At 40.9% G+C, this 68,526-nt stretch overlaps 7 protein-coding genes and 2 long non-coding RNA genes across 19 annotated transcripts; 6 read left to right on the forward strand and 3 right to left on the reverse strand.

Moving 5' to 3' along the window:
- Positions 1 to 19,886: 19,886 nt before the first annotated feature.
- LOC112275153 (phospholipase D gamma 1) lies at positions 19,887 to 27,049 on the forward strand. Of its 5 annotated transcripts, none has more exons than XM_024505244.3 (12): positions 19,887 to 20,160; positions 21,336 to 21,915; positions 22,132 to 23,117; positions 23,345 to 23,461; positions 23,630 to 23,821; positions 23,973 to 24,224; positions 24,469 to 24,537; positions 24,847 to 24,994; positions 25,190 to 25,338; positions 25,566 to 25,739; positions 25,941 to 26,138; positions 26,338 to 27,049. In XM_024505244.3, the coding sequence occupies exons 2-12, from the start codon at positions 21,462 to 21,464 to the stop codon at positions 26,632 to 26,634; spliced, it is 3,036 nt and encodes a 1,011-aa protein (XP_024361012.1). In that variant the 5' UTR covers positions 19,887 to 20,160; positions 21,336 to 21,461; the 3' UTR covers positions 26,635 to 27,049. The 5 variants fall into 5 exon arrangements, with proteins under 5 accessions (XP_024361012.1, XP_024361013.1, XP_024361011.1 ...); XM_024505245.3 differs by having other exon boundaries at positions 20,092 to 20,230; XM_024505243.3 differs by lacking the exon at positions 19,887 to 20,160 and adding an exon at positions 20,215 to 20,371.
- A 1,146-nt stretch (positions 27,050 to 28,195) lies between these two features.
- On the forward strand, positions 28,196 to 33,423 carry LOC112274970 (uncharacterized). 3 transcript variants are annotated; one of them, XM_024504865.3, is made up of 11 exons: positions 28,196 to 28,894; positions 29,239 to 29,344; positions 29,496 to 29,628; positions 30,117 to 30,342; positions 30,450 to 30,584; positions 30,762 to 30,993; positions 31,174 to 31,360; positions 31,481 to 31,665; positions 31,963 to 32,100; positions 32,361 to 32,489; positions 33,019 to 33,423. In XM_024504865.3, exons 2-10 carry the CDS (start codon positions 29,270 to 29,272, stop codon positions 32,487 to 32,489), a joined length of 1,440 nt encoding a protein of 479 aa, XP_024360633.1. In that variant the 5' UTR covers positions 28,196 to 28,894; positions 29,239 to 29,269; the 3' UTR covers positions 33,019 to 33,423. The 3 variants fall into 3 exon arrangements, with proteins under 3 accessions (XP_024360633.1, XP_024360632.1, XP_024360634.1); XM_024504864.3 differs by lacking the exon at positions 33,019 to 33,423 and having other exon boundaries at positions 32,361 to 32,791; XM_024504866.3 differs by lacking the exon at positions 33,019 to 33,423 and having other exon boundaries at positions 28,440 to 28,894; positions 30,120 to 30,342; positions 32,361 to 32,791.
- Positions 33,424 to 33,943: 520 nt separating this feature from the next.
- Positions 33,944 to 35,377, forward strand: LOC112274974 (uncharacterized). The gene is made up of 3 exons (XM_024504869.3): positions 33,944 to 34,284; positions 34,808 to 34,924; positions 35,131 to 35,377. The coding sequence occupies exons 1-3, from the start codon at positions 34,093 to 34,095 to the stop codon at positions 35,200 to 35,202; spliced, it is 381 nt and encodes a 126-aa protein (XP_024360637.1). The 5' UTR covers positions 33,944 to 34,092; the 3' UTR covers positions 35,203 to 35,377.
- A 433-nt stretch (positions 35,378 to 35,810) lies between these two features.
- Positions 35,811 to 40,184, reverse strand: LOC112274969 (putative inactive receptor kinase At5g10020). Its single transcript, XM_024504863.3, has 3 exons — positions 38,605 to 40,184; positions 36,672 to 38,165; positions 35,811 to 36,497 (listed from the first exon to the last, which is right to left on the reverse strand). The coding sequence occupies exons 1-3, from the start codon at positions 39,404 to 39,406 to the stop codon at positions 35,905 to 35,907; spliced, it is 2,889 nt and encodes a 962-aa protein (XP_024360631.1). The 5' UTR covers positions 39,407 to 40,184; the 3' UTR covers positions 35,811 to 35,904.
- A 106-nt stretch (positions 40,185 to 40,290) lies between these two features.
- Positions 40,291 to 41,030, forward strand: LOC112274975 (CST complex subunit TEN1). Its single transcript, XM_024504870.3, has 2 exons — positions 40,291 to 40,647; positions 40,748 to 41,030. The coding sequence occupies exons 1-2, from the start codon at positions 40,390 to 40,392 to the stop codon at positions 40,856 to 40,858; spliced, it is 369 nt and encodes a 122-aa protein (XP_024360638.1). The 5' UTR covers positions 40,291 to 40,389; the 3' UTR covers positions 40,859 to 41,030.
- Positions 41,031 to 41,188: 158 nt separating this feature from the next.
- Positions 41,189 to 43,017, reverse strand: LOC112274973 (uncharacterized). Its single transcript, XM_024504868.3, has 3 exons — positions 42,518 to 43,017; positions 42,008 to 42,196; positions 41,189 to 41,701 (listed from the first exon to the last, which is right to left on the reverse strand). Exons 1-3 carry the CDS (start codon positions 42,740 to 42,742, stop codon positions 41,615 to 41,617), a joined length of 501 nt encoding a protein of 166 aa, XP_024360636.1. The 5' UTR covers positions 42,743 to 43,017; the 3' UTR covers positions 41,189 to 41,614.
- A 147-nt stretch (positions 43,018 to 43,164) lies between these two features.
- Positions 43,165 to 47,681, forward strand: LOC112274976 (uncharacterized). Of its 5 annotated transcripts, none has more exons than XR_016500018.1 (7): positions 43,165 to 43,917; positions 44,065 to 44,165; positions 44,593 to 44,795; positions 45,031 to 45,096; positions 45,936 to 46,033; positions 46,886 to 47,013; positions 47,198 to 47,681. It is a non-coding gene; the product is annotated as an uncharacterized LOC112274976 (long non-coding RNA). The 5 variants fall into 5 exon arrangements; XR_012216465.2 differs by having other exon boundaries at positions 43,232 to 43,917; positions 44,681 to 44,795; XR_012216467.2 differs by lacking the exon at positions 44,065 to 44,165 and having other exon boundaries at positions 43,780 to 43,917; positions 44,681 to 44,795.
- A 2,822-nt stretch (positions 47,682 to 50,503) lies between these two features.
- On the reverse strand, positions 50,504 to 51,699 carry LOC112274977 (uncharacterized). The gene is made up of 2 exons (XR_002967619.3): positions 51,401 to 51,699; positions 50,504 to 50,955 (listed from the first exon to the last, which is right to left on the reverse strand). It is a non-coding gene; the product is annotated as an uncharacterized LOC112274977 (long non-coding RNA).
- A 618-nt stretch (positions 51,700 to 52,317) lies between these two features.
- Positions 52,318 to 55,187, forward strand: LOC112274971 (putative N-acetyltransferase HLS1). The gene is made up of 3 exons (XM_024504867.3): positions 52,318 to 53,374; positions 53,493 to 53,647; positions 53,738 to 55,187. The coding sequence occupies exons 1-3, from the start codon at positions 53,168 to 53,170 to the stop codon at positions 54,630 to 54,632; spliced, it is 1,257 nt and encodes a 418-aa protein (XP_024360635.1). The 5' UTR covers positions 52,318 to 53,167; the 3' UTR covers positions 54,633 to 55,187.
- The last annotated feature ends 13,339 nt before the right edge of the window (positions 55,188 to 68,526 follow it).

A 68,526-nucleotide genomic window follows, 5' to 3' on the forward strand; every position in this document is an offset into this window, starting at 1 on the left:
TCATCTATATTGGTGCCTTAATTACTCCCTTTGCTACCAAAATCCTTCTTCAATCCTTTTTTTTATAAGATTTATATAATTTATGCTCTAAACACCAAATAAAAGAATCAAAATAAGTTTTCAAAGGTCACCAATGTCCAACAAAGGTGACTCTAAATATTTAGAAGTTACTATCAATGAAAACCAATCTTAAAAGCCACTATCAAAAGAAAATTAAAGTTATACAAATTCTATAGTAATTTTTTTAAACAACTTCTTTTCAAGGTAATAATCAAATTATATTCTACAACTAACTAAAATCTATTAATATGGCTTTCATCATGTTATTTAATAAATTATATATTAAGTACATAATTACATTATTTGCATGTAATAGCCAAGCCAGAACATGACAATGATAATTGGACTTGAGGTGCCTTCTAGATAATGATGCCATTCTTAAAATGAATCCATGATTGCAAAGAGCTCTTTGTCATGGATCTCATAATTAATCTCGGCTCTTGAAAATTTCCTTGAATGGAAAGCTATTGGATGGAGTTTGTCAGTTGTTCCCATTTATGACAATACGGCACCTATAGTAAAATCTGATGTGTCTATTTCCATAAAAAATGCCATGAAAAAGTCAATGCAATATAAAATTGGTACAAAAATAAACTCCTTCTTTAAAGTATCAAATGATGCTTTTGCTTCTTTATTCCACTCAAGTTTGTATTTACAAGTCAAATATATAAGTGGAGTTGCAACTTGAAAAAAATTCTTGATGAGGATTCGATAGTAATTAGCAAATAATGAAACTATCTAAAAACTCATATAAAACATCATTCATAAGATGTTGGAAAGCAGTTGGTACATTCGTGAATCCAAAAGGCATGATAGTATGTTCAAAATGTCCATACTTAGTTTGAAAAGTAGTCTTCTATTCATCTCGTTCTTTGATACGAACTAAGTTGTATGCTCCTTGTAGATCTATTTTGGTATAGATCTTTGTTTGATTGAATTGGTCAAGAATTCCTGAAATCAAAGGCAAAGGATATCTATTTTTGATGGTGATCTTGTTGAATCCTTAATAATCCACACACATTCACAGAGATGTGTCTTTCTTCTTCACAAATAAGATATGAGCTCCAGTTAGAGATTTAGAATGGCGTATGAAGTTCTTTGCCAAATTCTCATCAATGTACTCATTTAATGCAGCCAACTCATTCTGCGATAAGCTATAGATTGGTCCAAATGGTAGTTGAGCTCCTTCTTGCAGATCAATTGAACAATCATAAGGTCAATGCTCGGAGAGAATATCTACATTTTTCTTTTCAAAAACGTCTTGGAATTCTTGATATTAGTTAGGAATACCACTGGACATTGTTTCACCATTAGAAATGGATGTAGCATATATAGCAAAAGTTAATCCTTCTTTTGTAGCATGCTTGAAAGCTTTTGTACTTATTAGTAAAGGTTTCGACATACTGGACTTACGTACTTCTACTTTACTAACGCGATCTAGGATTATACTATCAAGAAAATTAAGATTACAAGACATCCAATCTATTTGAAGGTTATATTTTTCTAGCCATGATAATCCTAAAATAATCAGATTAGAAGAAGATTTTATTATATTAAATATTGCTACGTTGTTATGATCTTTAATTGTTACATCTAAAGAAATAGTTTCATGGTTAACATTTCCAGAAGACAACAAATGACCATCTATGACTTCTATATGTGGAGATTTCATTTTCTTCATTAAAGGTATTTTTTGATTTTTGGCAAAATCTTTGTCTATAAAATATGTTGAGGCTCCTGAGTCTAACAAGGCAAAAACTTTGTGATTATTAGGTCTTAAATATACTTCTATTATAAAACAAGGTGAGGGGTCTGAGGAGAGGATAGGACCTTTATTAGGTGTTGTAGATGATTCCTGCCGCACAGTTTCTATTGTAGTTCAAAAAACTTGTTTTTCGATACATTATCTTCTTTGGTAATTGTGCTCCTCATTTTGTAATTGCGTTGCTTCTTTGAAAAATGTTGAGGAGTGAGCTTAGCTTCTCCACAATATAAACACAACACCTTTTGGTAACATTGAGTCTTTTCTTGCTTCGTGAGAGGTTTAAAACATATCATATCAACTTGCATTGGTTCTTGCTTTGACAAATACGTTTCAAAAAACTTAGAAGTTGTCGCCATTACTTAACTTGTTTCTCTCCAATCAAATCTTTGTTCTTGATACCTTTCAAATAAACAATTATCGCATGCAATGGCTTGAGTAATAAATTGTTCCAAAGTTTTTACTTTTGATATTATTAATAACAAATATTTGACGCTATCCTTCAATTCATATTAAAATTAGTTGATAAGTGCTTTGTTGTTCCAATCCACGTTGCAAGCGAGGTTTTGGAATTCGGGAGCATTTATAGTGGCTAATTATGATCCTTGCTATAAGGATAAAAGCTCGGTCTCTACTACTCGTTCTCGATCACTTTCTCCAAATATGGCCATAAATACTTCTAGAAATGAATTCAAATCATAAAGGAGTCATGAGTCTTTTTTGATTAAAGGTGCAAACCAAGAGAGAACACTTCTTGATAGTAGTGCGTTTATGAATCTGACTTCGATAAATCCATCAGGATATTAGAAAGAGTGCAAATTTAAATAGAGCTTGACTTGTTACAAAAATCCTCAAAATTTTGATCTTGTTCCATCAAACTTCTTAGTTATACTAATCCTTATCCCTGTCATACTTATAGAAGCAAAACTCTCTAGATTTGGTTGTGACGTTAATCTACTTGCTTCTTTCAACTACACAACTTCTTATCGTAGACTCTAAACTTCTTCTATAGGCGTAGGCATAGTACTTCCATGATTCATATTGGAAATACGTGAGATTTTCACTCTTAGAGTGTTGAGAAGTTCATAAAGATCTGCCATAGTTTTAAATCTATTCTCGCTTCCGTTGAGAGTAGCATCCATAATCTTTTCTTCTATAGACAACTCAGATGAATTCAAAAGTTAAATTAGAGGAGGATAATCTGCAATCAATAAAAAAAAATCCCTAATAGAGGAGAAATCCACTCTCTTTTAAGAAAAAATCAATGTTTGAAAAGAAGATTTTTTGATTACAAGTGGATAGTCTGCAACCTTCAAAATACAACAATAGAAGTGGGATAATCCACTCACTTCTTAAACAAGACAAAACTAATATGTTAGCATTCTTGTCAAACCACTAAGAACATGAATCTCAGTGTCGTGTTGTAACACGAGTATACAGTATAAATAAAAAGAAAGGGGAATTTTATTAATATTCAGTTATCTCGAATATTGGGAGCATCGACCAACTCCAGTGCAAATACTGAGTGGTCAGGTTCAGTCACTCCGTTACAGTCAGCCGGGTGATACTGAAATGCTCCGTTCGATTCCAATAACGGGAGTCAGCAGGAAGAGAAGGACCAATTCACACGACGGGTTCGAGGAGCCAATTGGATCCAATTTCGATAATCCAATCCGGGTCCTCTTATCCAATATGAGACTTGAATTGGCCGGTCAACCCAATGGAGTCTAATTACGGGAAATCCAGGTCTTACTACAGGTCTTAGCCAATCTGACGCGAGGACCAATTTGATCCAATTACGGGAACATCCAGGTTACTACGGGCATCTTTCCCAATATAGGACTTGAATTGGTCGGGCGACTCAATGTGGTCCCGATTACGGGGTTCAATTCTGTTTCAGACTGTCCTGTTCTCTGTGCCATTTCAGGGAACATTGTTTTCGGTAAATGGATTTCTTAAAGGTAAAAACGGAGGAGAAAGCTTGACGGCGAGAGCCAATTTCGGATCCAAGCTTGAGGTGGGAGCCAATTCTGGATCTAAGATGGAAGATTGAAGAAATTCAGAGGATAAGGTTAGGGGAGATATAGTTTTGAGGGGAGAGGTTTTTTTTTTTTTTCGGGGAATCGGGGGGAGCTAGTTTTCAAGCTTTTGCAAGGTTACCAGTTCGGTTTCATTGGAGGGTTTTGAAGATCAAGGGAATTAGAAAAAGGGAGCTTCATGCTTCGGGTCAAAGAAGGAAAGACATAGAATTTGGATTTTTCTTCTTCATAGAGTTTTGGGAAGACTGAGGCAATCGCTGCTGAAGTCAGTGTTGTAATGGTGAATTGGGATTTTTAAATGAAGTGGGTTTGAATACTCTTGACTGTTTTGTAAAATCGAGTTACGTCTGTGATTGAAGGATTAAAGGGGTGTCTATAGGATTGAGTATGCGGAGTGAATGAAATTTATTGGGTTAATCTAACAGGACAGTCAGTGGATACAAGATCGTAAGTACAAAGGGGTATTGAAGATTAACAGTTTGGGTTGTTTGGGGTTCTCTGTAACGTCTAGAGACCTATCGGCTGGGGCAAAAAAAAAAAGACTTCGACAAGCAGTCCAAGAGCATCCGTATAGATTTACGATACATTGTTACAGTCGTTTATATTCCAGCAGTCAAAAACTGATAGACTGCTTGACTATAGGCGAATCTCCATACTACCTTCTACAGCCAGACGCTCGGCGCGTTCTCAAGCAGGAAAGCACATAATACGACATAAGTGGTGAACCCGACGTGAAAGCTTGAGGTGGAAGGTATTGGATTTCGGTTGATTTTATCTTTATTTTTATGGAAAACAAAAATAAAAATTTTGAAGGATTTTTGGGAGAAGTTTCTGGTGGGGAGTCTTCTAAAGGACAAGGTATGGACATGGATCTATCTATTGCTAGTTTGTTTCAAGCCTTCTCATTATCAATGCAGCAACAGCAAAGCAATGATCGAAAGGAAGCTTTGGCAACCAAAGCATTGCAAGCAGTGGTCAATAAAATTGATCAATTTGATGGGAGGAATATTTCAAGATATTTAAGATGTTATGTTCGTGAAATGGAATTAAATCGGATTTCTGAGAAGAAAATGGTTGCACTATTTGGACTTGCCACAATACCGGAGATAAGGGACCACATTACATCGATTATGGATCGTTGTGGAAATTCATGGGAGGATTTTTCACATGCATTGAAAGATGAATATTTCTTAGAAGATGCTGATGGCGTTACTAAGAAGCTGTTTCTGGGATGGATTGAACTTCCCAATAAGAATTTGCAAGCAACAGAGCTACTAAGGGAATTTGAGAGGTAGTACTCTCAATTATCGAAGGTAGAAAAATTGACATTGGAGCCGAACAAAGTTGATCTATTTCTTCAAGCTGCTGATGGAGAATTGCAAGAGAAATTAGAACCCCTTCTTCAAGACAAAGAAGAAGATGAAGGATTGACGACGAAGTGGAAGAAGATTGAAGATGCGGTGGGATTGCTTACAAAAAAAGAAAGAAGGAAGGATAGGAGCAATATTCTGAAAACAGTACAAGCACTCAAAGCTCCAATACGTACAACACCACCGACAATGCCTACAGTTCAACCTTCGACATCCTTGTCAAAGAAAGTAGATATGGGTATGGAAGAAATTATACGAGGAATGCGAGATTTTCAAATTAAATTGGCAAGACTTGAAGAGAATACTTCTATAAATAATTCGAAGAATGTTTCAAAACAAGGATATGTACAAAGATGTATTTGGTGTGATGATGCTTCACACACTAGAAAAGATTGCAATGAATTGAATAATATGATACGGCAGGGAATTATTTGCTGAAAAGATGGGAAGATATCATTGAAAGATAGGGAGGATCTTCTTCAAACCAATTTTGGCAAGGGAGGAATGAGAGTATTGGTTCAAGATTACTTAAAAGAGCATGAAACAGTAGTACGAGAAAGTGCAAGTTATGGTACTACAGTAGATGATGAAATTGGTGGAAGTACGGAAACTAGTGAGTTTTGGGCTTCTGCCGTTTCTACAATGCAAGAAGCGAAATTACCTCGAGAACCGTTATTGAGAACTGCAGCTACAATACGAGGAAGAACAGGTTGGGAGGATCCTGTTGAGTCTCTTTCAGTTCATGCATATATTGCTAAGAGCCAACATGAAGCTTTGATAGAAGAGAAAAGACGAAGAAATTTTGATGATACTAGAGAAGGAAATTCTTTTAAGAGGCAAACTCGAGGAGACAAGGCTCGGGAGGCAGCTTCACAAGAATTGCCTGTAAAGGATACCTCAGCATCATTGGGAGAAAAAACAACGGAGACAAAAGATAAGGGCAAATCAATTGCTTATAAGCTACTTTTTGACATTGAAGCGGTAACAAATTTGAAAGGGGTGTTGGAAGAACGTATATTAAACGCTAAGGTGGAATTCACATTGAAAGAAGTCTTGGGAATTGCAAAGAAGGAGTTTCATGATGTTATCATTGACAGCATTAAGCGAAAGAGGCAATTAATGAGCGAAACTGGAATGAGTCATGCTATTGATGCAAGAATATGTAGAGATGAAGAAGAGGTTGATATTGGTTACAAGCAACCAACAAATAAAAAGAATGGGTATAATCAGTGAGTATGTTTCGAAGATTCTACTGACAAGGAAATGGAAACTTTGAGCCATTATACTCGAAAGCATTGGGCAAGGGCAACTATTGAGGTAGAGGTGAAGGTAGGAGATATAGAAGAACCAATAGTTGCTTTAGTGGACCATGGTTCTGAAATAAATCTCATGTCTAAAGATCTTTATAAGAAGCAAAAATGGCCAATTGATATGGAACATGGATGGGCAATAAGAGCAGCTAATAACACACGAGGCGAATTATATGGAGCTTGTCCAGATGTCAAAATTCGGATTGGGGATGTTGCGACGGAGCAACAGTTCTTCGTTCAAGATACAACGTCTTATCCGTTGATTTTAGGACAACCTTATATCACGGCAACATGGATGGAAACAAAGGTACTTGACGATGGTTCTGCTTATATAAGGGTACGGAGCGAAGATGGGAGGAAAGCTATACAATTTTTAACAGTACCTCCTAACCATGAACGGAATCGAGATAGGTTGAGGGAGAAACCATTGCCAAAGATTGTTGAAGGATTTAAGGATTTTGGAGAGGTGCCACTGTAAAGCGAGATTATGGAGGTGCAAATGAGGAGGTACTCTTGCGAGATGAAGGTGCTTTTGATGCGAGTTTTATTGGTATATTGGAGAATGGAAATATTATGTATAAGAAAGTTGATGATTTTAAAAGAAAAGAAAGAAAAAGATTATATGATATTAAAAGACAGTTACACAAGATAGGTACATTGCAAGATGATGAGAGGATTTTAGGTGTTGATGAAGAAAATGGACTGGAAGATTCATTGGAATTGATTACATCTATTGGGTTAGGGGATAATGATAAGATTGTTGAGATTCATTCGAGAGAGGTTTATACCATGCTTGAATCTTTTCAAGCACCTGAAGTCACTGTAGAGACGAGATATAAAACGGCAGATAAGAAGGTAAAGCCCGTTGCGGGACCATTACCAGAGGATTCTAAAGAACAAATGGGAGAAGCATCAAAAGAAGCAAGTTTAAGAGATCCAATGAGTATTGGACATTAGTTTACTAAAGAGACTTTTGAAGAATTGAAGATTGGTTCTGATGGTTCTTTATTACCGGAGGAAATTACTTGCTTCAAAAAGATGTTGGCTAAACAAGGTAGATCGTTTGCCTTCGAATCTCATGAAATTGGGTGTGTGGATCCAAATATTATAACACCTATGGTTATCTTCACTATTCCGCATGTACCTTGGAATCTAAGACCGATTCCAGTACCGAGGGCACATTTACCTAAATTGGTGGAACTATTGAAAGAAAAGATAAAGATGAAAATATTGGAACCTTCATTTGCGCCGTATTCTAGTCGATGGTTTACGGTACCTAAGAAGAATGGGTCACTGCGGTTTATTCAAGATATGCAGCCGGTGAATGCTGTAACTGTCAGGAATGCAAGAATTGGACCTATTGTGGATGAATTTGCTGAGGCGTTTGCTGGAAGGGCGATCTATTCAATAGGTGATTTGTATTCAGGTTATGATCAATTTCAACTTGCCGAAGGAAGTAGAGATATGACAATGATGAGGACACCACTTGGATTGGTTAGAATGTGCACTCTTCCTCAAGGCGCGACCAACTCAGTTGCGCATATGATGAATGGGATGAATAAGGTATTGAGAGATATTATTCCGGAAAAGACTATGTCTTTTCTGGATGATGTTCCTATAAAAGGGTGTAGAGAAAGAGACAAAGATGAAACTTTAGATACGAGGGGGTGTCACAGATATGTTGTTGATCATATACAAGATTGTGAAAAGATTTTAACTCGGCTTGGAGAAGTTATGAAGGAGAATTATTGGATATTGGTTTTAAGTATTCGTCAGCGTGCATATTCGCAAGTCAAAAGAGAACTTTGGGGAGTCGTTTCGGCTATGAAAGCTGAAAAGGACTATTTGATTGGGGCAGTAGTAGTAATTGAAACAGATTGCTTGCCATTGCTTGGAATAATTATTGACTGTTCAATGCCAGATATTGCAATGTTGAGATGGATTGCTTATATTAAGTCACTAAATCCAGAATTTAAGCATGTTACTGAGAAGGACAATTTTGTAGCAGATATGCTATCTCGAGCAAGATACGAGAGGGAGGACGAAATGGTTGAAGACATTGATGATGTCGGATTGAAATTCTATTCAATATCAAATCTCAACAGAGAAGACAAGCTATTTCTTGAAGAATCTTATGAAGGAGAATTATTGGATATTGGTCATTATTTGAATACCTTGTCTAAGCAGGGGAATTGGTCTATAGAAAAATTCAAACAAATAAGAAAAAAAACATATGGATTTTTACTTCGAGATGGATTCTTATGGAAGAGACCGAAGAAAGGAATTGGGATGCCACAACGAGTGATAGGCAAAAGGGAAGAAAAACTAAAATTATTAAAGGAGTTCCATGATAGTTTATGGGCAGGGCATAGAAGAATCTGGGCTACTTTTGCTAAACTCAAGGAACGATATTGGTGGAAAAATATGTATCGAGATGTGCTCTCATTTGTAGAGTCATGTGAAATCTGTCAATCGTATTCTAATATCCGATATCGAGATGGTCTTCATCCTACGTATCCTCTAGCTATTCATTTTAAATGGTTTGTTGATTTGGTTATTATGCCGGTTGGGTTATGGCAGATGAGATATTTGGTTTTAGCTCGTGAAGATTTATCAAATCAAGTAGAAGGAAGAGCATTGAGGACAAAATCTACAGAGGAGATTTGTAGGTTTTTGCTTGAAGATGTCATTTGCCGTTACGGGTGCGTAGGAAAAATCACTGTAGATCGTGGAGAATTAAATGCACAAGAAGCTCGTAAGTTCTTTGAAAAATGTGGAGTTAAACTATCACTGACTACTGCTTATAATCCGGAAGGGAATGCGAAAGGTGAACGCGGTCACCCGCCGATTGTGAAAGCATTGGTTAAAGCTTGTAATGGGAAAGTTAAAGAGTGGCCACGGCTTTTGTCATTTGCATTATGGGTTGATCGAGCAACACATAGTTCGGTGACAGGATATATGCCAGTAGAACTTATGACAGGTCAAAAACCAATTATGCCGATTGAAGAAAAGGTACTTACTTGGAGTATGCTACCATGGGAAGATGGATTGACAAGAGAAGAACTTCTGGCTATTAGGATTCGACAATTGGAGCAAAGAACGGAAGATGTCCAGATAGCATTGGGAAGGTTAAAAAGAGCAAGGTTACAAAACAAGGCGCGATTCGATAAGCAACATCGATTGAGACCAAAAGCAATCGAGGAAGGTGACTGGGTACTTGTTTATGACAATAGTCTGGATAATCAACATAGTACTTTGAGGAAATTTTCAAAACGTTGGTTTAGACCATATGTAGTAACAACAGTTCATGATAATACGACTTACTCATTACGGGAGTTGGATGGTACAAAATTGAAAATACCAATTGCAGGGAAGGGAGTAAAAATATTTAAAGGAAGACATACGGAGATGAATATGGAAGACCTTAATGAAGGTATAGAGATTCCGCAGCAAGTAGATGAAAGTGATTTGGATAATGAAGGTGACAAAGACGAACTGGACAAAGACGTGGAGGATATATTCTGAATCAAACAGCAACTGGGTAAATTGATGTATACTTGAGGATGCACAAGTTCAGAGAGGGTAGATGTCGTATTGTAACACGAGTATACCGTGAAAATATAAAGAAAGGGGACTTTTATTAATGTTCAGTTACCTCGAATATTGGGAGCAACGACCAATTCCAGTGCAAATACTGAGTGGCCAGGTTCAGTCACCTCGTTACAGTCAGCCGGGGCATACTGAAATGCTCCATTCGATTCCAATAACGGGAGTCAGTAGGAAGGGAAAGGACCAATTCACATGACGGGTTCGAGGAGCCAATTGGATCCAATTTTGATAATCCAATCCGGGTCCTCTTATCCAATATGAGACTTGAATTGGCCGGTCAACCCAATGCAGTCTAATTACGGGAAATTGAGGTCTTACTACGAGTCTTAGCCAATCTGACGCGAGGACCAATTTTACCCAATTACGGGAACATCCAGGTTACTACGGATATCTTTTCCAATATAGGACTTGAATTGGTCGGGCGACTCAATGTGGTCCCGATTACGGGGTTCGATTCTGTTTCAGGCTGTCCTGTTCTCTGCGCCATTTCAGGGAACGTTGTTTTCGGTAAATGGATTTCTTAAAGGTAAAAACGGAGGAGAAAGCTTGACTGCGAGAGCCAATTTCGGATCCAAGCTTGAGGTGGGAGCCAATTCCGGATCTAAGACGGAAGATTGAAGAAATATAGAGGATAAGGTTAGGGGGGATATAGTTTTGAGGGGGGAGGTTTTTTTTTTTTTTCGGGGAATCGGGGGGAGCTAGTTTTCAAGCTTTTGCAAGGTTATCAGTTCGGTTTCATTGGAGGGTTTTGAAGATCAAGGGAATTAGAGAGAGGGAGCTTCATGCTTCGGGTCGGGGAAAAAAAGACATAGAATTTGGATTTTTCTTCTTCATAGAGTTTTGGAAAGACTAAGGCAATCGCTGCTGAAGTCAGTGTTGTAATGGTGAATCGGGATTTTTAAATGAAGTGGGTTTGAATACTCTTGACTGTTTTGTAAAATCGAGTTACGTCTGTGATTGAAGGATTAAAGGGGTGTCTATAGGATTGAGTATGCGGAGTGAATGAAATTTATTGGGTTAATCTAATAGGACAGTCAGTGGATACAAGATCGTAAGTACAAAGGGGTATTGAAGATTAACAGTTTGGGTTGTTTGGGGTTCTCTGTAACGTCTAGAGACCTATCGGCTGGGGCAAAAAAAAAAGACTTTGACAAGCAGTCGAAGAGCATCCGTATAGATTTACGGTACATTATTACAGTCGTTTATATTCCAGCAGTCAAAAACTGATAGACTGCTTGACTATCGGCGAATCTCCATACTACCTTCTACAGCTAGACGCCCGGCGCGTTCTCGAGCAGGAAAGCACGTAATACGACATCAGAGAAAGAGAATCCTCAATATACTCTTCTATCATTTAAGATAACTAGAAAGTCATTCAAAAGGTGATGAAATATTAACTAGAATGGCTATTGCCAAAAACAACAAGACTAGAAAGTCTTGAAACAAGACTAAGACTAGAAAGGCATTGACAAGAGTGAAGAAGGCTTCATTCTTACCTCCATATATACTATCTAACTAAGAGCTACGAGGCAATGTCCTATAGGACCTCTAACATGTGTTGACTTTACTAGCCACATGTGTTATATTACAAGGCAAGTTATCTATGTATGCGCCACATAGTTAACTTGTTCTATAGGCTATTACGCGGAGATAACTTGCTCTACAAGCTACCAATACATGGTTAAGTTTTTGGCCAAGTTTCTAACCTATAAACACATCTAAAGTCAAAACCGCATCTATAAAGCTACTATAAAGCTTATCTATAAGACTTTATGAAATTATTCTATATTTACCTACTTCTATTTAATCATATAAGTAACTATTGAAGTAAATATATATGTTCGTGATATTAGACTATCTGAAAAATCCAAGATCCTTCCAATCCACAACAACATAAGGCCTCTTTACAAAATAGGATAAAATATATTAAAACAAAATTGAACGGAACTAAACAGAATAGAACATGAAAGACAAAATTGAACAAATAGAAATAGAATTGAACAAATTTGAATAAAAAGATGTAGAAACAAACTTTTCTAAAGAGAAAGGGTCCAAAGCCATATTTGAAGACATGTCCCAAAAGGCCCTAGTGTTAGGGACATAGTCCTTAGACCTTTCTCGAGACAAGTCTCTAGAACCTTCTAGAAAGAAGTCTCTAGAAACTTCCAGAAGATTCCTTGAATATTCTCTTAGAATATTCTTTAAAGATTCCCTAAAGATTCTCTTAGAAGGCTCTAGAAGATTCTTAGAATATTCTAGTAGATTCTAGGAAGTTACTTGAGAAGCTTCCTAGCTCTTGGGTAGTTGCTCGAGAAGCTTCATAGTTCTTGGGAAGCTTCTTGATGCGCTTTCTTAGAACCATAGGCCAGTAGTATATATAGGAGTCGAGGCTGAAGAGTTCTTCAGTCTCGACAACACATCTCTTGAAGCTCTAACTCAATTCTCTTGGCGTTGCTCTTGTACTCATCTGATAATCTAGTTCTTGTCATTTCTTCTTAAACTTCTTGTTTAGATTTCTTGTTTGTATTTTTGGTCCGTAACAGTTTGTCGAGACTGCCTTTATCTTAATATCAGAGCTGAATCCTTCTTGTTTGAGAGCGGATTACCCCTCTTTTTGAAGGTATTCTAGCGCTTTAGGGGTTGCGGATTACCTTCCTCTAAACTGATATTTTCTCAATCACAATATCAGAGCTTAGTTCTTTGAGGCAGAGAGTGGACTACCTCTTTCCTTGGAGATACTTGAGCGTTCTAAGGGTTGCGGATTACCCTCTCTTGGACTGATATTAATTCCTTCTTTTTGTTTAGCATAGCTAGTAAAAAAGACTGTTAACATCGATTTCAGAGCTTTGCCTTCTTGATAGAGTGCGGATTACCACTCTTCTCGAAAGCATTGAGGCATTTTTAGAGGTTGCGGATTACCCTCCTCTAAAATTGAAATCGTTTAGTGTTTTTTTTCCTTTTCTCCGAGTAGGTTTTAGTGACAGGTAGTGCTACAATTTTCTCTAAGAGACTTAGCAATTTCTTCTTCTCTCAAAATTTTAATCCATCTATTCTCTAAATATGGAAGTAGACCAAGTCATAGATAGTGCATCTCCACAAGTAGACAATAGAGTGGCAACTCTTGCAGATCTTCAAGCTCTTATGAATAGTGTACGAAAGGAGATTGCATTTCTTCGCAATCCAAGTAAAGAACCTCAAATTGATCTAGTGACCGAAGAAGCTAGACGCGAAATTCATAGCCTACAACAAGAGATTATTCGACTGAGAGAAGCAAGACATGTGTCACATACGACCCCTATGGATACTTCAAGGATTAGTACGAAAGAACCAAAAGCGAGTATGTTAGACAAGTTTGACGGAACAAGAGCCAACTTCCGAGGTTTTGTGCAACAAGTACGGCTTTACCTACGCCTATACCCTTCTCGTTATCCGAATGGATTTACCCAGGTTGCTTTCATAGGTACTCTTCTATCAGGAAATGCTCACTCTTGGTTTGCTCCATTATTGGAGAAGGATTCTCCAATATTGTACGACCTAGAGGCTTTCATAGAGAGACTTACTGCTGCGTTTGGAGATAGCGATCGAGAAAGAGTGGCTGAAAGAAAGATACAAAATCTACGACAAGGATCACGTTCTGCTGCAATCTATGCTGCAGAATTTCAACAGCTTACATGTGATCTTGATTGGAATGATAAGGCGTTCATGACACGATTTCGATATGGACTGAGAGATGATGTCAAGAACTTATTGATCACCATGCCTAAGGCAGATACTTTAGAAGAACTTATATCTCAGGCAATTATTTGTGACAACCGCCTCTTTGAATTACGACAAGAAAGACGATCAGGCTGGAGAAATGATGGAGCATTTGCTACATTTTCAAAAGGTCCAGAGAATCACTTCACAGATCCTGAACCCATGCAAATTGATGCGGTACGTTACAAACCCCTCACAGCTGAGGAAAGGAAGCAACGGTTTGAACAGAACTTGTGTTTATATTGTGGAGAAGCGGGCCATAAAGCTGTAGATTGTCGGAAGAAACATAAGCTTCAAACAACAAGACTCAGGAGTACAAGCATGCAGGAAAACAAGGACGCCCAGCCACAATAGGGACCATGCGGCTGGACATCTCAACATCCAAAATTAATCAAGGTCCCTTTCTCTCAGCTCAACCTTCAGATTGTTTTATGGTACCTTTACATCTGGGTATTCAAGAACTACAAGTCGATGCTTTATTAGACTCGGGTGCATCCGCTTCCTTTATAGATGAAGAGTTTGCCAAGCTTCACAATATTTCTCTTGTAAAGAAACTTAAGCTTGTCCATGTAGAAGTCATAGACGGATGACCATTGTCTTCGGGCAATGTTATCCATGAAACTAAACCATTGAAGGTACGACTTGAAAATCATGAGAGCAATATTGTGTTTAATGTTATCAAGTCCCCTTCATGTCCTATCATTTTGGGACTATCTTGGCTTGATAGATATAATCCATTGATAGATTGAAAGTTGCGAAAAGTGACATTTCCAACAAACTCCTTGAAGGTGGAATCTGCCAAGACAATGTCTAGAAACAAATCCTTGTTAACAGATGCAAGGGCTTTCATGAAGGAAGCCAAGCAAAATACACCTCTTGTCATCTTCGCAACTCCGACTCGAGGAGATGCAACTCCGACTTTGGTTATTCCAAAGCAGTATGAAGAATTCAAAGATGTCTTTGAAAAGAAGAATGCTAATATGCTGCCAGAGCATCGACCCTATGACTGTGCCATTGAATTACAAGAAGGAGCACAACCACCTTTTGGACCAATCTACAATTTGTCGCAGATGGAGTTGACTGAGTTGCGGAAGTACATTGATGAGAATCTAGCCAAGAACTTCATCCGTCATTCGAAGTCGCCAGCTGGGGCACCAATCTTATTTGTGAAGAAGAAGGATGGCTCACTACGGATGTGCGTGGACTATCGAGGTCTCAATAAGGTGAGAAAAAAGAATCGCTACCCACTGCCTTTGATCTCTGGTCTTCTAGAACAACTTGGGCATGCAAGGATCTTTACAAAGATTGACCTAAGGGGAGCTTACAACCTTGTGCGAATTAAGGAAGGAGATGAATGGAAGACAGCGTTCCGAACAAGGTATGGCCATTTTGAATACAATGTCATGCCATTTGGTCTTACTAATGCTTCAGCGGTCTTTCAACACATGATGAATGACATCTTTCGAGAGCATCTAGACGATTTTGTTGTCATCTATCTAGATGATATTTTGATATTTTCTAAGAACGAGGAAGAACATGAGAAGCACATTCGTCTGGTACTCAAAAAACTACGGGAGCGAGGACTCTATGCCAAATTGGAGAAGTGTTTATTTCACCAAACTGAGATAGAGTTTTTGGGATTCATCGCGACTACGGAAGGCTTGAAGATGGATCCAAAGAAGGTGGAAGCAATCATGTCTTGAGAAGTTCCGAAGACGGTTAGGGACGTACAATGTTTTCTTGGATTTGCTAACTACTATCGGATCTTCATCAAGAATTATTCTCAAGTTGCTGCCCCCCTCACCCGGTTAACGTGGAAGGACAAGCTCGAATGGAGACCTATGGCAGAAAAAGCATTTCAAGATTTGAAGATGGTATTTACTACAGCTCCAATCTTGGTACATCTGGACTTTACAAAGGCCTTTTATTTGGAGACAGATGCTTCGGATTTTGCTTTGGGAGCTGTACTTTCACAGATGGGCGTAGATGAGAAGCTCCATCCAGTTGCGTTCTATTCTCGAAAATTCTCTGCTGCTGAGATCAACTATGAGATCTACGATAAGGAACTCCTTGCTATAGTAGATTCTTTCCAAGAGTGGCGCCACTTTCTCGAAGGAACTGCACATCCAGCGACCGTATATACGGATCACAAGAATTTGGAGTATTTTATGTCGGCTCGGATTTTGAATCGGCGTCAAGCTCGGTGGAGTATGTTGCTATCCAGGTTCGACTTTGTTATTACTTATCGACCTGGGAAGCAACAAGGGTTGTCCGATGCATTATCAAGGAGATCATATCTCGCGCCTAAGGCTGGAGATGCAGCATTTGATCAACAGTGTACGACATTGTTGAAGCCAGAGAAATTTCGGCTCAACGCAGCTATTGTACCAATTGATGCTGACTTCCTCGACCAGATACAGGCTGCAACCATTGAAGATTCTCTAGCCCTTGATATCAAGCAACATATTAGTGATGATAAATTCAAGATGGAAGGAGATCTAGTATATTTCGAAGAGCGGTTGTATATCCCAAAAGGGCCAACACGACTCCGAGTTCTTCAATCTCGTCATGACTTTCTAACTGCGGGACATTTTGGATTCAATAAGACCTTGGAACTTATTTCCCGCGATTTCTGGTGGCCTCAAATGTGGAAGGATGTGAAAGATTTTGTTGTATCTTATGACATTTGTTCAAGATCCAAAAACCCTCGACATCGGCCTTATGGACTTCTACAGCCATTGCCTATTCCGCGCCGACCATGGTCTTCGGTTTCCATGGACTTTATTACGGATCTACCACCATCGAATTCATTTGATAGCATTTTTGTTGTCGTAGACCGGTTTACAAAGATGGCATATTTTGTCCCTTGCAAGAAGACATCGTCAAGCGAAGACACAGCAAGACTCTTTCTTGATAATGTGTATCGATATCATGGTCTACCAGATGATATCGTATCGGATCGAGGAACCCAGTTTGTGTCAAAGTTTTGGAAATCTCTTTTTGAAATATTGAAGGTGGATATCAAGCTTTCTTCGGCATTTCATCCTCAAACAGACGGCCAAACAGAACGGGTGAATCAAGTTTTAGAGCAATATTTACGTTGCACCATCAACTATCAACAAGATGATTGGGTCGCATATCTACCGCTAGCCGAGTTCGCATATAACAACACCCTTCATGCGTCAATTCAACAAACGCCATTCTTTTCCAATTATGGATACCATCTGAAGCTTGACTAATGGACTTCGTCAACGATTAACAATCCGACAGCTGAAGGATTGATGAAGGAGCTTTCGTAGCTTCAAACTACATTGAAGCTTCAATTGCAAACTGCCCAAGAATCTTACAAGGCGTCCGCGGATAAATTTCAGAATCAGGCACCTAAATTCATGATTGGAGACAAAGTTTGGCTGCTTCGACGAAATATTAAGACCAAGCGGCCATGTGACAAATTGGACTATCGAAGATTGAGACCATTTGTTATTCAGAAGCAGATCAATCCTGTAGCGTATCGTCTGGAGTTACCAGCTACTATGAAGGTACATCCTGTCTTTCATGTTTCTTTGTTGGAGCCTTATCGAGAATCGTCTTTTCCTGGAAGAGTACAATGTCCACCACCTAGCATAGAAAGAGAGAACCACGAAGAATACGAGGTGAAAAAGGTCCTAGATTCACGGCAAAGACGGGGTAAATTAGAATATTTTGTGCATTGGAGCGGTTACAATATTAATGAACGAACATGGGAGCCGGCTGAAAATCTCGCGAATGCGCTGCAAAAGGTACAGGAGTTTCATCGACGATATCTTCAGAAACCCAAGCCGGTTCGACGATAGCTTCTTACTGAAGCTTGCTCATCCAGAAAACAGAAAAGAGGAGAGAGCACCACCAAAATCCATAGTTGATGTAGTCATTCTCTCCAAGATAGCGTAGAACTTTGTTAGTAGCCCAAGTTTGTTCTTATTGTTTTAGTCTTTGAATATGGATAGCCAAGATACTACACTTGTTATGTCATCTCAAGCAACTAGCTCACGAAGACGACCGTGAGATGAAGAACCGCTTGCACCACGATGACGTCGAAGGATTCCAAGCAACAGATCGCTGGTGATTGTATTTGAGGTCGAGCCTGCCTACAATGGTCAGCCAGAAGGAGTGTTTGCAGGACAATTTCACAATGAAGACACGGAGGTTCATGCTTGGTCAGAAGTTGAAGGCGTGGGCCACTACCATTGGCTTCAAGGACCATTGAATCACTTGCCTCGTGAACAACAATTGGAGTTCATAGCAGAGGTTATGCGACAGATCTTCATTTTCTTACGTTGGTATTGACTGACGATAACATTGCTTCTCGAAGACCTCGAAGCTAAAGGAGGAGGTGATGTTAGGGACATAGTCCTTAGACCTTTCTAGAGACAAGTTTCTAGAACCTTCTAGAAAGAAGTCTCTAGAAACTTCCAGAAGATTCTTTGAATATTCTCTTAGAATATTCTTTAAAGATTATCTAAAGATTCTTTGAAGATTCTCTAAAGATTCTCTTAGAAGGCTCTAGAAGATTCTTAGAATATTCTAGTAGATTCTAGGAAGTTACTTGAGAAGCTTCCTAGCTCTTGGGTAGTTGCTCGAGAAGCTTCATAGTTCTTGGGAAGCTTCTTGATGCGCTTCCTTAGAACCATAGGCCAGTAGTATATATAGGAGTCGAGGCTGAAGTGTTCTTCAGTCTCGACAACACATCTCTTGAAGTTCTAGCTCAATTCTCTTGGCGTTGCTTTTGTACTCATCTGATAATCTAGTTCTTGTCATTTCTTCTTGAACTTCTTGTTTAGATTTCTTCTTTGTATTTTTTATCCGTGACACCTAGCTAGTCCTATTTATACCTTATCCTACTATCCTAGACTTTCTAAAATGTTCTTAGATAGTAGGTTCCACTTGGATAACCATCCTAAGTTTTTTTCTAGAAGGTTCTATAGAAGGCCCTACCTAAATAACCACCTTATATCCTTTTTAGAATGTTCTATGATCGATCCTATTTGATCCACTAACTTAATTGTAATTCTAGAAACTTCTATGGTTTTAATTATCTATATAATTATCTTATCTATACCTTCTTACAATAGAAGTATTAAAGTAAGTAAATAAAAGTGGAAGTAGAATAAATTATATTATAAAAAATACTATTTTAAATAAGTTACTATTGGTTAAAGAGTTGGCTCTTAATATATAAGAAGGCTAAGAGATAAAGTAGATGAACAAATAAAGGATCTTAAGGATATAAAATATGTGCTAAAAGTATATTTTCATAATAGATAAGATAGATATAGATAGTCTTGGTAAAATTTTAGATAGATGTATTCATCAAAAGATGGAAGTTATCCATTGGAGCATTAACCACCATCTATAAGTAATGGATATTGGAAGTGAGAGACATTTGACTCCATGCTCTCTTTGTGAACAACCTTGCTGATACTATGTATTGATGACTTCAAAGTTCTTTTTCTTCATTACTCTCTGATAGAATACCCACTTGTAATTTTCATCCAATTGCTCAAAAAAATCTCTAAATAAAACCATGGAAATTATTCTCATTCTTTATCAACAAAGTCAACCATGTTGCAGAGAACTCTGACCACCTATCAACTGCTACGAACTACTTTTTGATAAAAATGTAATAAAATAATAAAATGAGTTAAATATAAACAATAAATAACATCGGCGATTCATATGCCGGGCCGGGTTGGGTATACCGGGGCCGGCAAAGCAGCTGGAGTGATTGTGTGTACTGTGGCCGGTGAGTGAGAGCCGGTGACCTTTTTCGTCGTCGGTGTCGAGGAAGTGGTGGGTTGGTGGGTGTCCGCACGTAGAATTCTCGGAGATTCTGTGTCTGCAACGAAGAATCAGGCTTCCGTCGGTCGAACAGTGTATGTGATGGATGCAATCCTATCTGCCCAAGCCGCGTCTCGTCTCGTATTGCCAGGCAGTTTCTTCGGGTGAGAACATTCTCCCCTCTGTGTGCCCATGGTGGGGTAGGTGAACGAGCATCTCGTCTACCCACGAAGATTTCGCCTCGCAGCTGAGTGTAGAAATTTCCCGTCCGGTGGCCGGACGTTACGCACTGCGTGAACAGAGCTCTGCAGTTGAATTGCGGCTCGGTCCACTGTCGCGTGCACTGTGTTGACCATGGATGGATTGGGAAAGAAGTGAAATATGCAGGCGAGTTGCACCTTCGGATGTTGACGGATTCCGACCCTCGCTGCTTGAAGGTAGGTGCAGGCACCATTACAGAGAGCTCGCCGTGTCTGAAGCCCCCAATGCGTATTTGAATTTTTATTGGTAAGATTGAAGTGGGTTTCTGTGAAGCCCGTCTTGAACTGATCGTCGATGCTGCTGGCTTCTCTATGCTCTGACGGTTGTGGTTACTGGGATTGTTACGAGAGAGCGCCATTTGTGGTGGCAAGAGCTTGGTCGAGTTAGGTAGGTGCCGTGCTATCGGTAGCGTTTTCTTAATTCGCTTTCTGTGTGTCGAAGTTTGGCTGCGATGGCTGTACATCGAGGGGTTTGCAGGAGTTTTAAGCCCGGTGGTCTGTGCTTGGGTCGGTAGATGAGGTCTGTTCTTGAACCACTAGAGTCTGATTCTGGGGTTTTATTGGCGGGATGGATCGAATAGGAGGGTGGAATGGATTGTTCAGTGTTGATTCGCAAAGGTCTCTGTTTTGAATTGGGTCTTGTGCTTCATTTAGTTCACTTATTTTTGTTTTTTAATCTGTTTATTTGTCTTTTGTGCTGCTTTCTGCGTTTGCAAGGTCTTTTGTTCACTGAGTTTAGACCAGGGCTCGTGATGAATTGAATACCTTGCGCGGTAATCTCGGATGAATTCATCATTAGCAATTTGTTTCCAGGTTCAACCGTGACACTTTTCGGTGTGTTTGTGCCGACAACGAAGCCTTTGTCTCAGGACGAATTGGCAATCAAATGTACTTTGCCAAGCGATCTGAGTTAAAGTGCGAGAATGCTGTGTAATTTCCTGATTTGAGGACAGAGACCATTTCTGCTGACTCTTAACCTAGTTTGAAAAATATTAGTTAGTCAGAAGGGTAGTCTTCCTCCGTATCTGCTCCGATTCCTCTGTTTTAATGCCGCCTAACGTGAACGTGCAATCGAAGTCTTGGATCTTGATTGTACCATTGTTAAGGTTCAATGAACTTCTCCGTCCCATGTTTTTGACATTATCTATTCCTCGTCATTATAGTTAAGGTTCTTAGAACCCCAATGCTCTTGAATTTGCAACTGGCAGGAAAAAGTTTTTTGTCGGCGACGAGTGTAGCAACCTGCTGAAAAATCTATGTATCCCTGTTGTCTTATTACCAATCAAGGCCAGAATACAACGTCATTTGTACCTATTGCATTAAGCACTGACCTCTCATCTTCTACGGTGCAGGTTTTAAACGAACAAAATCTTCGAGGAGGAATTTACAAGTCAGATTAGGAAGGCACAACGAAGAGAAGTTCGATATTGAAATTGATAGAGCGAACGCATTGACAACAACAATATTCATTTAATGATATGACAGGAAGTCCCAAACGTTATGGAGGTCTACGGGGGTTGGGGAAGTGGTTCTCAATAGCATCGGGGCCCATGTCGGAGCATACTTCCCCTTCACGACCTCCAGACTTCGTCCCAAACCCTTCTCAATATGCCCCTAACCCCTACGTCAATCCGCACTTGTCTCAAACTCCCTCACCAGAGGGTTCTTTCAAGTCCAGAACTTATCCTGATCAGTCGTATCCACCTCCGCAATCGCATCAAACTTCTCTAGGAAGTCCGTTCTATTCACCCCAGCCCAATGCGTACATGCCAAGTGCTCCACCACCTCCTTCAAACCTAAGTTGCTCCGCCCATGATCCTAACCACTCTTACCAGCAAGTTGCTGATCCTACAGGTCCCTACTCTGCCGTGGTGTCTTCATATTCACCTCAAGCCGGGGCTTCACCATATCTTCCTCAAGGGATCCATTCAGGTGAGCTGTCTGCTCTGCACTCATTTTATAGTCGAAATCTTCTTGAGCATTGTCGAAACCTAATGCAGGTCTTTCGACGGTTGGGACGATTGATCAGGACGCACGCTCTGCTGAGCGATCTGAGAAGATGTAGCCAGTGCTGATAGAAAGATTGCAAATTAGAAGGTTCAGTTCACTTTTTACCACCCATCTTCAGAGTTTGGTGTCGCATTTCAGGTCGCATTACGGATGAACCAGTTAACCCAGTTGTGTCAACCACTAGATTTCAACCGACCGTTTCAACCGGCAGTGCAATCCAGGTCTATGGTGCACCGACATCACGAGGCTATTTGGTGCACGGAACTTTGGAAGTTTTCATGCACCAAGCAGTGAACTTACCAAACATGGACATGTTTTCTGAAAAGATTCGTCAGCTCACGCAAAACCTCCCTGGTCCTCTTGAAAAGCTCAAGAAAGTGGCTAAACTACACTCTGCGACTGTGATTACCAGTGACCCTTATGCAATCGTGGTTCTCGCGGGAGCCAAGGTAGCTCGAACAAGGGTGATAAGCAATAATGCTAACCCCGAGTGGAAGGAGCGCTTCATCATCCCTGTCGCACACTTTGTGCATGAGATTGTTTTTAAGGTTAAAGATCAAGACGTCGTAAATTCCCAGTTTATCGGCCATGTGAAAATTCCAGTTGAAGTAGTCCTCAATGGCGGTGTTGTAGACAACTGGTTCGATTTGTTGGACAAACAAGGAAAGTCTTGTCATGTGGGGGCAAAACTCCGTTTATCTGTAAAATATTTTCCTGTAGAGCAGGACCCTCTTTACATGAAGGGAGTGGGTAGTGAAGCACACGGAGTGCCTAACACTTATTTTCCTTTGAGGAAAGGATGCCGGCTCACTTTATATCAGGACGCGCATATTTACGATAATACTCTTCCCAGTATTGCACTTGAGGGTGGGCTTCCCTATGTCCAGAATCGGTGCTGGGAGGATATGTGTACTGCTATCAACGATGCTCAGCACTTGATATACATAGCTGGCTGGTCGGTGTTTGACAAGGTTACGCTAGTGCGGGATGTGAACCGGCCGATGATCCAAGGGGGAGACTTGACATTGGGCGAACTATTGAAGAAGAAAGCTAGTGAGAAAGTACGGGTGCTCATGTTAGTTTGGGATGACAAAACCTCTCACGATATTCCATTTTTTAAAACGGTAATGCGGGGATTTTTGAAGCTTTAATTCAGCATGATAATGTGAAGCTTCTTATTGCAAAGAGTTCGCGCGTACTGTTTTTATTGAAACTTTCATTGGACTGAGCGTCTTCCGTTGAGTTATGTAGAATCCGATTGTGGGGCGCCATTTAATGAAGTGAAGTTCTGTTTGGTACGGATGAGGACTTGAAGTGTTGATTTGATTTGATTTGATTTTGTTGTGTTCAGGCTGGTGTAATGAACACGCACGACGAAGAAACTAAGTCTTTCTTCAAAAATACAGGGGTCAGGTGTATTTTAGCTCCAAGGTATGGTGCTGACAAGACGACTTGGTTCAGACAACAGGTACGGTCTTGTGGTTTTGAACTATTACTATTAGCAGGACACAAGTGTACGCTGCTTCGGCGTTCATGCCATCGTGGCTGAGTCATTCCAAGAAATCAGAGTTGAGTATGATGGAACTTACTGAAGATTGGAAGACTGAATAATTTTGAAACGCAATTGAAATTTCAGGTAGTTGGAACCTTGTACTCACATCACCAGAAAATCACCATTGTTGATAGCGGACCACCCAAACAAAGGAGGTTGATTTCTTTTATTGGCGGCCTGGATCTAACTGGAGGTCGATGGGATACTCCTACCCATTCTCTGTTTGCATCATTACAAGATGAGCATAAGTATGACTTTCGCAACAAGTCGTGGGATGTAAGTGACAACTAAACAACTACAATTAGGTTGTAAAGGGAACAGAGGATCGTTTTCTCAATCATAGTCCAGAGCATTCTCCAATGAATTTATGGAGTCAATGGGATGGGTTAGATTAATTCTAAAGTGCTTATGTTTTTGATTGGAACAGTATGCACCTGGTAGTGGAGGACCCAGAGAACCTTGGCATGATTGGCACTGCAAAATTGAAGGCCATGCCGCTTATGACGTTCATACCAATTTCGTGCAGCGATGGAGAAAAGCCACCCGAAGGTATGACGATGATTTGATTGATATCAACAACCGGGAGGGGCTTTTGGGTCCCTCAAACCAGTGTCCGTCTTCTGGAGACGGGGCTCTTTATGTGACTAGTGACAACGATCCGGAAACTTGGCATGTTCAGGTGATTTTATCCCCTTTGGATTTTCACATCTGTGCCTAACACCTAATGTGAGGAATTATAGTTTTTTTTAATTATTTTGTCCCTTTTTTGTTTTTTAAAGAATTACTGCATGTCTTTTGAGTAATCATCAGCGGTAATATTTCTCTGCATAGTCCAAACGACAGACAGCATGAGACAGAATAAAAATATTTGAATAATATAAAGGTTGCGCTACTAACGTTATGGATTGTTGTTGCTTTTGCAGGTTTTTAGGTCCATAGACTCAGGATCGGTGAAAGGTTTCCCCAACATCGTTGATGACGTTCAGAAAGAAGTAAGAAACTCCTTATTCTGTTCCATTTTGTTGGATTTTTTCTCTTTCTTTTTTCCTTTTCTAACTTTCTTGTCGTCCTTCTGAGCCATTCTTGTTCAAACGTGAGATTTGGTTCAAACAGAAACCTTTACGCTGTTTGTTATATAGCAGAAGCGAAATTCCGGACTAATATCTTATATTCTTTTTAATTTAGAAATGCTGCTTGAACTTGAGGACTTTCTAAAGGTCTCAACTCACTCCCATGTGTCCGGTTCTGTTTGCGTTGATATTGTAGTCTGCATTCGATTGAAGTGTCTTTTAATGACGCAGAATCTCGTGTGGGGAAAAAGCGTAGCTATAGACATAAGTATCCAAATGGCGTACATCAAAGCTATACGTTCTGCTCAGCATTTTGTATATATTGAGAATCAATATTTTTTGGGATCTTCGTACAATTGGCCAGACTATACCACAGCAGGTAACCTTCATTCCCATCTGAACAAATATGGAAATACCACATTGGATGTGTCTTCCTTTTCCTGTGCATGACATGATTTAATCATCTCTTGCAATCATGGCATGCATAGAAATTGAAACACGAATTCTGTGTGTTATGTGTTGTATGATGAGAACAATTGTTGAATGACTGAACACAACTGAAAATATTTAACAGGTGCCAACCATCTCATTCCGATGGAGCTAACGTTGAAGATCTGCAGCAAGATTAGAGAGGGTAAACGGTTTGCAGTGTACGTAGTCGTGCCTATGTGGCCCGAGGGTATCCCTGACAGTGCTCCTGTTCAGGAAATTCTTTTCTTTCAGGTAATGTACCCTTTTTTTGTTTTCTTCTTCTCCTTCTTCTTCTTCTTCTTCTTCTTATTCTATTTCTTCTGGTCTCTTTCACAAAGCATGGTTTGTGATTGGCTTGTAACTGGTATTTAAATTTCTCTAGAAGGTGTGTGCATGAATTACTTGTATGCTATTGCAGTTTATACATCAATTGCAGTGTACGCACATCTGATGTTTGTTGTGCATGTGGCAACTTCCAGTCACAAACCATAAAGATGATGTACGCAATAATTGCTGAGACCATAAGAGATACTGGTTTAGATACACAAGTGAAGCCAACAGACTACTTGAACTTTTACTGTCTCGGGAACAGAGAGACCAAAAAGCCTGGAGAAGCTGCACCGCTCAACCCGCCCGAGCCTAAGTCTCGGCATGTAAGTTAGCTGCAGTTGACCAAACTTTTCTTATAGAACCTGCGTGAACACGAAAGCTGTCAGTTCAAGGTGTACGAGTTGGGCGCTGTTGAGATGTTAAGACTGTTAAGCTGCGATTAGTCTAAACCTGAAAGAAAAATTGGAATCCAAATCGCCAAAGCAGTATAATTTCGCTGAATTCTCTAGGCTCCATTACTGCAGGCACAATCACAAGACAGTAGACGAATGATGATATATGTGCACGCGAAAGGAATCATCGTGGACGATGAATTGGTGATAATGGGCTCTGCTAACATAAATCAACGGTCGATGGATGGGTCGAGAGACACAGAGATTGCCATGGGTGGGTATCAGCCGCGACACACATGGGCTCACAAAAATGGGCCTCCTCGTGGTCAGGTGGGTACTGGTCTTCTTTCTCTCTGAGAGTTCTATAAAATACTCTTTGTAGTGGGACATGTCTTTGTCGCAAATTTGCACGAAACTAAAATGTGGTACATACTATGAACTTTCTAATGATTACCGACTAGGTATTTAGATAATTTCTACAAGCACAATTTTTTTAATGGAATACACTCTCTGGAAATTGAACTTCCAGGTGTATGGTTATCGGATGTCACTGTGGGCGGAGCATCTGGCATGTCTGGAACCTGTGTTTGAGACTCCTTCGAGCCTGGAATGCGTGCAGAGGATCAACTACATTGCAGACAGAGGCTGGGAGCAGTATGTTGCTGAGGAGGTAACTGACATGAAGAGCCACCTGATCCGCTACCCTCTGAAGATAGAAGACAATGGCACTGTGATAAACTTGCCATCACACAATACATTTCCTGATGTGGGTGGGAAGATTATGGGCTCTAATCAGCAGCAGATTCCAGACGACTTGACAGCTTAGTGAAGACACATTTTATCTATTAAGCTGCTCTCATGTACACCTAGTGTTGATTTGCAACTTTTGGGCTATTTGTTAGCATTGCAACAGCAGAGTTGGTATCTTTACAGAACCTTTCTGCATAGAATATTTTCCACACGAAGAACACACGGAACATCTGGATTCTATGATAAATGTATACTCCTGTAGTCAACACCGCGTATATCTGTGTGTAAAGAAACTAACAAAAGTGAAGTCTCCCAGTTAAAGCGCGGAATAGCATTTTCTCATCAATTGAATGTGCATGGAGGCTTGGTTCCGGCCCATTTACTAGGGTCTCATAGTGTCCACTTTTCACTCCAAACTGACTTGGGAAAGGACACCGCTGCAATTTTTTGATGGACTGGATGGGAATAAAAGCTTCTCGTAGTGGAAAGATGATACTGATCATTAGTAAAGCTGGCCGCCGAGCAGCCAGAACAGTTACCCTACTGCATGAAATGGTCTTGGTTGTATCTCGTTCAATTCCATGAGTTGTGTAGTTGCGTTCACTGTCTGAATTTTTTGGTTTCAGAGGAGTTTTTCGAAAGACGTGTGTGGATTGCGTGCTTACTGTGTGTGGAGCATGAAGGAAGCTGTGATTGCAATAGCCTGAATATTTGTTCTACAGTTTTTCAATTACTCAACGTTGCTTTCCTCATTACATACAGTGATCTATTCAACTGACACATGTCTGTTGCCAAACAGGTGTAGATGTAGATTAGCAGCCAAAATAACGTTTTGTTTCATTAGCTTGTAAAGTTCACAAAAATACAGCCTTGGGGTCCAATTGCATGTGATCCATGGCTACAAAATCCACTGAACCAATTGGTTCAGTTCTTGTGGTGTTACCTTCAAGGATGGTCACCAATGATTTGTGCTCATCAACCCAAAGACTTATTATGCTTTTTCAATAGCCAAGGAAAAAAATAAATTCTAATCTCCTGGAAATACTTTTACTAAGATAATGCAAATCTTTTTGCAACGTTTCTTAGAAACAACAAGACTTCAAAATCTTAGATATATGCACTACAATGGCAATCAAGCTCTCTAATTCACACCAAACTTTACTTTATTGTAATCGTATTCTAACTTTGGTTGGTTAAGAATGAACATTAGCTTTTAGTCATTTGGGATTGGAAAACATGCTCCACTAATGTGAAGAAGCAACATTAAATTATAAAGTAATGCCATGTTCAAAGTAACCCAAAAATATTTCAAAGAAGTATATTCAAAATATATTTATCTTATTAAAATTTTGGTATTTTTTAATTAAAAATTAATTATTTTATTAACTAGTGTCTTACTCTAATTCTTATTCTATTAAAAACATAGTTCATTCAACCAAATTTATTCATTAAAAGTGTAAATAATCATATCATATAAAAAAGCATAATCAATACTCTTTTTAATTTCTTCTTTTTTCTTCTTTTCTGTGATTGTAATTGAGAAATATTACAAAATGCAATTAATCCCATGACGACAAGAATTATATATCCATAAGCTCTAACTCATGGGGGGGAGGGTTTACGAATGACATGGAAGGGAGTGAATGGCGTATTCCCGCCACATCCTACGTGGCGTGCCACGACACATCCGCAGTTCAGTGACGGATAAGGTGATTACGGCATCCTCGGAACGACGGTAATCTGCATTAGGCACACGTTAATCTTCTGTACAGACCCGATTTGCACAGTTTAAGTATGTGTTCAGTGAATACTTCGTGTAACGTGAAGAGATTCTACTGCGACCCAAATTCTTATGAAGGCCATGCTTGATTCGATCGATTTATGAAGTCCAAGCTACGCGCATGTGTCGATTGTAACCGCGGATTTGGATTGTTTAGAAATTCTGTTTCTAGGGGAGCAGAAGTGGCCATTTGTTCTGGAAACCAGGTTTAGGGCTTAGGTCCTTCGCTGGTAATGAGCACGCGGCTCGCCTAATTGTGAGTTATGAGCAGTGATAGACCTAAATCTTGGTGGGTGCGCACCTATTGCGTTTTAAAATCAATTATGTGGTTGTGTATCTGAGCAGCCATTTCCATTCTAGTGCGCATTGTACTGCGAGTCGAACTGCCGTGGCTGTTCCATTGATCCCTCAACTACCCTAAATTCCTTGCTGAGTTGATTACTGTTATCTTATCAAGTTCCTGATCGTGTCGGTTTAGCGCCTTTCCGCGGAGCTGAAAACTTTCTCACCGGGCGGAATCTTGACTGTCTCACTTGAGAGATAAATTTGACTTGAGGTAAGCTCTGTGTCTGAGCTGCAGGTGGTTTCTCATGATTATAATGCTTGAAAGCTAGAATACATTTGTAGATTTTGAGTGCAGTTTACGATATGAAGGTTCAATTGTGCTTGATTTCGTGGTTTGGATGCCTCCACCGCATTGCTTGCTTGCGAATTTTGTGATCAAATGTTGGTAGCTGGTAACCTTTCAACTTTGGTAGAACTGGTTCGTAGCTCATGTTGTAGAACGACAAGTCTCGAGGATGAGTATACTGTTGAAGTAAGCAAAGAGCATGTCTAGGTTCCTTGTTAAAGATGTCTGTTTTTTATTGATGCGGTGCTTATGGCTTCACATTTCTGCAGCCCCAGCATCAATCGTTACTTGAGAGGCACCATGCTTTCCTTGAAGAATGGTGTGCTCCATTTTGTGCATCCGTCTTTGAGTATCCCCTGTTTCCGACATGGACAGGTACACTATTTCTGTTTCATTCTCATCTTTGTCTTCCGTCGTCTGCAATTTGTTCATGGATGTTTTCTCACATTCCACACATACTTTAGTTTACCACTGGTCAGAATTGGAGCTTGGAATTCAGCTTAGTGTTGCAATATCCATGTTTCAGGCTCTTCGTATGGGGACTGCTGGGAACAGTACCCGAATGCGTCCTCGAATACATTCTTTTCCAGTCATGGCTGGAGGTGCTCAAGTAAAGGTGATGGAGAGTATAATTGGAGACATTGCAAAAGATCGTTCCAGTATGACATCAAAATTCCTTTTTTTGATAGCTTTGTGTCAATATGCTCCAAGAAGTTCAAGTTTTACTCCTGCTTACCGTTTTATCCTTTATCTAAGCCTTTCAGCATGTGTAGTGAGTTTGAATCGATAAGTTTGAAGGCTTTTTTATCTAGTCATAATCTCTGATAGAGTTCAGCGGATGCTTTGGCAACCTGGGAAACGTTGTGTCCCATTGCTTTGAAAGAGCTGGTCACTCTGTAAATGGCGTGAATACAATGAATCTATGAATTAGGATTTGTAAGTAAATTGAGAAGATTCGTATTTTTCAGTTTGCCAAAATGAAAGTAAGTTGTCATTAGGAGAACTTCACGAGAGGTTTAGATTTTCAGCATATGTGATTTACCAATAACTGGACTGATTATTTTAGGGCTATGATTTTGTATTCAATTGGTGTATATTGTCATCTGTAGAAGGCCTCACGAAACTGCTGTGGTTATTGGTTTTGTAGAAGTGCCTAAAGTTGTTCTGAAGAGAGGAAAGACACAGCTTTTCCGGGGTGGTAATCCCATGGTGTACAGTGGAGCCATTGATAGAGTGGTGGGAAGGCCGCCTCCTGTGGCAGGTGACCTCGTCATGGTCACAGATGGTGCAGAGCAACCTATCGCATGGGGAGTGTACAATCCATTATCTATGTTTGCTGTTCGGATCATGCAAACTGAGGATGAAGCTCGCAGGTATTGATTTACTTTCATGCAGTCACGTGCAATGTTTCTCGGTTTAGATAGAGAGCATTTGATAGTGGAACACGTCTCTTACTCACAATCTTGTGTTTGTGGTTTAGAGAACCCGAATGTGTGCTCAACATGGAGACCTTACTACTTTCTAGATTTTCAGCAGCCAGGAAGTTGCGGAAAACGTTGGGACTGCCGTCTGATCATACCAATGTCTTCCGGCTGGTGAACAGTGAAGGTGATAGGCAAGTGCATACAGTGGTTTGCTGGAAATTTACATTCTGGATTCGTTACATTCAGTGGGTTGTAGGAATTCATGGTGATTTTTCGGTTCAGCCTGTATTCTGTAAATGAAAGGCATGGAGTTGTCAGAATATCTGTTGTAGCCTCTTGTGCAAATCATAGAATTTCGTCTGGTACAGGTTGTCAGGCTTAATTGTTGACGTCCTCGGGGAACAAGTTGTGGTAGCCTCGTCTGCCGCATGGGTTGAGAGACATAGGTCTACAATCGAACTTGCTGTCGGTAAAGCCATCAAAACCTCTCATGTGTCCTGGAGACCATCCGTTGAAATTCTCAAGGAAGAGGGATTACAAGTTAGTACTTCCGAAGATTCTTCACTTGATTCTGCAAGTGATGTAATAGGCGATTTTGAGGTATTTGAGTCTTTCCTGGTCTTGTTTCTCCACACTCACAAATTCTTATAAACCGCATTTCTGTTGTTGCAGTCCTAAGAATTTTTTTTCCTTATGATTTTCTTACGGAGGATGCTGAATTGTGAAGTACACCAGCATGGGACAATTTTGAATCTGGGAGTAAGCGGATGTTATGCACAGGTAGTTGAGAATGGAGTTCGATATCTTGCATCTTTAGATGGTCAGAAGACAGGATTTTATGCTGATCAACGAGACAGCCGACTATTACTTCGTTCACTTGCAAGTGGATCTTCTGTGCTAGATTTGTGCTGCTATAGTGGGGGGTTTGCTTTGAATGCCGCTTTGGGGGGTGCTTCTTATATAACTGGTAAGCATATTTTCCTAACCATCTTGATTTGAGATGATGGTCATTCTTAGTGTACGTGGAAGTATGGAAATGATATTGAAGTTTCGTGAAAACACGTTCGCTCCGTGCCTTTCGATACAGGAGTAGACTCTTCTTCTCCTGCCTTGGAACTTGCGAAGTCCAATGCATCCTTGAACCGGTTAGATGCAAACTCGATCGATTTCGTCAAAGCAGACGTAGCAGAGTATATGAAGTCTGCACTCTCTGAAGGAAAGCAGTGGGATATTGTGGTACTAGATCCTCCAAAACTCGCCCCAAATCGCAAGGTACATACACCCAAGGCATTCACGTTCCTCATCATTCGGGTCAAGTTCATTTTTATCACTTGTTCAAATATAGTAATATACAGACTTCACTTTGGTTGAACTTACGATTCACGCCGAACACTTTGGAATGGATTCACCGACAGCTCGTCATATGTAGCTTGTGAAGGATGTCTACCACAGTTTTTAGATTTTTTATATGCTTCATGGAAGTTGTACAGAGCATTTTTTTAATCCTTGTATTCTTCTTAGTCCGTTCAATGGAGAATAGATCTGATGACTATTTTTCATGACGTGCAGGTCCTGCAACGTGCGACAGCGAAGTACCGAAATTTAAATGCGATGGCAATACGGTTGACAAAACCAGGAGGCCTGCTCATGACCTGTTCATGTTCAGGAGCGATGACTCAAAGTGGCAATTTTCTTTCTGTTATTCAGGTTTTATCCTCATTAGAGATGTTCATTTAACTGTGCCCTGCTGACTGGATTTTTTTTGTGATGCTGCTTGGACCTTAACGTCTACGTTGTCTCCTTTCCGCATACTATGTTCTCAAGCAGATGAATTGACTGAATTTTAACAAAACTTGGATATCAAGTCTCTTCAACTTTCATTTTCATCTATGTTCTATGCTACAGTAGAAATAGCAAGTGATTTAAATACATTTGAAATAACATTCTTTTATAAAAATTTCTCGCAGGAGGCAGCCATGTCAGCAAATAGGCGAGTCACGCAATTACGTTATGCAGGAGCTGCACCCGACCATACCATAGATCCAGCATATCCTGAAGGAACCTATTTAACAAATGTATTGCTACGAGTTCAGTAGGTGATGTTTGGAACAGCTTGTCCACACCCTGTCGACATAATTAGGTTAACTTCATCTTAAGCATTTGATTCCCCAAAGAGCCAGTGAGAATCAGCTGTTATAGCTCTGGGGTTCCAGTTTGCGGATGACTCCAAAAGTCTCAGTTACTTGTTTCGAGGTCATGTGTCACTAGCGGCAATGTGTGTTTCTCGATCAATTCGTTGGCTGCTGTTTATGCCAGTAGAGCCCTTCATTACCAGCTCACCATCGGCGGACATTCCTTTCCCATGCACAAATCATCGTTCGTCTGCTGGTTTTTGAAACTCCTTGCCTCGTACAAGAATTGATTTGTTTTTGAGACTGGAATCTGCTTTTCTTACCATCTTAAATCTTGTCAACTTTGTGGGGAGTACATCGTAACACACCAATCAATCCTCTTCCTTGGTGACAGCAGATTGAGAAATGTGGTCAGACAATTGCTGAATAGTACTTTCAGTGCTTGTCTCTCAACATCATGAATACTAATCAAGTTTCATGTCTTTCAAAGCAGGTGGGCGGATGCTGTCCTACTCGGTAGCTTGCACATGTAGTAGGGTACTCCGAGAATTTGGTGTTTGATGCAGTGTTACGCCGTAAGGCCAATTAGGAAAATGTTGTACAGGTTTTGAGTACTTGTGCGTGTTTATCGAAGACACCCAACTCCTCTCAATTAGAGCTGACAGGAAATTTTTCTGCCTATTTCAAAATGTTATTTGGTTGGTTTTAGAATAAGTGTTAATGATATGAGCATGGTATCCAACACACATGGTGAACGAAACTGTAGTGCGTGACATTCATTGTTGCTAGTGTCAGAATTCATTTAAGAAAAATATGAGGCCAAGATGGGCAGTGCGCTCCCACTTTGTAATCATAGATTTTCATTTGAAGTTAATATTAACTTTCCTTTTTGTGAGTATGTACCTTTTTGTGAGTAGGTACATACATTATATGAAAAGTGATGAATGGTGATTGGAATTGCTGATTAGTAATTAAAGCTTGGTGCATGGTGATTGAAACTCTATTGATGTCAAATCACCATTCAGCAATAATCAGTTCAAACGGGATTTCTGATTGGTAATTAAAAGAAGTGACATGTATGTTTTACATGTATTTCATGGAAACAAACTCAATTATTTGGAGGATATTGCCGAAAAGGGGAATCAAAGCAACTAATGGTGAGTAATCAACCACCATGTGAACACCACCTCACTCACTAATCACTCACTCACTCACTCACTAATCACTCACTCACTCACTCACTAATCACTCACTCACTCACTCACTAAACTCTCGCACCCACGGTACCAGACAGACGGTCGTAGAGCGCCCTCCATGGGAATATATTCCCCACCGCGGACACCCAAGACCGTGACCCCGGACCCTCCTCCTCCACCCTTATCCAGCGTGAACAGAGAGAGAGGGGGAAGACAGAGGTCTGGATAATCTTCTCCTTGATTGCCGAGGCCTTGTTGCAACCACGTCTGGTTGTTGTTGTTGCAATTGCGAGTGAGTGAGAGAAAGAGCCTGCGCAATTCTCAAGAGCTGAGGGCTGAGGAGGACGGATTGAGTAGAAAGAGTTCAAGTGATGGCGATGATGTTGCAAGCATGCACTCTGGCGACGCCCAGCGTCGTCTCGCTTGCATCTTCTTTCAAGGGTTTGTCGCTCAAGTCGACGACCAGCGTGTCATTCTCGGCCATCCAGGTGAAGCCTGCTGCGAGTAGGAAGCTTGTCGTGCAGCCCGTCGCTGCCGCTGGTTACAAGCTCAAGTCTCACAAGGTGCGTGGTTGGCGGATTTCTCCCTTGAGTTTTGAATGTGGTAGACGAGTATTGTTGTTGTTGTTGTTGTTGTTGTTGTGTTTTTTTTTTTTTTTTTTTTTCGTTTTCGCAGGTGATGTTGATTGAATGTGTCCAATTCGGGGCACCGTGGTTTTGTATCCTGGAATGGGAATGGGATTTATGAATCTGAAAGTGCGTTAGACCTAGTTGTTGCTCATTGTAATGGCAATGTCCGGCGTTCCTGAGCATTCTATTACGTGCATTCCTCTTGGTTTGGTGGCAGTATATTGTATTGTCCACTGGACCCCGAAAAAATCCAGGAAATGCATTAGAAAATTCGAACACCACCTGATGCTTGTATCTCTACCAGTAATGGAAATGGAATATGTATTGACGGACATAGGACAGGGGAATGAAGGATTGCCATTTAAGCCTAGTTTTACTTCCATGATTTCCTAGGAATTCTCTTGGAAATCGAAGTTTTTAAATTGAACCACATGGCGCGTTCTTCTTTGTAATGCAGGCTTCTGCCAAGAGGTTCGGTGTAACAGGCAGCGGGAAGATAACCAGGAGGTGTGCGGGAAGGGCTCATCTTCTGAGGAAGAAGTCCACCAAGCGAAAGAATCGGCTGGCGGGCAAGGTATGGTTTTATTCAATGTTGTGCGGTCTATGCTTCTTAGCCTTAGTGTTACGTCCTCTTACGTTAGATAAATCTAGCACCGGCTGAGAAGAATCCCTGAATGAATTTGTATCACCTTTTCATTCTATAAGTTCTCGCAGTGTAGATGTGTAGATCGTCACCATAATCGGATGGGGGCTAATCAAACATCTTTACTAACCTTGCAGACCGAGGTGAAGCATTGCGATTGGCAGAACGTCATTGGTGCCTTGCCATACCTGAAGACAAAGAAGCAGTAGATTTGTGGCTTTGTACGTTGGTAGTCATGACTAGGTCAGGCACCTTTAGAAAAGGCAAAGGTCTAAATTCACCGTCACGGCAACCTATGCCATGATGTAACATTTTTCATCAACTCTGTTGTTTTTTATTTAAATTTTTTTGCACACGATAATAATATGTTTCTCTCATCGCTAATTCAAATTGTGAAGTTTGGTTAACCTGACGCACTATCTGCTGCTAGATATGCTGTACACTTGCTTACAGACATTATTAGGGTAGTCCACTGTCGGAACATGTATTTTTAATCAAGTACAGTAATATCTGGTTCTGCAAGAAAACTCACACAACCATTTAAGAAACGTGTACAATGTCAGAAAAGTCCTCCAATTCGTCTAGTGTTTAAGTAGGACACGGCACGCACTGCTGCTGGCGTGCCACCATCAATTCTTAGCTTCACTTTCCAAATCTCAAATGAATCTCACACTAATACCAATCCAATGTTGGACGTGACCTATTGGTGAAGAAGAACAATTTGCACACTGATGGATCCATCACGTTTGATTCCTCAAACAGTCAAATGCTGGACTATTAAACAAATCAGTCTCAATAGCAGAGAACTTGCACGGTAATCGTTAAATGCTTAACAATTTGAATGTAAGAACACACAAGCAGAAAATGTACATAATGTATCAAAGAACCCATCTTCCAAACAGTATCGACTGTCAAGCATCTGTCAAAGCAACCAACTGATCTAGAATGCACTTAACAGTTGGCCTCGATGCTTGAGGAGTCATGCATGAGAGGGCTATGGTTAGCACTTCATGCATGCTCTTGGGAGGCTCTTGCTCTCTGTGCAAACCCACAAGCGCCGTGTCGAAGCAATCCACTGGTCTGCTTTCTTTGACGACCAACCTAACCCAATCCGGTAAATCCACAGCCCCAGAGTTGGCAGACATTATATCTCCAGCACCTCTGCCTGTAAGTAACTCTAATAAAATTACACCCAGTGCGTACACATCAGCTACTAATGAGGGTTTAGGTTTGCGTGTGGCAGCCAGCTCAGGAGACCGATACCCAAGGGCACCTGCGTTCAAGATCTGATTGGCAGTCCCAGCAACAGTCATCAGACGATGGAGACTGTAGTCGGACACCCTGGCAGTTAACTGCGGGCCCTGAAGAAAAACGTTGTTTGCCTTGAGGTTACCATGGGCCACTCCATGCTTGTTGTGCAGACAAGCCAACCCACTAGCAACTCCAACTGCTACTTGTAGCCGCTGCTCCCATGTCAGTATAGGGTGCCTACGCCCTGTCCTTTCTGCATCACAATAACGAGTTAATAAAAATTTCAAAATAGTGATATTCTGAGTTAATGAGGAAAATGTGCAAACTATCATAATTTATCGGCTCACATACAGTCCAATCCCTCTGAAAACAATACTACTCTAATAACTTAGTCACCAAGTACAGAGAAGAGGAAGTGGAAAATGACCATATAAATGATGAGCTAGGCTGCCTGTGGAAATGAAATCAGACAACAGAAGCTTCTCGTGTTCTCGAGGGCCCCAATAATAGCCTCGTAATGAAACAACGTTTGGGTGCTTGATACCCCCAAATCGTTTGGCCTCCCTGGTGAACTCCTTCTTGTTTCGAGCAAGGCCCTCACGGAGCCATTTCACTGTAAGCACGTGGCCATTGTCTAAGGTAGCTTTGTATGACGTGCCATGGTTACTTCTTCCTAGAACCTCTGCTGGAGCTTGTGACAAATCCTCAGCAGTGAAGAGAAGCGTCGCATCAAGAAAGAAAAGGTCGCCAGCCAAGCGATCCGGAGATTTGACTTTCAACACCATGGGGTGCTCAGCAGAGACCGAGCCATCATCATCAGAGGGCGTCCCTCCAGTTCGCCACTTGGTTCGCATCGGTGATTCGCCACTCTTCTGCAAGTCGAGCGCATCCCTTTTGATATCACTTCTTGCTTTAGGTGGTGCTAGTGCACCCTTTACAGAACCCCTGGGAACTGAGGATGGAACATCAGGTTGCTCGACAACCACACCAACGTCGGTATTTGGTTTGGTATCCTGGTCTACGGACTTGGTAACAGGTGGTTTCATCGAAGGTTTTAACATTTTGCAAAAATATATAACCAAGGTTAATGCTGCGATGAATACTGCACCAAGAGTGATCCCTACTATCAACCCAATCTTCAACGCGATTTTCACTTGTTTGTGACTGTTTCCCAAGGTAACTTGTACTCCAGAGCCTGGAGCATCAGAAGGCGCATTTGGGAATAGGAGGTTCGGATTTCCAGGATAGAAAGATGAGTTCGAAAAGATGGCAAGATTTGAAGGTACTGTGCCTGATAAATTGTTGCCAGATACATTCAAGCTCTCTAGCTGTGAAGAGAGCTTTGCAGGTATGAGGCCACTCAGCAAGTTCTTGGACAGGTCGAGAAGTTGAAGCTGCACCAGATTAGATAAACGCCCCGGTATGGTTCCCTCCAACTGATTTGTGCTCAAGTTGAGAACAACGAGTTTAAGATATGAACCTAATGAATCAGGAATACCTCCACTTAAATGATTGTAGGATAGGTCCAATAAACTGAGGGGCAAAGTTGTTGCCGTGGACGGATTGGGAATAGGCCCTTGGAATTGGTTGTGTGATAAAACTAGCTCAGTGATGGAGGGCGATGCCAACAGCTGTGGAGAGATAGAACCAGAAAGCTGATTGGAGCTGAGATTGAGAGCATTCAACTGAAATAGCTGGACCAGGGATGCGTTGTCTATGGTACCACTGAGGTTATTATGACTGAGGTCCAGCGTCCGGAGGTTGGCGCTCCATTTGCTTAACGATACTCCTCCAGAAAATTGGTTATTACTTAAATCAATCACACTACAAGACTGTATTTTTGAAGGCAGAGGGCCTGTCAGACCATTGGAAGCAAGCTTCAATATACTCATGACTTTGGTTGTCACAGGACCTAAGCTACCTGCACAAGCCAGAAGAAAATATGGCATGGGTTGTTAACCATCACACCCTACATCAACGAGTTAGTGATATAGGTATCCTAATTTTGACACTTAATCAGAACGCCGAGTTTCAGTAAAACTTCCCGTCAAAAATAAGGTCTCTTGTGTGTTCAAACGTGATCAGTTCAACAAAGTGTCTATTAGCAGGACTGAAGTAATTTCCCTAAAATTATTTGGGAATAGAGTTAGAACCATAATTGAGGAACATGCGATTCTCTGACTCCCTCAAATCATGCAAAGCTATTGTGTCAAGTGCTTCAGAGATGGGTTCAATACTTCCAGATTAAAACGTCCATTCTTTAAGGTTATGCTTTATAGATTAATCTCCGTGATAGTCGTGATACAACATCGAGAATACATAAAATCTGTGAGTGAAAGAGTGAAGATCGATTAACTTACCGCTGAGCTGATTCCGACTGAGATCCACCTCTCGAAGTTGTGGCGTCTGCTCATTGAACAACTCAAGTGGAAGTTGTCCCTCGAGCATGTTGTCTGACAACCTAAGAGTTGTGAGGGAGACCATAAGCAGCACGGCAGGTATTGGTCCTCTCAACTTATTTCGACTAAGATCAAGAGTCTTGAGAGTAGTTTTCTGGAACAGCTCCTGGGGTATGTTACCAGCAAAAGCATTCCCAGAAAGGTCCATATCTGCAAGGCCCTCTGGAAACAGAATTTCGATGGAGCCTGAGAAGTTATTGTCGCTGAGGTCCACCACAACCAACTTCGAAGCGACCTCAAACTTTAGAGCACCTGAGAAAGCATTTCCAGAGAGGAAGAGACGCATGAGGTTTGGCAGCTTCAAAATTGGGGAGATGTCGCCTCCGAGCTCATTTTGCGCCAATGAGAGGTTAACCAGGCTCAGTAGACCGCCAATGGCTTGCGGAATACTGCCCACTAAACCACTCGCCGGCAGCCAAAGCTCAACAACTCGACATTCATTGCCGTCATACGTCGTCACACCTTTCCACTGGACAGGACACCCGCGGGAGTCTACATTGGTGTTATTCCAAGAGCTAAGCAAAATGTCGCCCTTAGTAAGCCCAGCCTTGAAGTCAAGCAGCGCTTGTGTTTCCGGCGCAAGTGCAGCACACGCTGAGGGCAACATCCACGTCCACAGCAAGACCAGCAAAGTTTTCCTGGAGGCCTTCATGATAACCGTCCAAGGTACGACTTCCAAATTAAACTCAATCCAAATCAGCATTTGCTCTTCCTCCTCGTCATCGACAATGCGGTCCCATGCGCAGTAACTTCCCAAGCAGGAAGTATGCTGGTCTACGGTTCTTGTAGCTGCAGACGACCATACCTCTAAACTACGCCCTTCTTAGTGTGCATAACCAGGAACACTAATAACCATGGCCACGATAGCCGCTAAACAACACAAACTACTCCTCTCTAAGAACTACAGGCTGTACAAATCTCAGTGCCGCCTGGAGCATGTAGAATATCACTGTTGAAGAGCATGGTGCACTTCTTAGATACATGCAGCCTCTCAGCACACCTTCTCAGATTTCTTCAAGAAAGGGATAGTGCACAGCATAACATCAGCATTGAGTAATGCATCACATTGTTCATCACTGCAAACTTTCCCGCCTTCGAAGAACGGCAATCCAACTGAAGCACAGCGGCGATTCCTCACAGGACCATACCTACCAGCTCACTTAGCGATTACAGACACGCGAATACAACAGGTCTTACTACACCGCTACCTTCCTTCGAACACCTCCTTACGTACAGTCCCTCCTCCCAAACCCCCATTATCTCCCTACCGCCACCTCTCACTTCATTCAAAGGAAGGTCCAACTTACCCCCTCATTTACACATTTCTACCATTACTTCCGCGAGTCACATTGCACAACCTAAAACAAACCTATTAATTCTACGCTACCTGCTACAATATCCTAGAGACGAAACGAAGAGGTCACTGAGACCGATGACCCCAAGAACAAGAAAATAGCTCGCAGTTGCAAACTCACAGTGATTCCTCAAAGTGAAGCAAAAACTTCATGTAACCAAATTTAGTTGACTCTGAAAGTCCAATACCCATTTGAGAGATCTTCATCGACGGAACACTTCAGAAATGTTTGGAGGAAGAACATTTTTCATGATGCAGTTCCAGTACCATGGATGTTTTTGGAGGGTTAGGGCAGAAGCATCATTGTTGTTGAAGTTTTTTTTTTAATAATTATGGCGGTCGTAACCCTAAATCCCGGCCTAGTGGTGCGATTGCAGGAGCTTCAACCTGGTTCATCGTTCGTCCTCCCGAATCAGTCTTTGCGTGTGGTGGGATCCCTTCAGAGCTTTGACTCAACTTCCGGTATTGCCGTCCTAGTTGATGCGGGTGCTTCTCTCCGACTCGACCTCGAGCACTTGCGGGAGCTCCCGCTTCGCGTAGGGTCATTATTTGAGTTCATCGGCGAATTGGAAGTGGACACCACTCAACAGGTACATGGGAATCATGCTGGTGGATTTCAAATGTTGAACTATCAGTTTTGAATGGCACAGTTTCGAGTTGGATGTTCAGACGTGGTCTTGAAGTTTGCAGCTCACGCTGAAGGCTAGAGTGGGGCGGAACGTGGATGGAATGGACATGAAGCTTTTCGATAAGGTTTTGCAACTTCGGCGTAGGTTTGAGAAGGATTATAAACACAATTGATGCCGTGAAGAAATCCACGCATTTCAGTTTTTTCCTATGCCTGTGGAACGAACTATCGTTATGCAGATAGCTGAATATTCAGTTGTAAATACTCTGGACTACGGTGGGGTTACTAATTCTTGTTGCAACATGAAGCAAACTCCTCCATAATATAGCAGCACTTCTCTGGCTACGTGTAGACTCTGCTAACTGCGTATATTATTTAAATTCTGGCTCCTCTCTCAGAATTACTGCAATTTCTTTAAGTGAATATACAAAACTGTACGCACCCAATGACTGATTCCAATTTACAGCCGTGAAAAGACCCGAGTAATAAACACCTGATCCTGATTCAATCTGAATACCTCCTTGGATACCATCCTCAGGGTAAGATTTGAGTACGCATTTGAGAGGGAAACAGAGAAACTTTTAAATATTGGCTTAAAGGCGAGATTACCAGACTGACGTTAGACCAGAAATGCCGCCGTCAGAGACCCGCCATTGAAAGCTCTATGCAGCTTCATCTAGACTGCACATTACTTATCACTTAGCATGAACCTAACTACTCGCCAGTGAGAATACAGGCTTCCATGCATCGCCGAAAATCATCCCACTTGCTGCTCCAGGCCGAAACGTAGCAGACTGCAGAAACCCGCAAGCAATGCCAGCAATGCAGGTAATGAGCATCCATACACGAGTGGTTGAAAGCCTCCAACATTGCTGAATGCTGGCCGCTGTGTGTCAACTCTAACAGGTGTTTGTCTTTAGGTTTCAAGATTATTGTTCTAAAGATCGTTGCACCGTTTCCTCCTTTCGCATCATAGCCTCCATCAGAACATCGAAGGCCCAGTCCTTAATGTCCTCCTGATTTATGCAGCACAATCACACGAATATACCATAAGTTACACCTAATTTTTTTTCATTAAATGGTATAAAATCCTACCTCAAAACATCCTTAATCTCCACATACATTCAAGCATGCACACCGTCGTGGAAAAAATCTCAAACAAGTAACAGCATGGGAGTTATACTATCCCTGCAAATTCAAGCAACAGAACTTCCTGAAACGTCTACAACTCTACACAAGGCAACGGTAGGAGCAAAAACAGTCGGGAGCATTGATCATGTAATCAAGCTCAAGGTCAAGGGAAAATTCAGCTATGAACTCACAAGGCTTAACACTTCTCCTGTTCGAATGCGAGAATGAGATCGACCAATTTTGGACTCAAACGGCGTCCGCGGCCGAAGCTCCTGGATCTCCTCCCATTCATCTCTACTTAACGGCTTCAAATTGGCCTGCACCTCGGCGAATTCTCTAGCTTGCCTCTCAATTCGCTCCGGCTCCAACGACTCGTCGTACTGAAGAGAAGATACACCTCAAATACACCTCAGAACACGTAATTACCACTTTCCGGAAACATATCGACGCGTATCCACATCTACAAAAAAAAGAAAAAGAAAAAAGAAAAAAGAAAAAATTCTGAGTATCCTAGAGAAGTCAAACACTACGCATAGCAAACATACAAAATACAAATTAACCGTTTACAAGAATTGCACCATTACTAGCCGCCCATCCACAAGCAGGGCCTCTGTGCACAACCTCTCAATCTCTCTAGAAACCAAAAATCATGCAAATGAACCAGAATCAACAAGACATTACGAAATTGCCGAAACTCGTACCATCATGGTAAGCTTCGCAAGCACCACTGCCAACACCATGCCCACAGCCATTTTGATATTTGGCGTGTCAAAAATCTCTTGTGTAAAGGGCGCTTGAACTGGCAACGGCGGCTCCTCCCGCTTCAAGCGCACGGGTCGAATCATCCGCACTGGACGCCCGCTTGCATTCGCCTGCTTTCCTGTCGCTCGAGCCAGCAGATGCCGACCAGCTCTGACGATAGCCATCTTCCTGACCCTCAAAATGCTTCTCCTCCTCTAAAACACTCTGTAAAACATTACCTCCGATGGTCCTCCCCAACCCTAAGTCTCAGGCAGACCCACCTCAAAAAAACCGTAATATCTGCTCTCCTTCAATTCCAATCACCGAATCCAACTTCCTGCATACGATCTGCATGAATCTCAAAAAACAATGTTCACAAAATGATAGAAATTCGTTTAGTTTGTGTTTTTGGGAATATACGGCTCCTGTTCATCCCCGTAGCGGATGACCCAATTCATTTGATCGAAGATGGTTAACTCGGTTCTTCAACTTTAGGTTTTTTTATTCATACTCCGAGGCCATTCTGGGTTGTAGAATCTGAATCGTCGATCTCTCTACCGTCGTCACGAGATGGACTGCTCTAATCAAGTTGGGTACAGTTAAGAATTGCACATATTGAATTACTCTATTTCAGTTATTACTTTCGTTCATCGTTGTTTATTTATTCATTGGGGGCGGTTTTTGCTGGGACGATAGTGGGGTAACGATTGTGCATTGAGATGTTGAGGGTTCGAGGAGCCGAAGAGCACTGAGCAGTCGTGGTGGAGTGGTTACAAATTTTCTGAGCCTTGGATGACGAGCTGGATCATGTTTTTTGATGACTGCAGTTCAATTTTTTTTTTAGAGAAACATGCAGAATTCGAAATTGATTAAAAAGCAATTAGTGGAGTAGCGGGCGTTTATGCTGTCATGGCGCTGAACGGGACTAACCTCGGTGCAGACGTGTCGATCTTGTTCAGAGGAGTTGCAGCATTGGGGGATATTGAAATGGGAATGGAAATGGAACATACTGGCAGCATAACAAATCATGAGTTCTCTGTGTAGTGCAAACCCTCTCGAAGCAGTAGACCAGCGTACACCCACCCCTGCGATGATGAAACAGAGTATCTCTCCAGGCAGACATTACATTGAAGCCTAAGTTCGACAGAGAGCAGTACTTTTACCCTGATCTTGTTCAGAGGAGTTGCTGCATCTCGCAATTTAGCATTCCTACCGTCGAGAGGGGCTACATCGATGTCGACTTGTCTGTGGAGTTTGGCGGCGGCCATAGCTGAATTTTGGGTTGCTCAGGTTTTCAGAAGATGCTGGCAAACTGATTCACGCTGCAAATGACCATCTCTCTGACTCCTCCTTATCCCAGGTGTGTACCCTGAAGTCTATGGCTGAATCCTAAAAACCCTGATGCTGGGGGAAGTAAGAACAATTTGGAGACTTTCCCACTTCAGAGCTTAAAATTCGTCTTTTCAGGTGGATTCTAATCGGGCTGGTGTGACTCTGTTGGAAGTAGTTTCGGAGTCACAGATGCAAAATGCACTTGAAGTAACAGAGTATGCAGCAGAAGTGCAGTGAATGGTGCGATACTTGGGTATCAGCAATGGAAGCGTGCAGGTGGGTTTGATGCGATGCTATGTCAGAATGCCGATGCCCAAGAGTGGATCCCGGTTTGGTACCTATGCTCTTTTTGTCCCTGTGTGACATTTTGTTTTTCTGTTTCGGGATGGATGCAATTTTTAGCTTAAAAAACAAGAATGGAAGCTTTCAGCATGGCAAAAAATTTGCGGTCCTACAACTCGAGTATCGGTAGGGATAACGTTCAAGCTCGGCAGCAACGATTCTTTTGTGAGATATAGTGTCTGGTGCCCAGCAGTCACATGGTTCTGAGTCTTAGTCGAGAACACTTTTCATGGAAGTAGATGAGAAGACCAGACAATCAGAATATGAGTTACAGCAGGTTTGCAGTTGATCTTACTGGGCTCTTCATGGCCTCTTAAATGGAAGTAATGTCGCTAAATGCTGATCGTGAGCAACGTTGCAGCACCAGGAAGTTACTTGTAGGCTTAAGCATGATCTCAGTGCGAACTTGTACCAGAATTGCCACTTCAAGTCCAACCATCTTATTTCAGGAATATATAGATGCAACCAAGGAAATACTACCTGGGCTTCTTAATATCGAACGCCGCTACCATGAGAGCTTATGCCCCTCTTTGCAAGACATTTGTGCTTGGAAATGATCGTGACGTAAGTTCTATAGATGTGATGGCTCATGTGCTTTATAATTGAAATTACTGCACAACTTATTCTTACTAATCGACATTTTAATGAAGTTTTGCATGCTATTTCATATTTAATTCTCTTGAAGTGGTAAAAACATTGCTGGACTTCATTTATTTGTTCTCAACCACGGCTTCTGATTAGAACCTTAGCAGGCAGTTTCACTCAGTTCGACGGTATTACTGATTACTTCTCTGGGCAGGTTTTACTGGATCTTGTTGAGAAAGGAGGCATTGCGAAGGAGGTCGTTGTTTTAAGTCTCAGCCAGGTAACCGTCTTTGTGGTGTAAGCTATTGGTCTAGTAGTTTTTGCAGATACCACTTTCTCTTGGTGGTCCTGAAAACCCGTTGAAGACTTTGCTTCCACTTAATTGGTATATCAGGTCTCTAAATTTTAGGAACCTTGAATATTTGGGTAGAAGTTAGATCAGTACAATACTTAATCCCAATAATTCTATTGCATGAGAGTGGTCATAAAGAAGCGGGACCTAAACCCGGATTTTCTGATGAACTGCCTTTCCTCGGCTCACAGTTCTGACATATTGCTGGTCTTTTACACATTCCATAATTGGGAAACCACCCCGTATGAGAGAATGGGAGATGAGTTTCAGGCCTATCGTGGAGGGAAAATCAAGCGTCAGGGATTCTTCGTTGGACAAGTTGTGCATTTTTTAGTTTAACTCCAGCGTGCAGTGAACTGAACAATCGGCGTAAACAGATTAGGAATTTCATAACTGTACCATTGACATCAAAACCCAGGGTTTTTCTTTACGGTTAATAGACTTGTGACAAACTCAGTGTTGTGGAATTTAACCTAGTAAATAATGCTGGATGTATTCACTTTTTCCAAGGATACCACTGTGAAGGATCCTTCTGACAATGAACAGTTCTTCATTTCAAAAATGTTACAGCTTGGTACGAGCCCATTTTAATAACAAATCATGTTCAGCAGCGTGCTGCTGTGTGCCCCTCTGTGCTGCTCTGTGCTATTGTGTGCTATCATGTGCTGCATGGTGCACACGACATATGACTCAGGCGTCTGGTGAGAACATGAATCGAGGTGTAAATAAAATCCTGATGGCTGAGCCAAATGAGTATGTCTTTTCAGGTTGTTCCTCGATGGTTTTAAAGCAAGTTCCTTGTTAAAACTGGAAGCAGATACGCACAATGCATTTCCAAAGCTACAAGTGGACTTCCAATCAAAAGGTGTGCTCCTCTCTACATACCAGATATTTATCTCAAGCTCTTGTTGTAGATTTTTCTCTGGCTTGATGGATATCCTGCAGCATGATCTGTAAGACGTGGCTTAAATCGATCTTCAAGCACCACCCTGTCTTGGAATTGAAGAGATTTCAGTGTCATAGCTTTGCACCCATTGCCCTGTAACAGCTTACATGATTTTTTTGATCCATGAAGCCAAAGTTTGTATCTGTCATGGTTTATTCTCTAGCATCTCGGATCACGTAACACCAAGCGCCGATTGGATTGGGGCTCTCTTTCAGATTTGGAAGGTCACACGATACCAACTACCAATAGGATTAGTCCCCTTTTCCGATTTGGAATATTCCTCAGATTATTTCTATGCTTCAATCCTAGCTTTCTTCGTTAGAGTTGAAAGATAGGAGCATTCTGAAGGATATCCTGAGATTGACCATAGTGCCTAATCCCGTCCCTTTTTTAATGTTGTTCATTTCTGTGTTTCTATCCTCTACCATCTGTCTTGAGGTAAGACATAGTGAACTGAGCCTTTCTGAAATCATTTGTGCCTGCAGAAAGCTTCTACGTCTGTCATTTTCTTAAATATAATAAATTGTTTAAATTATTTTTAGAAAACCAAGGCAGATTGTGTTATCCTAGGGACCGATGGACAGTCTTTGACTTCTTCTACAACCTGTTATTTTCATAGTATTAGTAGTTATGTACTAGTGCCTGAAACAATGAAGATTCAGTGGGTGTATATGACATGTTAATAAACTGTCACAATGTTTTAGAGCTTTATCCGCTTACTGAATTTAATGAGCAATACGACTAATTTATTTTATTTCTGTATTTTTCAAGTGTTTGCAGCGTGGAAAATTACTTAGATATGATTTCAAGCATTTCAATCACTGGATTATACCAAGTGATTTCGGCGAAACTGGTGTGAAGTCGTCTACGCACTCCTAATCGACAAGAACTCAATAGTGGTAATGGCATATCCATTGTCTATTTGACCTGAATTAACAAATCTAATTTCTCTGATAACCGGAGTGTCTCCCCTTTTTTGGAAGAATTTTACACATTCTGTGACATCCTGTTGGCGGCCACTGTACACACTCAATTGGAGAACTTGACAATATTTCGTCTTATTGGGCTCGTATGTTTTCGCAGAGCAACAAATACAAATGGGGAGGAAAACTGTGTCTTAACGCTCATGCGGTAGCACGGCACAGCGTGCGGAAGGAAGACGTTCTTTTGAGCTAAATCGCCCCCATTGACAGATCCAATGTGGAGATGACCGCTGTTTAGATAAAGGTCATGGATTCAAACCTCTGAAAAGTCAGCATCTGAGTAGACGCTAAGTCAGATCAGTCGCCCAAGCAGTCAGAAAGGCCGACATAAACCTCCTTAGATTACAGGTCATGCACTTACCCATACCTTGGCCCCCATCGTAAAGACCTGTCTTGCACCTATTTCCCACACTGCTGGATTATGTCAAACTAGCTGAGAGTGGGTCCAGCTCAGCGGCCGGCTCTGCTGCAGTAATAGTAGCAGTAGGCATGCAGCACACCACTGTCTGTTCACTTGTTCAAATCCCTATTACTCTTAAGCGTTGCTGAAAAGTTCAGCGAATGCTTGAGAGAGCTGTGAACAATTTCCTGCCCTGTCTCCTGTGTGTTGAACACTCGCATGATTTGTGTGCACTATGACCGATCAAGCCTTGTTCACATTGTCATCTTTGATGCGGCTATTCAGCAGCCTCAAAAGCCATATGAACTCCACCAAGGTTTACAACTCACATCGTGCACATACTCAGATATGCCTTTCTAGTACAACCTGGAGAACCAGTGCGTAAATATCCTTAGCTTGCTCTTGCTCACGGGAACACCTTGGTTTCGCTTGATTCCTCAATATTTGCTTCAGTGTCACTTCGTCAAATATAAATATATTTTGGTTCAAAATTGAAATTTCTTTTGCACATCCTAGTCCGGAGACAAGCATAGAGCTAAGTTTCCCAAAACAGTAATGTTAGTAACATTCCTCATTTCCTGTAAACCACACCACTAATCGGGACACAGCACTTGCTACCAAAGTACGAACTAAGACTAAGGGCCTCCCTACACACCAATACCACACACGATTTCGAGTTTCATGGCGGTGTCTTTTGGAGCTTGCAAGCATGGGGATGCATGAAAGGCAACTGCAATTCCCGTTGGTACAAGACAGCTCCCTCAATCCTGACAATATCAAAATACTAAAACCACAAATGTGAGCAAGAAGTTATGCCAGGAGCTCTAATGCAAAACTGGGGAGATGACGCTACGAGAGCTACAGTCAAGAACTTGTGTCTCAGACAAGACCGACAGGCTCTTCTGCTTTGCTACTGTGTGTGTGTCCTCTGCTTGCAATTTTGAGCCGATTTTCTTGGCAGAGTTGGATTTGATCCATGGCTTGGCCACCAACTGTTGGAGCTCTTGGATTGGACTCCATTTTTTTCTTTTTTCTTTTCAGTGGCTGGCTTCCTGTGTGTGATCCCATCAAAAGTCGATGATCAGGGTAGTACCTCAAGCTCGTCAGTGAGCAAACAAACAAACAAACAAACTACAACTACCACTTACTGTTACTACATGGGGAACTGAGGTTTTGGAGTGTTATGAGCTCACACTCGCCTCGGAAGCCACGCCACTAGATCATCAGCAGCTGCTCATCCTTGCGCTGCAAAATCAGATCACTATGGGTGAAAAAGACGGAGCTGAATTCTCTTCTCATTGAGGGTAAGGATCTACAAACGAAAAAGCCACAAATGGGTTGTGTAAACATGTTGGAGTTTTTTCACCTAGCTGCGAGTCACCAAAGGTTGATTTACTGTTTAAGTAAGATTAAATTTCCATCTTCTCTCTTTCTCTATTTTCTTTCATTCTCATGTTGAAAATCATACTACATAATAAAAGAACTTGGGCAACGAGACAAATAATAATTGCATTAAATGGACACTTCCGCTTTGATCTTACTTTTCTGTTTTCTTGCATTCCTACATATATATATATATATATATATACATATAATTGGAGGTTTAGAGATTTATTAGCTTTTTCAACTTTTAAGATTGAAACATTCTTTGATGCTTCCACAGATAGTATCCTACCACTCCCAAGTATGTTATATTACTTCACTCATATTTCATGACATGGTGAGATTTTTCTCCATTCATTCATGCATTCACACACACATACATGTACAGTAAGGGAGCAAAACACAACACAAAACAAAAGCTGCTGCTCAGACCCATGTCATTCTGCACAGGACAGGTGCTGGCATTGTCTCCTATCCCACCAGGACTTCCCATATTTTCAGAGATGCCTGGTTGTCTAAGATGCTCATCTGACACAGATACACAGCTTAGAACCATTGCTTCCATTAGCTCCCCACTGAAACTTCATGCTTTCCATGCACTTGTTGGCCACACTCTTTGAATCGCCTGGGGAGTACCTTGTCACAGATCAGATGGAATCACATAAACAGGAGAGAGAGGGTGTGTGCATGTATGTGTGTGTGTGTCCACACATAAACACATACACACATTGTGTACTGATTAATTGATTGATTCAAATGTTACTTATATACATGTTTCAAAAACTGACCTTTGAACTATCATCTTTGTTCTACTTCTTTTATTCTTTCTCACCCACACAAAAACATTTAACTATATATATATATATATATATATATATACTTACATACATACTAGTGGTTAAACCATTGGTTATGCCAATGTTGAGTACATTTTTTGCAGCCAATCAAACAGAAAAACACACACTATATATATACCAATTAGTGCTCCTTATTGCAATTAAAAATAAAATAAAAAATGGCATCATGTTAGCCAGGTGTGGGTCAGGTTCATTTGCACCATTGCTGCTATTGTTGCCGTCAGCCTGTCCCATCCTTTGATCCCAATAACTGAGTAATTGGGTTTTACCACCCTATTGCCCCGGCTAATGAGATTTTTTGACACCCCAGCCGAACATAGGTTGGTTTATATATATATATATATATATATATACAGACATGTATGTATGAAATTACTCCATGAATAAAGGTTGAAATCAGAATGAGAGTCTGCAAGTTCAATTTTAAATAAAAGTAAAAACCCTTTTGGCATGCATGTATTCTCATGATAAATTCAAGCAAACTATCATGAATTTATCATTGAAATGAATAAATTTCCAGTTCTTTAAGAAGAGATACAACAAAGGAATAGGAGAATAAGATAATGAAATAAGGAATTAGGGCAATACATAGAAAAGAGAGAGGAGGGGACGAAGAAGACAACAATGAAGTAAAGAAAAAGAAATATAAAGACACATTTGACCTAGTTTTTCAGCACTTTTGTGCATGATCCTTGTAAAAAACCATCCCATCCTTCCCCTTGGACATGCAGCTCCTACCTAGATTTCTAGTTCTCTTTATAAATGGTTGTGTATTTAAAAAAAGAAAAATAAATTAATTAATTCATAAAAATGAGACAGCAGCCCCCTTTGTTTTCCATATAATAATAAAACCAACTTTTTATAATCTCAACTGCTCCATCACAAAACTCCTAGTGAAAAATCTTACACAATCTTGCCTATCTTGCCTATTTGATACAGCTTCTATTCCAGCAGCTATCAATGCTCCCTCAAAGTACACATTAAACCACAAATTTTAAATATTTTATTTTATTTTATTTTGATGATGGGGCTTTGGCAATGAAACTCACCATGGCACCACCAAGTTGTATTCAGCTTGATATCCAATCCTAGACAAGAAATGATGTAGTGGGTTGGTTCTGTAACCCTATGAGGAGTTTAGAGCCCTTCTAGAAGCATCTGAGCAGCTGGCTCTGCTCTTCTTCATTGTAAGTACCTCAAAACAAGCTTCCAGTTCCACTGCCATATATAAACTTGTTGAGTAAATGGGTTGTGGAGGCTTCTTCTCTATGAGGACTATTTAATGAATAGAGATACAACACACAATAATACTCTTACACAAACAGTTACACAGAGAGCAGCAGCATTATCAGATTCCAATCCAGGACTCCCAAAAAAGTGAGAAAAAGTTCATGATGCTTGGAAGAATGAAGGCAGAGTAGAGCAACTAGTCTGGAGGAAAAAAAAGAAAAGAAAAGAAAAGAAAACCATGAAATGATGAAGCTATTCCCGGAATGAAGGTTTCTGAGGAAATCCTTGCACACACCGAAGAAGCATGCAAGAGAAGGGAATAGTGGAATAGTGAAGATATATAGTAAGGGAAGAGAAAATGGAAAAACCAAAAGGCGTTCTCGTCACTCTGAAACGGAGATCACAAACAAGTGCGGGTTGAAATCGTTGTTACCGAATTCCAGGGGAATGGGCTTCAACCTCGCACTGCGCGCATGCTTTCCATCTCAGGAGGAGGAGGAGTCAGTGTCAGAGCAGCAGCACCAGCAAGGAGCAGCTCCTCTGGGGAGTGTTGTTCCGTCCCGAAACGAGCTGCTGCCATCCGACCGCTAGGGGCTCTGATAAATAACATCATGCAAACTGCTCAACAGAAATGCGGGGACCGCCTGCCAACTTGGAGTTTCTAAGTTTCGCAGAATTGTAAGCCTGGGTTTGGATACGACGGCCCATACGAATTGACGCTACGCAGAGTGGGGATGGAAAAAGGATTATGGTCGACAAACCAACCCAAAAGGGCGAGTTGGTGGGACACCTTTTTGCAGTGCCACCCCTCCTCACAAATTTGGGATCTCCAAAACCAAATTTGGAAAACGGCAACAGCATCATGGGCCCGTGGACTATTTTCATCTGGGTACAAGCTCTCGGGGGGTGACGACGCCGTAAGCGGGCCAAGGTTCCAAGTTTCCATGAGTTTTCTCGGTCGCCAGAAAACTAACTCCACGCGAGGGCCGCCAAAGCAACCGCGCAACGTGGGATTGATTCACAAGGTGGCTGCTGCCACAGAGCAGAGGAGGAGGAGGGGATAAGGATTCGATTCCTAGATCAATCCCCCGCGCCCCGTGCCCCTCGGGTCGAATCGGCATCGTCGGGTCAGTCCTCCGCCGCTCTCCTGCTAACGGTTCCGGACTTGCGATGAATGGCTGGAGGGAGGGAGGGAGGTCGCAATTTGGTCTGGGCCCCCGAACCTACCTATCACAGCAGGTCCGGGCCGAGCCGGAGAAAGGAAGAGGAGGAGGAAGAGGAAGCTGGATCCCTCTCCCTCGCCCTTCATTGCCATCAAGGCTGGCTGGCGGCGCCTAAAAGATCCCGTGTTGGCTGTCCATTGTAATGCTGCGTTGATGTGTTCAGCCCAGTTAGTTCAAGTCTATATTTTCCCAACGATCTCGCCCCATTTCTCTCACCTTTAGGCGGCGCTCCCTCTCTCTCTCTCTCGCTCGTTTTTTTTTTTTTTTTTTTTTTTTTTTAATTTTTTTATTGTGTGTGTGTGTGTGCTCCGTCCTGGGTTCAAGACCACCCCTTCGTTTCCATGAGATTCGGAATCCTCTCAGCTCATAGCTCCCTGCTGCTGTGCGATCCTTGCCATTATCGGAGTAGTAGTGTGTATCCCCTTTCTCGGAGTAGTATACTTCCAACTCGCTCGTGTAATTGTGCGCTTCGTCTTGTTGTGAAGATCGCCTTTCGTACGTTGTTGTTGTTGGTCTCGCGCGCCGCAACGCAGCTGGTTGTTTTCTGTTTGGGGAGAGTCAAAGTTTGGGGAGTGGGAGGTTTGATGGTTCCGATGTTTTGAGAGATTTTTAGAGGGTGAGGTCGTGCCGGGAGTGAGGACAAGGTGTGAGTGAGGATATTTGGATGGTAGTGTTGTGCGTGCTCATGGAGCCCGGGTTGAGGAGTGATTGGCGGTGGTCGTCTCAGTCGTGGGGGATGGTGTCACATTCCTGAGGGCGAAAGTTGGATTCGGTCCAGTTGGGACCTCCGGTTCTAGATGTCGAGGTTATTGCAGAGGAGCGTGAGGGATGGACTCATCGCTGATGACATTGTTGTAATCAACCCTGGAATCTCCTCTCTGGCAGTGAGCGGAGTGAAAAGGATTGCGTTCGGATCAATCACCCTGGAATCTGCGTTGTGATCTTTTTTCTTTCTTTCTTTCCTTCCAAGTTTAGAGATGAAAATGGTCTCTCAAGTGACTCCCGTGGAGGATAGGTCCAACCTCCACATCATCATTCGCAAATACAACGAATTTGATGTGAAACAGCTTGCAGCTTTCGACAAGCGTGTGGAAATGGGCCCAGCAGGGTCCGAATCTCTTACCTTTGATTGGTTGGGCGATCCCCTCTGTCGAGTTCGTCATCTTCCCGCATTCCACATGCTGGTAAGGCCCGAATGATTGCCGAGAGTTTCGTTTTAAGTCCTCTGAGCACCAGTGTCGATTATCACCCGCGTAATGCATGGAAATTGTTTGAATAATCTGCTTGTTGTGTTTGGAACAGGTCGCCGAAATCGGAGGTGAAATTGTAGGGGTTATCAGAGGCAGTGTGAAGGAGGTGGTGTGCAGTCAGAGCGCTGCATGCTCAGATAAAGCTTCGATCCGCAAGTATGCGCGGGTGGGATACCTTCTCGGTCTACGAGTTTGCCCCCGCCATAGGTATACTCGCCCGCAAGTCTCCTGAGCGTACAGAACTTGAACACGCAGTGTGATGCCCGGAAACTAATTGTTGCTATTTTCTTCTTTCAGACGGATAGGTATTGCGTTCAAGTTGGTACAATCTATGGAAGAATGGTGTCGCGAACAGGACGTTGAATACGTCTACATGGCTACGGAGAAGGACAATGAAGCCTCCTTGAAGCTTTTCACGGAGCGTCTCAGCTACCGCCACTTCCGCACTCCTGGAATCTTCATCCAACCTGTGCACGTCCACGATCGCCGTATTTCATCACGTATTCAATTGACGAAGATAGCCCCCGATCACGCTGTAGCGTTGTATAGCGCCACAATGAGCACTGCCGAGTTCTTCCCTAAGGACATTGACGCTGTTCTGCGCAACAAACTCTGCGAAGGCACTTGGATTGCCTCGTTCAAGGAGAGCCGCCTCGATGAGGAGTTAAACAATTTTGCATGCGAGGGGGGCAGGGGTGGCAAAGTGGTCGACGCAAGCTGGGCAAAGGGAGCGTCATGGGCCATGCTGAGCGTATGGAGGAGCAACGATTTGTTCCAGTGCGAGTACAAAAACGCCTCATGGTTCAAGAAAACAGGGGCGGCATTGTCCAGATTGGTGGATTTCTGCCTCCCTGGGTGTCGGGTACCCTCCGTCCCCAATTTCTTCCATCCTTTCGGTGTACAATTCATGTTTGGTTTGCATTGCGAAGGTGATGGAGGTCCTGAGCTTCTGCATTCTCTCTGCTGGCATGCACATAATTTGGCAAGGAAGAATGATTGTAAAGCGGTTATGTCTGAAGTTGCCCCCACCGATCCTGCATGGAATAGCATACCTCACTGGAAGAGACTCTCCTCCACCGAGGATATCTGGTGCATCAAATCGCTTAAGGAAAAAGTCCCTTCCAAACCCAACTTCGACTGGTGTCACGCTCCTCCACAGCCCGTCCTTTTTGTAGATCCGCGAGAGGTGTAAAAATCTTTTCTAGTTCTCGATGGCCTTCTGTACCAAAGCCAGTCCCTCGAACTCGAACTAATGGCTCTCCGTTACATAGACTACCTCGGAAGTGATGAATGTGAGCTCGATTCCTTTCCAGAGGTTCGGTTTTGTTGATATTGGCTGCATTTCAATTTAGTTCCAATTTTTTTGTAGGTAGACGCTCAAGTGCTCAGATCGATTAGCGTTCTGAGGTAACCATTCACAACACATTTTGATCTCTGGATTGTGTTTGCCCCTTTATTAGGCTCGGTTAGCGTTTATTAAGAGATTAGTGTAGCTCTAAACACGCGAGTTCATACAGGGCAATGTCATGAGGCCCTTTCCCCAGCATAGGCGATTAATTTAAACGTCGACTCTTCTTTTCTACTACACAATGCTCTGAAGCTCTGCATTTTGCAAGGATCATCTGTGCTACGTCATTTTTTCCTTTTAGTGGGAAATGGCGGTCCATTAGTACTGACAATCGTAAAATTCCACGTGGTATGAATATAAACGCTTGGAATGTGTACACAGCGCGAGGATTTCGCCTCATCTGTCAACTCTCCAGTGCTATGATTAAATTACAGTTCTGCATTTGGTTTTTTGCTCCAACTTCATCCAATCATTCCCCTCCACAACTAAAGTTTACAGCTGCTATTTGCAAATAGGTTTCAAATTATAGAATTAACTGTCAACTTGCGAATAAGCTGGTATTGGGCCCAGCCGCCTTTGTTGCGCACCGCACCTGTCAGAGAAGCAGTGCATTTAATGCCTACCAGAACTTTTAAAACAGCGTCATAAATATTCTGTTAGAATAGCATACTAATGTTCCTATCCGACTTGTCCGTTTCTAACATTAGAAAGACAACTACTTTTCCCATTTTGAGAAATGGTGCGCTCTGGTTTTGGTTCTTTTGTTACCGGCGTCTTGTTTTGAACGTCGTCCTCTAGGTGATTCGTGCAAAGATCAAACTTGTTGTCAACCTGCCATTCAATGCTGCAGACGAGATGTCGCCAAGTGCTCCTGTGCCTACTCAGATCTGCTGATTCAGACGTGCTACTTGTCGAGGTGGCCGATCTGCACTGATTCTTTACACAAGAATAGTTTTGAAGCACAATCTCTGCCGCCTGCTGAGCTTCGCAACTTGAGTATTCTCACGGGGAATAGGCACGTTCCCCTCACCTGTGTGAAGAGCACCACTAGCATAGCCTAGATTTTATGACACTATTTTGTCTGCTTTATTCAGCATTTTAGTTGCAGGTTGCAGTGGGGAACACACAGAGACAGATCCCAGCAAGTAGGGAAACTGTGCCACAACATCTCCTTGTTGATATAAAAAAATAAAAAATAAATCACGTTATGCAGAGAAACCAAGTCCAACATTGCACTCCGATAGCTCGTGCTTCCAGCTTCCAACATGTGGAAGGAAGAGGGGATACTTCAGGACCACCAGCTTTGTTTTCCACTGCGTTTTATAGTTTTTTTTTAACAACGCTACCTTACGGCCCCTTTGGTAGGCTGGGGTTGCAGAAAGATCCTGGAAGCCAGATTACATGCCTTGATTGGTAGTGGCATGTGCATCAATGCCTGTGTGACCAGGGCTTTTGCATTGCAAATCTATCTTGTACTTGCCTCATTGGATTCACTTGCAAAGGCTTTGGCAAGCAAATGTGGCCACATAGTCCCATCTCCAAAAAACAAACTACCATTCCCCCTAAAGTACCCACCTGCCAATCTAGTGTCAGATTACCCCTGGAAATTACTAATCGCACGGCCCTTCGCAGTGTCTCATTTTTGTAAGTGCATTTTCTATGCTCATTTCAAGCAATTAGTGTTGAAGTAAAAGTGAAAGAAGAATAAGTTACCTTGTAGAGGATATTACCTTAAGTAAGTTGATAATGGTCAAAGAGTTGACTCTTGGTGTATAGAAAGGACATCCTATAGATAGAAGACAAGGTCAAAGACCAAGAGTCAAAGTTAAGAAGATAAAGTATGAACTAGGAAATATCCAAATACTAGGTAAGAGTAATTAGTGTTTGGCATAGGATACCTTTGTGGTTAGTAAGATGCCAAAGGATCTAAGAATCATAGGATATTCTTGAGGTATGTTAGATACCAAAGGATTCTAAGAGCAAGGATCATGTGTGTAAAAGTCAATGAGTGGAAGTTGTCTTGTAGGACAACAACTACAACCTATAAGTATTGGGTGTTGGAAGTGAGAGATATCTTACTTCATACTATGTTTGTGTACAATCTTGCCGATGATATGTGTTGTGACTTCAAAGTTCTATTTCTTCAATAGGTTATGGACCCACTCACCTTTATTTGTGAGTTTTGAAGTTCTTTGAAGTTGTTTTGTTGTTATGAGGAGTAGATCTTATGGTTGTTGCTAATGTTAGAGTTTGATATCTTCTAAATCTTTTTTTGCATCTAGTTGTTGATGTAGTTATGCTCTTACTTCTTGTTAAGTGCATTCATGGTCTTGAAGATTATTATACACTTTAGAATGTTGTTTTAAAACACTAGTGGTATCTTCTTTGCTGACCTACCTCACTGATACACTAACATTGAACTTTCATGTGCTTAAGTTCCTAATAGATCTTTCTATAGTAAAAAGAGGTGTTATAAGACATTAGAGGTGATAAAAGAGAGGCAAAGCTTGTAAGAGAGGTTTTGATAATGTGGAAGACTTGTGAGAAGTCTTATAAGTGAAGTTGAGAGTGATCAAAGAATGAATTCATTATTTTACTCATAAAGAGGGCATTTTAGAATTTTAAGGCAACAACACCTTTTTGTTGATTTTGAGAGTTTTATCTTCTCTATTATTGATTTTCTTTGATACATCCCTTATTTAGATATGGCTTTAAGTAAGGATGAGCGTTTGAGAGTGATTGAGAAGTTTAGAGGTGACAACATCTACCATTGGAAGAAGAAAATAGAACTTTGTTGGCTCCTCTAAACCAATATTGTCTTCTTGTAGAGTCATTCCTGTCCTTCTCTTAGAATGGTCGGGGGCCAAGACATTAGTATGACGAAAAGTTCAGAGTCCAAGTTAGATGCTATCATGAATGCCCTCGCTACGTTATCACAAAGAATTACAGAGATTGAAGGAGTCGTGGCAAGGCTTCATAATGATGGAGCATCTGGGATGGCACAATCTAGGTTGCACCAGCCTCAAACTTCTACACTTGGAGAAGCAACTTTGCCTCAGGTTCGACAAGCACCGCTGGTTCTACAACATAAGGAACTCCGAATTAGCCTTCCGGACAAGTTCGATGGTACACGTTCCAAGTTTCGAGGATTCGTCAACCAAATCAGGTTGATAACAGTTTTACAGCCCGAACGCTATCCAACGGAGGAGTCACGTGTTGGGCTTGTTGGAACCTTACTTACAAGACAAGCTCTATCATGGTTTGCTCCTTTGTTTGAGAAACGATCATCCATACTAAACAACTTTGAAACCTTTTTGGAGGCATTTGCGGAAGCATTTGGTGAACACGACAAGGTTTGATGGGCTATAACAAAGATCCGGTCACTACGACAAGGAATGCGTTCTACATCAGTCTATGCATCAGACTTCAGGTAATTAGCATGCGACATCAATTGGGACGAAGAAGCGTTGATGAGTCAATTCTATTGGGGTTTAAGGGACGATGTGAAGGATTTACTGTTAACTCTTCCTGATCCGCAAACGCTCAACGAAGCTATTAGCCAAGCTGTGAAGTGCGATAACCGCCTATTCCAACGTCGCCAAGACCAACGTTCAAGACAACATACGGTTCGCCACACCCCAACTATATCGGCAAGCAACGTGAATTCACATTCAGAGGTGGAAGACATGCAAATTGATGCGGTACGTGTCAAATCTCTTACTCTAGAAGAAAAAAAGCGGTGTATGGAGGAAGGTCTATGCTTGTATTGCGGTGAAGAAGGCCACAAAGTTGGAAACTGCCCCAAGAAGTAAAATCGACGTATTATCAAGACTAGGGGTGTATTTATTCAGGAAAACGAGGATGCCTAGCCACAATAGGAACCGTGCGGCTGGACAGTGAAATATCGCAACAACAACCAGTTTTCTTTCTTTCCGCTCAACCTGCCTTTTGTTTTACAATCCCTTTGCTTATTGGCCCTCAGAAACTGAGAACCTTAGTATTATTAGATTCAGGAGCATCTGCTTGTTTCTTAGACGAAGAATTTACAAAGCGTCATAAGATCCTTTTAGTACAAAAATCCAAACCTGTTCACGTTGAGGTCATAGATGGACAATCTTTATTAATTGGTAGTGTCATCCATGAATCAGAACCTATAGAAGTGACGTTTAAGGATCATAGTAGTCATATTATTTTTAATATTATTAGAACCCCATCAAATCCTGTTATTCTTGGTCTTTTTTGGTTGGAAAAGCATAACCCATCCATAGATTGGAAGTTGAGGAAGATGACCTTTCTCACAAAACCACCCAAGAGCAAGCCTAGTAGAAAACCCCGAATAGAGAAATCCTTATTTATTGGAGCAAGAGCGTTTATAAGATTGTCCAAGGGAGGCACACCATTTGTCATTTATTCGGCTCTAACTACCGGGGAGAAGATCTCGACAGCAAGTATACCGGAGCAATATAAGGATTTTAAAGACGTGTTTCAAAAGAAAAATGCCAACATGCTACCGAAACACAGACCATATGATTGCGCCATAGACTTACAGAAAGGAGCACAACCGCCTTTTGGCCCAATCTACAATCTATCGCAGATGGAGTTGGCGGAGTTACGAAAGTACATCAACGATAATCTAGCCAAGAACTTCATCCGTCATTCAAAATCGTCAGTTGGAGCACCCATCTTATTTGTGAAGAAGAAAGATGGCTCGTTGCGGATGTGCGTAGACTATCGAGGCCTCAACAAGGTAACAAAGAAGAATCGTTACCCGTTACCCTTGATTTCTGGTCTCTTAGAACAACTTGGACGTGCAAGGATCTTTACAAAAATTGATCTAAGGGGAGCTTACAACCTCGTACGAATCAAGGAAGGAGATGAGTAGAAGACAACATTCCGTACAAGGTATGGCCATTTTGAATATAATATCATGCCCTTTGGTCTTACCAATGCTCCAGCGATCTTTCAACATATGATGAATAACATTTTTCGAGAGTACCTTGACGATTTTGTTGTCATCTATTTGGATGATATTTTGATATTCTCCAAAAATGAGGAAGAGCATGAAAAACACGTTCGTTTGGTATTGGAGAAACTACGCGAGCGAGGACTATATGTCAAGTTGGAGAAGTGTTTATTTCACCAAATAGAGATGGAGTTTCTGGGGTTCGTTGCGACTACGGAAGGCTTGAAGATGGACCCCAAGAAGGTGGAAGCAATCGTGTCCTGGGAGGTTCCGAAGACGGTTAGAGACGTACAATGCTTTCTTGATTTTGCCAACTTCTATCGGATCTTTATCAAGAATTACTCTCAAGTTGCTGCTCTTCTTACTCGGTTGACATGCAAGGATAACCTGGAATGGGGACCTCTAGCAGAGAAGGCATTTCAAAACCTGAAGACCGCATTTACTACGGCTCCAATCTTGGTACATCCAGACTTTACAAAGGCCTTCTATTCAGAAATTAATGCTTCGGATTTTGCTTTGGGAGCTGTACTTTCATAAATGGGAGAAGACAAGAAGCTCCATCCGGTTGCATTCTATTCTCAAAAGTTCTCTGCTGCTGAAATCAATTATGAGATACACGATAAGGAACTTCTTGCTACAGTGGATTCTTTCCAAGAATGGCGTCACTTTCTTGAAGGAGCTGCACATCTAGTGACCGTATACACAGATTAGAAGAATTTGGAGTATTTCATGTCGGCTCGAGTTCTAAATCGATGTCAAGCTCGATGGAGTATGTTGCTATCTAGGTTCGATTTTATTATCACTTATCGACCTGGAAAGCAGCAAGGACTATCTGATGCCTTATCGAGGAGATCGTATCTTGTACCAAAGGCTGGAGAAGCAACATTTGATCAACAATGTACGACATTGTTGAAGCTAGAGCAATTTCAGCTTTGTGCTACTATTATGCCAATTGATGCTGACTTCCTGAATCAGGTACGTACCGTAACTATTGAAGATTCAGTAGCCATTGATATTAAGCAGCGTGCCAATGACGACAAGTTCAAGGTGGAGGGAGATCTTTTATACTTTGAAGAGCGGTTATATATCCCAAAAGGACCAGCACGACTCCGAGTTCTTCAATCTCGCCATGATTTTCTAGCTGCGGAACATTTTGGATTCAACAAGACCTTGGAGCTTATTTCTCGAGATTTTTGGTGGCTCCAAATGTGGAAGGATGTGAAAGATTTTGTCCTCTCTTGCAACATCTATTCAAGATCCAATAATCCTCGGCATCGCCCTTGTGGACTCCTACAGCCATTGCCGATTCCATGTCGACTATGGTCTTCAATTTCTATGGACTTCATCACGGACTTACCATCATCGAACTCATTTGACAGCATCTTTGTCATGGTAGATCGGCTTACAAAAATGGCACACTTTGTCCCTTGTAAGAAGGCATCGTTCAGTGAAGTCACAGCAAGACTCTTTCTCAATAATGTGTATCGATATCATGGACTACCAGATGATATCGTATCAGATCGAGGAACCCAGTTCGTATCAAAGTTTTGGAGATCTCTCTTTGAGATACTGAAGGTGGATATCAAGCTTTCTTCGGCTTTTCATCCTCAAACTGACGGTCAAACAAAACGCGTGAACCAAGTCTTGGAACAATACTTACGATGCAGCATCAACTATCAGTAAGACGATTGGACCACATATCTGCCGCTAGCCGAGTTTGCATATAACAACACCTCCCATGTGTCGACTCAATACACACCATTCTTTTCCAACTATGGGTATCATCCAAAGCTTGATTTATTGAGTCCATCAACAAATAACAATCCAGCAGCTGAAGGATTTGCGAAACAACTATCAGAGCTTCAAAATACGTTGAAGCTTCAATTACAATCCGCTCAAGAATCCTACAAGGCGTCTGCAGATAGATTTCGGAATCAAGCACCTATTTTCAAAATTGGAGATAAAGCATGGCTTCTTCAACGAAATATCAAGACCAAGCGACCATGTGATAAGTTGGACTATCGAAGATTGGGACCATTTATCATCCAAAAGCAAATCAATCCAGTGGCGTACCATCTGGAATTATCGGCTTCTATGAAGGTACATCCAGTCTTTCATGTCTCTTTGTTGGAGCCTTATCAAGAGTCATCTTTTCTTGGAAGAGTGCAATGTCTGCCACCTAGTATTGAGATCGAGAACCACCAGAAATACGAGGTTGAAAAGGTGTTGGATTCTCGGCGAAAGTGGAGCAAGTTGGAGTATCTTGTTCATTGGTGCGGCTACGACATTAATGAGAGAACGTGGGAGCCAGCTGAAAATCTCACCAATGCGCCACAAAAAGTACAGGAGTTTCATCAACAACATCCTCATAAACCTAAGCCGGTTTGACAATAGCTTCTTTCTGAAGCTTGCTCACCCAAGAATATAAGAAAGGGAGAGAGCACCACCAAAATTCGTAGTTGATGTAGTTATTTTCTCCAAGATAAAATAGAATTTTTTCAGTAGCCATAGTTTGGTCTTCTGATATGGATAGCCAAGAGATAGATACTATGCCAGTCAGATTATCTCAACCAACTAGTTCACGAAGGCGACCCCGAGATGAAGAACCACCTACACCATGACGACGACGGAGGATACCAAGTAACCGATCACTGGTGATTGTATTTGAGTCCGAGCCTGCTTACGATGGTCAACCAGAAGGCATATTTGCAGGACAATTTCACAATGAAGACACGAAAGTTCATGCTTGGTCAGAAGTTGAAGGAGTGGGCCACTACCGTTGGCTTCAAGGGCCGATGAACCACTTACCTCGCGAACAATAGTTGGAGTTCATAGCAGACGTTATGCAACAGATCTTCATTTTCCTGCGTTGGTACTGATTGACAACAACATTGCTTCTCAGAGACCTCGAAGCTAAAGGAGGGGGTGATGTTAGGGACATAGTCCTTAGAACCTTCTAGAGACAAGTTTCTAGAACTTTCTAGAGACAAGCTTCTAGAACTTTCTAGAGACAAGCATCTAGAACCTTCTAGAAGCAAGTCTCTGGAACCTTCTAGAAGCAAGTCTTTGGAACCTTCTAGAAGCTTCTTAGTTGATAGAAGATGTTAGGGACATAGTCCTTAGAACCTTCTAGAGATAAGTTTCTAGAACCTTCTAGAAGCAAGTCCCTGGAACCTTCTAGAAGCTTCCTAATTGATAGAAGTTGTTTGAGAAGCTTCCTAAATAGAAGTATATATTGGGATCAAGACTGAAGAGTTCTCCAGTCTCGACAACACATCTCTTGGAGCTCTAGCTCACCTCTCTGGTGTTGTTCTTGTATTCATCTGATTAATCTAGTTCTTGTCAATTCTTCTTGAACTTCTTGGTAGATATCAAGTCTGTATTTTGTGTCCGTGATACCTCATGGGTCATGTCAATAATGTAAAAGGACTTGCAAATCAACTAGCAGTTGTTGACACACCAGTTGATGATAAAGAAATTGTGTTGACATTGCTCGTGAGCCTTCCCAAGTCCTACAACTACTTCATTGTGGCATTGGAGTCTATCAACATGAAAGAGCTTACCATGAATTATGCCACATCAAGACTTACACATGAAGTAACTAAGAGGAAAGAGAAAGAGCTTCAAAGTAATGATTTGGCTCTATTCTCAAGACAAGGCAAAAGTAGTTTTCCACACCAACGTGATAATTCAAAAAACAACATAAGGAATTGCTATATTTGTGGAAAAATAAGTCATTTTGCTAGAAATTGATACAAGGCTAAGATATGAGATATGGAAAATGCAAATAATGCTAGTAATAGTTTTGGTGGAGATGATTATGCTTTCATGGCAAGTGACGGAGCCTCCATGACTGCCATGTCTAAGTGGATTATAGATTCGGGTGCCACTAAGTACATGATACTATACAAGTGTTCATTTGATACTTATGAAGTAATTTTAGCAACAAAAGTATGATTGGAAGATAATGGCATGGTACAAGTCATTCGAATCAGCTCCATTGTGGTGGATATTATGGTGAAGGACCAAATCAAAAGGATCAGATTGAAAGAAGTCTTATATTTGCCAAAGATGAAGAAGAACCTTCTTTTGGTGAGCAAACTTGTATCACATGGTTGTAAAGTTCAATTTGACATGGATGGATGTTTTGTGAAGACATTGAGTGGACAATATGTTGCTAAAGGCCTTAGAGATGGCAATCTCTACTTCATCAATTGTAAGAAGGTAAATGGAGTTGAAGTGATGGCATATATCGATTTTTCACAAAATCAAGTCAAGTTTGGTATTTGGCATCAATGACTTGATCATTTGAATGCCAAAAGTATGTAGGAACTCCAATCTATGGTAAAAGACTTTGATCTTGGTCAATTCAATCATAATGCTATGACACTTGCTTGTGAAGATTGTATCCAAGGCAAATAATAAAAGGCTTCATTTCCAAGTAGATTTGCAACACGTGCAAGCAAATTATTAGAGATGGTTCATTTTGATATTTGTGGATTAATAAAGACACCATCAATTGGAGGAGCAAGGTACTTTGTGACATTTATTGATGATTTCTCAAAAAAGGTATGAATATACATTATTAAAGCTAAGAGTGAATGTTTCTCAAGGTTTAAAGAATTCAAGGTACTTGTGGAGAAGCAATATTGGTGCAAGATAAAAGTATTGCATACAGACAATAGAGGTGAGTATATATTAAAGCATTTTTATGAATTTTTGAGAAATCAAGGCATTGCAAGACAAACCTCTACTCCTTACACTCCACAACAAAATAGGATTGTTGAAAGAACAAATTATACTATTGTGGAGATGGCAAGGAATATGTTTCATGCACAAAACCTTGGACATGAATATTAGGCAGAAATTGTGGTCAATGCTATATATATAAGGAATAGATGTCCAATAAGTTCACTCACATTAATGACTCCCCAAGAAGCTTGGAATCGCAAGAAACCTTGTATTTCATACATGAAGATCTTTAGATGTATTTCTTATATAAAAAAACTACATTGCATGAGGTCCAAACTTGATGCAAAAAGAACAAAATTTATATTTGTTGGATATTATGAAGGTACCAAAGTATATAGGCTCATGTGTTTAAAAACCAAGAAAATCATTAAAAGTCATGACGTAGACTTTTTGGAGCAAAAGAGTGCTTGTGAGCACTTAGAAATGTGTCCAAGTGGGAGTAATGGTGTGTTTGTGGACACATCTTTAAATCTAGCAATGAAAGAAGAAGAAGATGATAATGATGAAAGTAAAGTTGGTAGAATTTCAAATCAAGATGAAGAATCAAAGAAGGTAGATCATGAGGTACCTACAATTGCTAAAACCATCAATGAAGACAATCAAGATGTTGAAGATGATGATGGCAATGAGGAGTATCAACCTTTAAGTATGAAGAGACAAGTTTTAAGAGAAAAGAAGATTACAAGAACTATTGGAGAACATGAAGATGAATCTTCATCAAGTGAAAGGAGATATCTTTTAAGAGATCAAAAAAAACTTTGTGCATGATGGAAGATCCATATCTTTCTTCAAGTAAGTGAAGAACATGCCAATATTCCATACCTTGCTGATCTATTGAGTTTGTGTGATACAATGAAGTCCATGGATGCTATGAAGTGGGAGAATGCCATAGAAGAAGAATACAAATTACTCATGATAATGAAACATGGGAATTGACTCAACTTCCACCAAATCGAGCTTCAATTGGTTATAAGTGGGTGTTTAGAACCAAAAAAGATGCAATGGATAATGTTGTGAGATAGAAGGCTAGATTGATTGCCAAAGAATATTCTCAAGTTTTTGGAGTTGATTTCAATGAGACATTTGTTCTTGTAGCTAAATTCACCACTATTAGAACCATTGTGGCAATTAGGGCAGCAATGGACTTGGAGATGCATGAAATGGATGTAAAGTTAGCCTTCTTGAATGGAAAGTTAAAAGAAGACATCTACATGGATCAACCTCAAGGATTTGTTGAAGATGGCAAACAAGACCTTGTTTGTAAGTTGAAAAAATTCTTATATGGGCTCAAGCAATCTCTAAAGGCATGGTACCAATGTATTGATACATTTTTTTGTGAATGAAGGATTTGTAAGGAGTGAGGCTGATCATTCATTGTATGTGATGCAATCAAATGAGTTCATATTGATTGTGATCCTCTATGTTGATGATTTGATCATCTCAATCAATGCTATAAAGACGATGGATTGGTTGAAGATAAAGTTAGAAAAAGAATATGAAATGAATGATTTGAAAGAGCTTCAATATTATTTAAGAGTGGAGTTTGTGAGAGACTGTGCTAAGAAGACCATTACAATGAGCCAAAGTAAGTACATTGAAGAAGTATTGAAACGATTCAACATAGAGGAGTATAAGCCTATTAAAACACCTTTGGAGGCAAATTTAAAGTTGATGAAGCTTACGAAAAAAGAATTTGCTGAAGTTGAAGGACAAATATAAGATATTCCATTCAAGACATCGATGGACTCACTAATGTATGCAATGGTTGACAGAAGGATGGACCTTGCATATGCGGTGAGTGTTGTGAGTCAACACATGTCAAAGGCTGCACCAATCCATTAGGAAACCATCAAAATGATCATGAGGTACTTAAAAGATACTTTGAACTTCAAACTATGTCTTGGAGGTAATAACATTACTATACATGGTTATTGTGATGCGGATTGGGCTAGAGATGCAAATGATAGAAGGTTAAGAATAGGATATGTATTCTTTGTTGAAGTAAGATCAATCTCATGGAATGCAAAAGACAACCAACAATTACAAGGTCAACAATGGAGGCAGAGTACATGGCAGCAAGCCATAGTACAATGGAGGCAGTATGGCCAAGACAACTTTTGGAAGACATTGGAGATATGAAAATGGGAGTAATTTTAATGAAGTATGACAATCAAAGATGTCTTGAATTTGCAAAGAATCCAAAGCATCATTCAAGGACCAAGAACATTGACATTCAATATTACTTTATAAGATAGAAGATTGAAATGGAAGTGATTGATATAAAGTATTGTGCAATGGAAGACATGCTTGCTGATTTGTTGAAAAAAACACTAGTAAAGGATAGATACTACATGTTAACAAAGGTATTAGAATTAAAAGTCTTTTGATGAATAACAAAGTGTGAGTGTTGAAATAAAAGTAAAAGAAGAATAAGTTACCTTGTAGAAGATATTATCTTAGATAAGTTGCTAATAGTCAAAGAGTTGATTCTTGGTGTATAGAAAAGGCATCCTATAGATATAGGACGAGGTCAAGGTCTAAGAGTCAAAGCCAAGAGGATAAAGTATGAACTAGGGAATATCCAAATACTAGGTAAGAGTAATTAGTGTTTGGCATAGGATACCTTTGTAGTTAGTAAGATGCCAAAGGATCTAAGGATCATAGGATACCCTTGAGGTATGTTAGATACCAAAGGATTCTAAGAGCAAAGATCATGTGTATAAAAGTCAATGCGTGGAAGTTGTCTTGTAGGACAACAACCACAACCTATAAGTATTGGGTGTTGGAAGTGAGAGATATCTTATTCCATACTTTCTTTGTGTACAACCTTGCTGATGCTATGTATTATGACTTCAAAGTTCTATTTCTTCAATAATTAGTCTCACAAATCCTTCGAGTTTCATCGACATACATAAAGGTATCATTTTTATAATTGAGCTATCATAGAGCAGACTATTTCATACCTTTTCCTTCTGTTCTTCAGAGCTATTTTGTTCTTTTATGTACAAGCTACAATGTGAAGTTGCTCTAATAACTCGCCATCTTTTTTAAGTTTTAGAATTAGGGTTTTGAAGCATAGATTGAATTAGGGAGGTGTATTAAAAAACTGAATGATTCTTGCTCTTCTTAGTCTAGCATGGAGCATAAATCACTACTTTTGAAGATTTGCCTGCTTGGATTCTCTCACATATATTTAATGCAAGTCAATTTGCATGAGGCATGGTCTGTTTGGCTTTAGAACTAGCTCTTAAATTAAGATTTTTTTTCCTCAATGTTTAGTGCATGTTGTCACTGAGACCATATGCTTTGAATAACCTATAATTTCAGTAAAATGTGTTATAGGCTGCAGTAAAATGAAATTATCTTCATATCTTCTAGATATATAATGAAAAGGGCACTTCTTTGTCATAAAATGAAGCTATTATTTTATTTTCCATTTGTCTACAGATGTTGAACAAATCTCCAAAAAAACCACAAACCTATTCATGTGTGAATACTGCTAGTTTTTTAAAGTGTGTGTGTGTATTTTTTGAAAAATTAAAAATCAAATCTGCAATAAAAAATTAATGACATAAAATTTGGACTCAATGGTTATAGTTTTATTTGTAATATTGTTATCTATTATATATTTTTTTCTTTTTTATTTCCATTTTCATTCTTGTTTGTACAACTCATTGTATTAAATGTTATGTGTAAAACTTCTACCAATTTCTTCTTTCTTTTCAAGATCATATACTATGATAATAAGTCATGTGAACAACCATTGTTTGTTTACAGTTCTATGTTTCCATTATCTAAGAACTGATATTCTAAACAAGTATCCTCCCATGAGTTCAATAACTATCATTTTAAGAATATTATCCCATCACACTACTTCACACTAGTTATATTTATTAATTTTGTGTTTTATATAGTTATATACAGTGACAAACAAAACCGAATACAAAATCTGAACACTCATAGTTCATTGATCCTTCCAACTGACACATAAGTCAATTGATAGAATTACTTTTTTATTATGTG

The sequence above is a fragment of the Physcomitrium patens genome, chromosome 22, assembly GCF_059467195.1.
Source record: "Physcomitrium patens ecotype Gransden chromosome 22, ASM5946719v1, whole genome shotgun sequence".
Taxonomy (NCBI): Eukaryota; Viridiplantae; Streptophyta; class Bryopsida; order Funariales; family Funariaceae; genus Physcomitrium; species Physcomitrium patens.

Bases quoted from the DNA above. Each gene is read 5' to 3' on its own strand.
- LOC112275153 (XM_024505244.3), top strand. From the start codon at position 21,462: ATGACAGGAAGTCCCAAACGTTATGGAGGTCTACGGGGGTTGGGGAAG. The intron at 23,462-23,629 runs GTACGGTCTTGT...TTGAAATTTCAG, and splicing joins CGACTTGGTTCAGACAACAG to GTAGTTGGAACCTTGTACTC. The intron at 25,339-25,565 runs GTAATGTACCCT...GGCAACTTCCAG, and splicing joins AGGAAATTCTTTTCTTTCAG to TCACAAACCATAAAGATGAT.
- LOC112274970 (XM_024504865.3), top strand. From the start codon at position 29,270: ATGCTTTCCTTGAAGAATGGTGTGCTCCATTTTGTGCATCCGTCTTTG. The intron at 30,343-30,449 runs GTATTGATTTAC...TTTGTGGTTTAG, and splicing joins ACTGAGGATGAAGCTCGCAG to AGAACCCGAATGTGTGCTCA. The intron at 30,585-30,761 runs GCAAGTGCATAC...CGTCTGGTACAG, and splicing joins GTGAACAGTGAAGGTGATAG to GTTGTCAGGCTTAATTGTTG.
- LOC112274974 (XM_024504869.3), top strand. From the start codon at position 34,093: ATGGCGATGATGTTGCAAGCATGCACTCTGGCGACGCCCAGCGTCGTC. The intron at 34,285-34,807 runs GTGCGTGGTTGG...TTTGTAATGCAG, and splicing joins ACAAGCTCAAGTCTCACAAG to GCTTCTGCCAAGAGGTTCGG. The intron at 34,925-35,130 runs GTATGGTTTTAT...CTAACCTTGCAG, and splicing joins AGAATCGGCTGGCGGGCAAG to ACCGAGGTGAAGCATTGCGA.
- LOC112274969 (XM_024504863.3), bottom strand. From the start codon at position 39,406: ATGCTGATTTGGATTGAGTTTAATTTGGAAGTCGTACCTTGGACGGTT. The intron at 38,166-38,604 runs GTAAGTTAATCG...TGGCTTGTGCAG, and splicing joins CAGTCGGAATCAGCTCAGCG to GTAGCTTAGGTCCTGTGACA. The intron at 36,498-36,671 runs GTCATTTTCCAC...ATTGTGATGCAG, and splicing joins CCTAGCTCATCATTTATATG to AAAGGACAGGGCGTAGGCAC.
- LOC112274975 (XM_024504870.3), top strand. From the start codon at position 40,390: ATGGCGGTCGTAACCCTAAATCCCGGCCTAGTGGTGCGATTGCAGGAG. The intron at 40,648-40,747 runs GTACATGGGAAT...TGAAGTTTGCAG, and splicing joins AAGTGGACACCACTCAACAG to CTCACGCTGAAGGCTAGAGT.
- LOC112274973 (XM_024504868.3), bottom strand. From the start codon at position 42,742: ATGGCTATCGTCAGAGCTGGTCGGCATCTGCTGGCTCGAGCGACAGGA. The intron at 42,197-42,517 runs GTACGAGTTTCG...TCTTCTCTTCAG, and splicing joins TTGCGAAGCTTACCATGATG to TACGACGAGTCGTTGGAGCC. The intron at 41,702-42,007 runs GTGAGTTCATAG...TGCATAAATCAG, and splicing joins CAGGAGAAGTGTTAAGCCTT to GAGGACATTAAGGACTGGGC.
- LOC112274971 (XM_024504867.3), top strand. From the start codon at position 53,168: ATGAAAATGGTCTCTCAAGTGACTCCCGTGGAGGATAGGTCCAACCTC. The intron at 53,375-53,492 runs GTAAGGCCCGAA...TGTTTGGAACAG, and splicing joins TTCCCGCATTCCACATGCTG to GTCGCCGAAATCGGAGGTGA. The intron at 53,648-53,737 runs GTATACTCGCCC...TTCTTCTTTCAG, and splicing joins CGAGTTTGCCCCCGCCATAG to ACGGATAGGTATTGCGTTCA.